Raw genomic sequence first — 72,089 nt, 5'->3', positions numbered from 1 at the left:
AATTATCCCACAAACCCAATATGTGATAGTATCAAACTTTAAAGTATTTTTCTAATTTTTGTGTTATTTTTAAATTGATTTGTATGAGCTCTGTATCTGTTGTGGGAAATAATCCTTTTCCCATTATAAAGATTGAAAAATGTATTATTCTCATCTTTAGCTTTTCTATTCTGGATATTAACCCCCTCTTTGTTATATAGGTTGACAGTACCTTTTCCCAATCTGTAGCTTTTTATTATCTATCTACGTATCTATCTCTTTTTCTATCTATCTATCTATCTATCTTCATCTATCACATCTTCTTTATCCATTCATCTGTTGATGGATAATTTTGGTTGTTTCCATACCTTGACTATTGCAAATAATGCATCATTAACAGGGGAGTGCAGTTATATCTCCAATATCATGTTCTCATTTCCATTGTATATATTCCCTGAAGTAGGATTGCTGGATCATGTGGTAGTACTATTTTTAATTTTTTGAGGAATCTTCATACTCTTTTTCCTAGTGGTTACACTAATTTACATTCCTACAAACAGTGCACAAGTGTTCCCTTTTCTCCACATCCTCACCAGAACTTGTTATCTCTTGTCTTTTTGAAGATGGCCATTCTAACAGGTGTGAGGTGCTATCTCATGGTGGTTTTGATTTGCATTGCTCTGATGATTAGTGATGTTGATACTCTTTTCATGTATCTGTTGGAATGGTATTGTATTTTTAAATTGCAAATCCCTTTTGTTCATTCCTGGTATATAGGAAAGCCTTTGACTTTTCTATGTTAACCTTATGTCCTGAAAACTTGCTTATAGTTGCTTATTAGTTTCAGGAGGTTTTTTTTCGTTAATCCTTGTATGTTTTCTACATAGGTCTTCATATCATCTGTGAACAAAGTCTTCTATCTTTCTTCCCTATCTATATGCCTTTTATATCCTTTTCTTGTCCTTTTACATTAGCTAGTATCTCCAGTACGATGTTAAAAGGGAGTGGTGAAAGGAGACATCCTTGCCTTGTTCCTGATCTTAGTGTGAAAGCTTCAAATTTCTCCTCATTGAGTATGATGTTAGCTATGGTTTTTTAATAGATATTCTTGATCAAGTTGAGGAAGCCCAATCAGTAACTTTGGTTTTTTACTTTTTGAAGTTTAAATTTTGATGTAGTCAAAATTTCAGATGTTTTCTTTATGGCTTCTGTGGTTCTATATTGTTTTTAAAAGCTTCTTCTGTCTAAAGGTATAAGCATAAGTTTCTATAATGCACAATATAATTTTTCTCCTAATGTGTTTAAGGTTTTTTTTTACCTTTATAGCTTTAATCCATGTGGAATTTATTTTTTGCCGATGGTGTGAAATAGACATTCAACTTAATTTTTTCTCTAAATTTGAGAAAAAATTCAGTACATGTCTATCCTCTCCCCACTGAGTTGTTTTACTGCTATTATCAATTATTGCACATTTATCCATATGTGGGCCCATTTCTGGACTCTATGCCATTACAATAATCCATTGGTCTCTTCCTGCAACAATACCATGATGTTTTAATTCCTACTTCCTTCTGACTTTACAGTACCTGCCACTTGCATGTTAATATTACCAAACAAAATACCATGTTTCCCAGAAAGGATCCTGGCACAGAGTAGGAGTTAAATTGACATTTATTGAAATTTTTTCTTTAGACTTTGAATTGCCTTTGGCAGACTAAAAAAGTAATGTACTTGAGAATAAGATAAATTGGCTTTTCTATTCTGTTTTCCATCCTCCCATCTTAGAAATTTTGGATTCAAGTAAACCCATTTTATTAATCCCCACCCAGGGGAGAAGCTGGTAAGTCACAACTCTTGTATTTATAAATAGTTGTGTTTACAGAAAGATGTTATGGGCTGGAACCTCCAGTAGCCCTTATCGTCAAGGGTTTAAAGAAATTGCAGTTCTTCCTTTTGATTGTTATTACGTACCTTTAAAGAAAACGGCATGATTTGGACATGTTAACTAACTGAGAAAAATATATTCCACAAACATTGCTTTCAAAATGTTTTGTTGATGATTTTAAAATTTAAGTCCATGTCAACAAAACAGCAGAATACACAACATGAAAGAATCAAAAGTTAAATAATTGGAAACTTTTGCTAAAAGGGTGAATTAGATTAATAACAATATTGTGAAAAGAAGTCCTGAATATGGTAAAAAAGGCAAATAAACCTAAGGAGGATAAGGACTGAAATAAAATAACCCTAGAGACGATTACCCTGTTCGTCAGTTAAGTCATTTCTCATTGCTGGGTGGGAAGTAATTTTATTTTTAATTTTATTAACTATAATCCCTTTTCAAAGTCATTTGGATTTCAGTCAGAATAAAGAGCAATATACTTTTAAGTGTTTCTAAAATGTACATTAGAATAACTTACTGCTTAAATGAACTAATTAATGCATGATAACATTCCCCCACTTGCATTCTTATGAACTTTTCCTTTTATTATTCATCATGGAACTGCTTTGCATTTATGACCCTTATCCTTTCTGAATGTTTGTGCTAAAGCAGTAAATTTAATGTATTTGATATTGTTACCTTGAGAAACTATGGCTACAAATAAAAAAATCATTGGTCATTATAATTCATCAGACACTGTAGACAGTAGGACGTAGAATAGGAATGGCGCCTATGTATGCCTTACTAAAGAGCTGAGGGAGACCAGGGTTGGGTTTTGGGGAAAAGGAAAAGTAGGTCTTGCTCTTTCTGCTGACAAGGTCTTTCTTTTGCTAAAGTCTTTAGGTTATTGATTCTTAATCATGTGCCAGGCCTAAGAAGAAAAGCACTTTGCAGCAGTTGGGAATCTAAGTGTGATTCTGTGTGGCACCGATAAGCCACCTTTTCTTTGGTCCTACTAGACTTTCACTCATATTCTATAAGGTATCTAGCTATTGTTGGATATTTTAAAAATAATGAGAAGAAATTTAATTGCAATTTCGTTCCTATGATAAAAATTACTTCTTGAAAATCAAATTGTTTCAAAATATGTTCATATCTTAAATTGATCCTATTTAGTGTTTAGGGGTAGGGTGAAAAATCTTATTTTTTATTTGCATATGTTGATGTATGCTACTGCCATTTAAATAATTTTAATCCCATAGTGCTTTGCATTGCTATTAGATATTATTGAAGCTTTTAAAAGTTCATTATCAGATTTCCTAAAATAAAGGAAATAAAAGCAAAAATAAACAAATAGGATCTAATTAAACTTAAAAGCTTTTGCACAGCAAAGGAAACCATCAACAAAACGCAAAGACAACCTAATGAATGGGAGAAAATATTGCAAATGGTATGACTGATAAAGGACTAATATCTAACATATAAAAACAACTCATTTCAAATATTAATTAAAGGTAGAATATGACAAGGGTATACCTCTTAGTCCTAGTTACAAATATTTTTTCTTGTCTGAGTTTTTATATAGATTTGGCAAAATTAATGATGCATCAAAGCCTTTCCAAGACATTAAAGGTAAGAAAATATTTGTAGATTTGAAACATTAAACTTACTAGGGAATCAAGCATATTATCAATTAATTGGAATTAGACAGAGACCAGTACAGGAAGAAATAGTGGATAAATAACCTCTTTCATCTTATAAATAATAACCGGTCTGAGAAACCCCTTGATCTTCCTTATCTGGTAGTTTAGACTCATATTAATACTTCAGTTACAGCCTAAACAACTTTCAAACACAGCTGTAAAGAGAAATGTAAAAAAATATGGATAAATGTCCTACAATTCTATACTTTATTGGAAATTCCTACCCAAGTGACAAATTTATTAGAAATTTTACCATCTTAGTACTTTGATGCCTTTAACCACTTAATAACATAATCCATTAGGGGATATTTGTTGATTGATTGTGCTTAACGTAACCACATTCCCTCATTTCAAATGAATAAATGAATACGAAATGTGGTTGTTTATACATTAGTCTAAGTATATGTAGGATTAAGTTCAAAGTATAGGAAATAAGTTCCCTCCATGAACACAATCACTCAAATATATTCAAGTTAAAATACAATATTTTTGGTATTCATTTACCTATGGGAGGAATCTACATTTCCAAAGAAAGAAACAATTTTCTGAGTGCATTTCAGAAAAAGGTCACTTGGGTGACAAGCTCTGGCTGGCTATGAACTAATTGCGTAACTGAAGGAACAGCACTGGAGGTAGATTCTTAAATATAAAAAGCTGTTTGAGGGACTTCCCTGGTGGCACAGAGGTTAAGAATCCACCTGCCAATGCAGGGATTTCAGGGGACATGGGTTCGAGCCCTGGTCGGGGAAGATCCCACATGCCGCGGAGCAACTAAGCCAGTGAGCCACAACTACTGAGCCCGCATGCCACAACTACTGAAGCCCGTGCGCCTAGAGCCCGTGCTCGGCAACAAGAGAAGCCACCGCAATGAGAAGCCCACGCACCGCAATGAAGAGTAGGCCCCGCTCGCCGCACCTAGAGAAAACCCACATGTAGCAACGAAGACCCAACGCAGCCATAAATAAATAAATAAATAAATAAATAAATAAATAAATAAATAAATAAATAAATAAAACTGTTTGACTTTGAAAAACACCCCATAAATACATAACTCTGGATTTGACCTAAGCACATTGGCCCTTGCAACCTTGGGGTAATTGGGTGGATTTAGACTCATCCCTGAAATCCATTCATCAGAAAGAATACTAAACCCGGTACACATATAGTAGAAGTTCTCTATTGTAAGTTATAATTTATAATTGTAGTTTATCAGTTACTCACTTAATTTGGCTTGTGTAGGTTCTCGATCACCTTTAAATGAGCTGATTAAAGCTCAGGTTTTCTCACTGGCTGTTAAGATACGGAGGAAGGTGATAAAAGACCCAAATAGGTGTTTCTACTGACTGCTGAGTAGTTCTCCTAAAGAGGAATGAGGGTCATTTAGCTCAGTGTGGACCAGGACAGAGATTACGTACATAGTTCCCTCATTACTCTATTTTGGAACAAAAAATTGCTGAACTCTCTAGAGGAGAAAGTGAAAGGCTATATTTTAAACCAGGCAAAGACAATATATAATCAAATAATGAAGAGAGACCAAAATGAGAGAATCATTAGCAAATTAATTGGACATTTTTAGTCAATTCTAAATATATTGTTTAACTTTGCTTTAGCACTGCTGCTTAAATAACAAAACAACAATTTAGTCACAGGGAAAGAAAGATGCAAAATATAGACTCAATTAACTTCATTATTGTGACACTAAGAAAATTAATCTCTTGGTTATTTGACCTAAGAAAAAAATTCAATAAATCATGTATTTACAGGGCTATATACCTAACACAATGTTTTCTGTGTTTTCCTTCCAGTCCCTGGCAAAGTAGCAAAAAACATGACTTTGAAGTTCAGGTCCCTGGATTTACCTGCTACTTAGTACCAGAGTGGTTTTGGTCAAGACACCGAGCCTGTCTGAGTTCTGTTTTCTCTTGCTTAAAAAGTGGCAAATGTTTCCTTCCTCACAGACCTGTTGAGAGAACAATCAAATAGATCTGTGCATAAAAGCACACAGTAAACTAGAGAAGTGTATATTTAACTAGTTAAGCAAATAATAGGCATTCCTTATGCACAAGTGCTTATAGAGTCCATGTAGAAGTTCGCTTAGTTCTAAGCATCCTTTGATCTATACCAATATTTCACTTGCCTCTGCGTTGGGTCCTACCAAAGGTTTTCCTGCAATTATATTACAGCTAGGCAACCTCCTGTTACAATTGTGAGGTCAGAGAAGGTTGTCTCCATTCTTCCTCAAACCATTTTCCAGTCCATTTTTCCTTTTCAGATCCTACAATATGAACATAGGACATAGGACTTCCTGTGAAAATTCTTGTAAGGATGTCATGAGAAATATGAAACTCCTTTTTAAAAGTGCTTCAGACATGGAAAGAGATATTATTATTCTTTGTTTCAAAGTCTCTCATTTGTGCAGGTGAAAAACCCTTGAACACCCACACTCAAAAAATACCTGTACAGTAATTTAGGACTGTCTCACACCTCCTACTTGATGAGGGTTGGAAGCAGATTTACCTTATTTTGTTTGCTTTTTTGTGAACCTCTTGCCCAGTAGGTTTTCTCTCTTTTCTTTGGATTGTAATTTGTATTGTTTTTAGACTCTCCTGTTGTGTTTACAGATTATTATCATTACTGGAGCCTTCTGATGCAGGCAGGTTCTGATTTTCCCTTATATGTAATTCACTTCAGTGCTCCTAGAGGCTTGCACAATATGCAGATTCAGATTAAACAGTAGCTCAAAATTAAGTAAAATCAGATACAATTTTAGATTATACATTTATAGACAAAGTTTGCATTTAAGTTCTGCCTCTTCCATACAATCTAAAAATAGTTTACCCCCAGACTCTTCTGGATGAACATGAATGGTTCACCAATCTCAAGTTTCAGTCCTTGAGTACTTGATAGTCATACTTTAAAAAAAAGGAAAATTATTGGTTCACATCTCTCCATTCCCTTCTGTTACACCGATCCTTCAAACATGCATAAGCTGGACTTCAGAATGCTTTGGAGGAAACACAAGTTTTGCAAAGTCTGCTTCTTGAACCAGGGACCATGTCTTTGTATTAAGCACATTCCAGGTACATAGTAAGTTGCTCAGTGAACACTTGTTGATTTTAAGTGAATAGAAAGAATGGGAAAAGACTCTGGAGTTGGGGGTAGGAGAGCATACCAGAAATAAAAGAAATACACAGGTTGGAAAGTAAGTCTTAAAAACCAGAGGTGTATGAGCCATGTGAAGAAGTCTAAAATAGAACTTAGAATGAGTCAGAGTTCATACGATGTAACCAGTGCTGTATTCCATGGGGAAACTGGGGTCTGAAATATGTGTTCAGCAAAGCTAGCTGAGTCTACATGTTGGCAGAAGCAGAATCCAGGGTTCTCAACCAGAGTTAAAAGATCTCTCTTTTAGAGAAGGCTGGGGAACATCTTGAGAGAAGGGAGCAGTCAGAGGATCCTAACTACAAAGGTAGTGGGTGAGTGAGAACCCATCTGAGTATTGTGATAGGAATAAATAATGCAGAGCAGGAGGAAACATAATGGCAAGTTGTACAGGTCAGGGTGAAGGGTGGAGACTGACCTAGTAGCCTCTCTTCTGTACTTCCTACTTGGACATCAAAAAGTTCAAAAGTCACCTGTATTGTAGGATGGTCAAGATGCAAAAGCTGTCCTGTAAGGAAGAATGCCAGGGTGGGGTTGAGAGAACTGAGGCTGAGACTGGAATACAAATCCTGGAACTGAAGTTTGGCCTTAGGACAAAGACAAATAGGATAAGGTATATTAAAGCTATTTAAGAAAAATGCTGTAAGCTTTCTAAGACCTCTAAGCCTTATCAGAGGTAAATCATTTAACATTAGATAAGACCTCATAGGACATAGTTTTAAAGAGAATTCCCATAATTAATACACTTTTGTACCAATGAGAATACAGTTTTTTTTCATTTAGAATTTAATATTTCCATGTTTTAAAGCCCTCAGAGAGATAAAGGATTGGACCATATACAAAAGAGAGTATGTCTAACTTTAAGAGAATTGTAAGAAATTCACAGAGTTATGGAAAGGCTGTTCTTACAGGTATATACAGACCAGGAGCAGTGCAGAGTCAATCAGAAAGTGAATTGGAGACAGAACAAATGGGAGGCTTTGATCTAGCTAGAACTTGACAACATTGCAAATATGGCATCAGAGATAACATTTATATAACCAGAGCACTAGAGAAATAATCTAATTTACAGTAGTGACATGTCTTATAATTTCTAGTTTCTAGAACTAGCCATTTCCTCACAGATATTAAGGTTTGTTTTTTAGTATCACAACCTGTTTTTAAAATCACTGTTTTTCTGATAATTTATTCAAACAAAATACCATTGACAGGGATTTAGATGGAATAAGTTCTGCTTTGGATACATACCACTTGTTTGAACAGATCAGAAAATGGAAGGCATTGCTGATATTTGATTTTTTATGCTATGTATTCCTTCCCATACTTATAACAATTATATGTTTTAAAAGTATTGTTTGTTGTATGCATACCAAATATAACTGTTTGAAGAAATGGCTGAGTTTCTTTAGCACTGGAAATACGTATTTAATTATAAGCTTTCTGAACCTCAGAAATAATTACTTCATGAAGTAATTGAATCTCATTTCTGTTATAATAGAAGATATTTTGATTAGTACAAGATACAATTACTTCACTTATTAGGCATCTGATAAGGTCAACTTACGCTTTTAAATACAAAGCAGCTTAAATGTCTAACAGACATTAAACGTCTGGCATACATTTCAATACACAGTCTCCCCTGAAACGAACGCAAAATTGCATCCATTAATGGAACATTGTACTGAATGCAATAAAATCAAGTTACTGTCTTGCAACTGCTTCATGCTATTAACAATCGTTCTTGAAGAAACCTCAAAAGGAGTGATTAATGTGAATTTTAACTGTTAGGAGTAATTTATATTCGTCTACACTAACATGCATTCCTTATATTAAAAGGGCACAGGAAATACAATTTATTGATTTGTGTCATGAATCTACCCAGAAAGTATAATGCTAATGATGGTTACAGTCAAAATTCAGAAGAAAAGGAAAACGACCAGTATTCAAAGGATATTGATGTTTTGTTTCAAAACTTTTTTTTCTAGAAAACTAGACATATTTGAGCATAGTCATTTTTGATCTTTCTGTTCTCTTATGTGTGAGACACCTACAGACAGCCCTCCGATTCTGATTAAGGTGGAAAAGCCCCTTCTTCAGTTGAATGCACAATTATCCGGTACGTAAAAAGCATTTAGGAATAAGACCAAATGTGGTACAAAAATACAATTCTTTCAAAACAGAGAAAAATTTCATAAGCATAGGCTTCGATCAAACTGTGTCTTTCTTTTCTAGCCAAATGTAGTTAGGGTAGTAAGGAGTGGTCGATTTTTCCAACAAGGTTGAATGAGATCACTGGGTGTGCTTGGGGACGTTAACAAGATTAGGTGGATCCACAGAACTTGAGTTCGCAATCCATTGGTGATTATATCATGTGAAAATTTATAATGCATTTCAAATCTAGGAAAAAGTTGAAGTTAATAATTTTTATAAGAAAGAGTGATAATGTTACTTATTTTGTAGAATTACATTTCCCACTCTGTCTAAATACACACATATTCATTGGGACAGGTACATACAGACTCATATACATCTATGTACATGTACAATCTTATTTTTCCTCAAGATTTTGGTACTTTTGATTATTCTTAAAAGTTTACAAAAAACTTGAGGACTATAAAAAATTTTTTACATGATTTATAAGATATATGGGTAACAAAGGAAAGCATATCTTAACATGCCTTTAAATATTTATATATAAAACTGAAAAGCCAACAGAACTAATAACAGAGTACAGTTGAATGATGCAATGCAAGATAAGCATGCTAGCATTATTATATTTCATGTACAATAACACAAAAACTACACAATTCTATCTGAACTACACAATTCTATCTGAATAACTTGTCACTGTACTGTTGAACATAACACTGAGCAGAATAAATGTAGGTACTTCCTGTGTCTCTGAATGGGAAGACTAAAGGTTTTATAGATGTAAGTTTTCCTTAATTAAATAATAGACTAAATGCAAACAGTAATGGGGATTTTATGGAACTTCAAGCTGATTCTAAAACTCATATAGATGAGCAAATAAACAGGATACTAATACACATTTGAAACATTTATATTAAAACATGGTATTTAAGGACTGTCAGTATGGGAACAGAAAAACAAATGAAGGAACCATAGTACAGGGCCCAAAAATAGATCCATGTACCTTTGAAATTTAATTCATGATAAATAAGATACTTAAAATTATCAGGAAAAGGATAAGTGCTGAAATCCAGCTGACTTTCTATAAAAAACTCCTACCTCACACTAAACGCACAAAAAATTCCAGAACAATTAAAAGCATAATATAATTTAAAGACTATTTAAGAAAAAATGAAATATAGGGGGATGGTTTTATAACCTTGCAGTAGGAAAGACTTCCTACGTGAGACACAAACTCAGAGGCCACAGAAGAAAACTGACATATTTTGACTACATAAATTAGGATAACTATATGGCAAATAAAACCATAATACAAAGACAGTTAAAAGATAAAGAATAGATTGGGAGATTATATATATATGTTCAAAGGATAATATTTGTACGAGAGAGTTTCTACAAAATTGTATTAAGATGCCAATGAAAGAAATGGAGTCTAGATAGTTTATATGGGGTTAATAAATGTTTTCTTAAAGGTATTGTGAAATTTGTAGTGGGGGCTAAAATAAAAAGTATATCCCAACTCTACATTTTTCTTTTTAAATATTCAATGTAGTCTCTCTTTTCACTGTGTAACTTGCCAGCCTGCATCTACATGAATTTTTAATTTTAGTCTTCTATTTTTACACACTGACAGGTATAAGATATCTGTTTCCTTAAACCTTGATTCATATGTTATTTTTCTAGCAATTCTTCTTATTGCAGAAGGGTATTCAAGAAATGAACTTTCATAAGCCTGCTATTATAAAATATCTATTTATAGGTAACTGCAACTGGCAGAGTTACCATAGAAACTAAAACAGCAATCAATTCAGAAACCATGAAAGTGTAAGTAAAGATGTGAGTATTATGAATAGAAAGCAATAAAACACAAAATCCCTCATAATTATTAGAAAAAATGCAAAATAGAATTTTTTTTCAAAGGATGATAACAGAAGGAAAAACAGTTTACAATTATGGTTTATCCACTAGTATAAATCCGTGCAACTGCAGTGAAGTTTGGCATACTCTCATTTTAAGATGCTGTCAAGAAATCAGTTATTTTAAGAAACTGGATAAATATAAAACTCTTCTGTACTTTGAGAGGCCTAAATCTTAAGACAAACCACTATTATTCCTCTCTCTTAATTTCCAATGTTAGACTTATCTAGGTGCAATTTCCAAATCATTCTGATTTAACGGAGAGATATCTTGACTCAAACTCACACTTGCAACTACCATTACACAGACTTTGTGTTAAATCCACTGGTTGAAACTGAAGAAGAGGTCAGGAAGCATAATATACCACCATCAAAGTGATAAAATCCCATAAAGATTAACTGCATTTGTATTTTCAGTGGGCACTTTTGAATGAATGTGAATGAACAATGAATTCTCATTGTTTCTAATTAGCACCTTCCTAATATGTGATGAAATTCAAGACTTCTGCATATGTATGTTAGCCACATGGATCTCCTTGCTGTGGAGGGCATACCACAACAGTGATTGCTTCAGAAGAGAAATCTGTAATTTGGTTTACATATTAATGATTCTACATTTTAATGAATACCCCTGGTATTGATTTTTCATGCTAATATATGGCAACCTTCGCACAGGCTGTATTCACCATCAGGACAGGGACTGTATTTTTGTTACCATTGTATTCTGGTGTCCAGCAGAGTGCCTTGTTTCAGATAATTGGCTTTGCGGTTAAATACGAACATTTTAAACTATAAATTTCTTTCTAAGTACTGCATTAGCACTACTTTACATCCTGCTAGTTTTGGTCTGTTGTGTTTTTATTATCATTTAATAAGAAATATTTTCTAATTTCCCTGTGATTTCTTCTTTGCTCCATTAATCGTTTAGAAGTTAATTAATTTCTAAGTATTTGTAGTTGTTCTAGATAACTTACTGATTTTTTTTATTAAATGCAGTTGCGATATGAAAACACATGATTTCAGTTTTTAAAAAATTTATCATGACTTGTTTTATGGCCCAGCATGTGATCTTAGTGAGCATTTCATGGTGCACTTGAAAAATGTATATTCTGCAGTTTTGTGTAATGTGTAAGTATCGGTTAGGTCAAGTTTGGCAGTATTATTCAAAACTTCAATGTTGTTACTTTTTTTGTTTGCCTGTTCTATCAATTACAAAGAAATGGATATTAAAATCACCACCTGTGAATGGGCATTTGTTAATTTCTCCCTTTAGTAGTGTTAATTTTTGTTATTATATCTTCTTGATCCATTGATCTCTGGCCTGGTTCATCTGGCTGGGCTAACATCAATACCTTCAGTTCTTTTTTCTTGTGCCAATCAGATTCCTCAAAATGAATTTTTCAGTCTTTGACCTGGAGATTATTAGTCTACTTGCCATCCTTCTGAGATCCCAATGGGGGAAGAAGTTGGGTTTTCAAAATTCAGTATATGACCAACAGACTTCCACTTAACTTTTAAGTGAAAAAGTTTTTAACGTGATTCCTGCCTCCATCTGTGATGTGTCCAAGGGGCAGACTTCTTATTCTCGAATAAGCCTCTGTCTCACCATCTCAAGGACAAATTTTCAGTCTTCTGCAGAGGTGGGGAAGGGACTGTGAGGGACAGTATTTGGTGGCTCTTGCTGATCCTTAAACAGCCTCTTGTTTTCAGCCTCACCTTGTCTCCATTTTAAAGGTACCCCCCGGAAAAAAAAAATAAATGTACCCAGTACTGCAAGCTCAGCATTGTGGGAGAGGTGGTGAAGAAGAAATCAGGTTGCTTCTAAGTTTCCAAAATTTTGTTGCAGAGCTGTTGGTTGTATGTGAAGAGCTAGTTGCCAAAAGTGTGCAAATTAAGAGACTATTGCAGTCTACAGTTGTGTTATTGCTGAAATTCTAGCATCATTGATTTATTCTTCCTATGAATATTCATTTGTTTACTTACTTAAATAAGAAATTGTTTCTCCCATTTCTAAATGATTTGAATCAACAAATTAATTTTTTTGGATTATAAATCTCCCTTTTAAATTCAGATCACCCTGGGTGGGAAGTGTAACACACTGACTGCCCTATCAGTCATTTACATTATATTGTAAAATCATTTTATCAGTCCCTCCTGGCAAACAAATGAGAAACTGGCGGATTAGGACTGGGAGCGTGGGCAAGTAAGTACAAGAAAGAATTGTGGTTCTGCTTGGAGCGGAAGCTTGCAGGGTGGGGAACTAGAGCAGTTGGGATAAAGGGGTACTCGAGTGAGGTCATGGGTTAAGGATGAGTATTGACAGAACACAGAATTTTATGAGGAGTTGGGCATGGAGAGAGAGGAAAGAAGAAGAATTGAAAGACAATTCTGAGGTTTCCAGAACTTAACTGTTGTCATTATTTTAGTACTTAAACTCCTCTTCAAAAGCTATAAGCAGAAATTTTAAAGTTTACGTGAGAATTAGAGACTTTTCTAAAATGGAACTTTTCCTCTGGGCCCTTAAAATATACTACAGATCAGACTTGTTTTCTTATATTGATTGTGAGAAGTTATTTGTAAGTTACCAATTTTTCTTTTAAATTGAATTTTTCCTATCAATTCATCTTGTACATTTAGAAAAGTTTTACAAGTTATTTATTACTTTATTCTTATTTTTGATTCTTCAGGCTCCCTGTCAAGTACCTAGTGTGTTTTACAGTTAGATGTACTACAAAGTTATTATTTAAGAAAAAGTAATTATTTTGTAATGCCTTAATTTTCTCCTAGAATATTTATGCTTCAGCTGGCTTCCCCGCCACACACACCATATTCAAATGGTACTAACCCAAATAAAAATATAGTTAATTTTCTGATTTAAAATATTTTTATTTTCAGTGGCCAGATAGTTCGTGTTTGTATGGTAGTTCACTATGGAAGATCTTTAGATATGACTCTTGAAAATGCAATTGAATTAGGTAAATGTATTGCTCCTAACACGCTGGTGGTGCGAGTTCAGTTTCCCTACAGGCAATACTCTAGCCTTAACCGGTTTTTTCCATGGTTACCTTCGTTCCTATGGAAACCGACCTCTCTTGCACTCTTCTGTCTCTCTTTTTATCACTTTAGAAACAGGTTACAGAAGCAACAGCCAGGAGGAAACATGAAATATTCATACACCCACTACTTAGAAGCTTCAACTAACATAGTAACAGGTGTATGTTTTCTCTTAAAGGCTATGCGCAGGCGTGCACAAATCCACACACCACATATTTATATATATCTAACAGTCTAGACCACAAGAACTGAAAGAATTTCTCTGACTTGGTAATGAAGCTACCCAGTGATGGTGTTCCAGGGTCTTGCAAGGCATGTGTGGAAGTGGACAGAGCAGGGATAACAGAGCTGAAAGGTGATGGTTACCTACTGGGAACATTTCAGTTCTGAGACCGTATGAAGGCATAGGCTCCTGCCGTGCTCCTGGTATCCACCAATTAACAAAAAAGTTAGAAACTGATTAAAAGCTCAGTTTAGAGATAGGAATCCTGATCTGGATAGTCTTGGATTTTGGAAGAGTCCCTTAATTTTTTTTTCCCCTAAGACTACTTCTAAGGGATTCTAAATAAACTGTAGTGTTTTTTTTAAAAATGAAAAAAATTAGTAAATGATAAACTGAACTCATAGTAGAACAAGGCCTCTGTTCAAAAGCCCATTATCAAAAGAAGCAATACTTTTTTTGCTATTGATAAGGAACTTTACAAGCTAAAGTCCTTTGATGGGATTTTGGTGGATTAAATTCTTTGCTCCACCTCCCTCCAAATCTGGATGTCTTCTCCAGCCTGAACGAGTGGACATTTTTGAGTCGGATACTCACCAAGAAGGAAGAAAAAAGTCAGATTTGGGGGGAGCACCATCATAGACATAGCTGCAATCGCAGAACCTGGATTTAAAAATCTGGCTTGTCACTAGCTAGTTAGTGAACTTGACAGAGTCTTCTAACTTCTTAGAGTTTTTGTTTCTCAGTTTTCAAGTTGAAATAATAATACCTATTAAGTTGTGAGAAGAATTTAATAAATTCATATGGATGATTTTGAGTTTCTCCAACACCGGTGCACTGTAGTTGACACTAGAAATACAAAGGAAAAACAAAGTCCTTGTCCTCCTGGTGGATACTGCCCAGTGCAATGTTTTCCAAATGCTAGTGTGAATGTTTATCACCTGAGGTGCTTATTAAAATGTAGAATCATTAAGATGTAGACCACATTACAGTTTTCCCTTATGAAACAATCACTGTTCTGTATGAAATTATTTATAGCACTTTCCTTCAGATCCATGGTTGGATTTTATATTTCTTAAAGTTCTGCTTTAAATGCCATTTTCCTTATGCTATGAATTAATGAAAAAAATGATTCCTTTCAAAGAAAATTTCATCAGTAATATTAGGTGTTTTAGACATGGACTAAGATTTTAGGACGACAAAATTTAAGGCATTTGTTTAGTATAAACTGACTGGCATAAGCAAAGTGAAGAAAAAGACTGGGGGCAGGAAGGATTACTCAAAGAGACAAGAGAATAAGGGTACCCCTTAAAAATATGTTTTACTTCAGTAACCACGTTTGGATTGAAAAGTGAGTTGCAAAGATACGCTTTAACATCTTAGTAAAGAGATGTGCAACATTTTTTTTTCTCAATATTTTTCTCCCTTGAGTTAGATGAATTGAATGATCAAGGGTAAAAGTAAAAACTGAAAATCCAGTCAGGAAGTAAAAGTCTATCTCCTTTTTATCAAATATACAAAATTAATAATTTAGAAATAACCCTTTAAAAATTGTTTAAAAAAAGAATTCATAGTTTGAGGTGTTCTATTGGAGAAGCCTTCCAATTATGTGGAATTATGAATTGGCTCTTTAGTTACTATGATCACCAAAATGTTCATGTCCACTAAAACTGACATGTGGAAACCTAATGTACAATGTGATAGTATCAGGAGGGTGGCCTTTGGGAAGTGCTTAGGTCATGAGGGTGGAGCCCTCATAAATGAGATCATCACCCTTAAAATGCAGGACTGAGAAAACTCCTTTTCCCTCTTCCACCATGTGAGGTTACAGGGAAAAGATAGCCATCTAGGAAGGGGGTTCTCACCAGACGTCAAGTTGGCCAGCACTTTTTTTCTTGGACTTTTCAGCCTCCAGAACTGTGAAAAATAATTTTCTGTTGTTTTTAAACCAAATAATAATAATAACAACAATAAGTTAGAAGTAGCCAAAAGAGGCCATTTAACAAGACTCTTTACTAAGTGATGGAAAAACAAGAAGTTTCTTGAGGGCGATGATCCACTCTTACCCACATTTTTTTTTTTTTTTTCTGTAGAGCCTAGTTTAGAATAGATCCTGGATAACATTTTTTAATTTTTTGAAACAAGGCTAAAGGCCTTTAAATGACTCAGGTCATAATATTTTCAGAGTCCTGTATAAACTGAGTACAGTTCCATTTTTGGGACTTGAACTGGGGACTGGAATTTTTTCATATTAGCATTATCTATTTTATGATTTTTAGAATTAATAATAAATTTTTAAAATTAATAATACATTTTAAAATTAATAATAAACCAATAATAATAAAATAATAAGGGATATATTATCTACAGGCAGTCAGTCGTGGGGCAAGCTCTGCACCTAAAGAGCCTGGGTTTGAGTCCTAACTTATGACATTGGGTAAGTTCTCAATCTTACAGTTCCTCAGTTTGCTCATCTGTAAAGTGGAAAGAATAATAGTGTCTACTCTGTGAGGTTATCCTGAGGACTCAAGTACACTGCTACTGCAGGTGGTAGGCACCTGTTGAGTTGGTGCTGGAGTTCTGCACAGGTGCAAAGAATGTCTGCTATCTGGTTTCTAGTTTGTCACAGCATTGAGCACAGCTTGCGACAGCAACAGCAACACTTGCAGTGCTTCTTAAAGCAGTTGTGCTGGAGCCTGCGTGGCCCTGAGTCCCATTGTTTTGAAGGGAGGAGAGGAAAGGAGCCACTTTGGTTCCACATTGAGGTGGCAGCAGTGGCCTCAGGGGCTGGGAAAGCAACTCCTTCCTGGTGCAGAATGGAGTTTGCACTATGTTCTCCCCTAACTGTTGATTTATACAGTGACTAATATTAGTGTAAATAAACCAACAGTGCTTTATGGCTGGATCTTATATTTCTTAAGGTCCTGCTCTAAATGCCATTTTCTTTGTTATTATAAAAATGTATTTATTTAATATTTGAGCAGTAGATTTATCATGATTTTAATAAATATCAAGTAGCTTATTCATTATAATTTCAATTACTATACTGAGATAGTATAGTCACATAACACAAATGGCACTCCTATCTCCTGGTGGCAGCCAGCTGAATTACAGGTAGAAATACTCAAGCATTGAACATGCCTTGTCAAGCCACAGATATACTTGAACTGTTCACTGAAACCATTTACTTGAATATATCACAACTCATCGGATTTACAACCTCAGCTATTTATAATGAGGAAGTTAAAATGTAAAGGGGATAGCAGGGCAGATAAATTAGGAGTTTGGAATTAACATATACACACTGCTGTATATAAAATAGATAAACAACAAGGACCTACTGTATAGCACAGGGAACTATATTTAATATATTATATTAACCAATAATGGTAAAGAATCTGAAAAATAATATATATATATATAAATATATATATAGCTGCATCACTTTGTTGTACACCTGAAACTAATACAACATTGTAAATCAACTATACTTCAATTTAAAAAATGGTTAAAAAACCCACAAAGTATCTCCAAATAAAAATCTAAGCTCATTCAAAAAAAAAGAAAGTTTCTTATCAAACAAACCCTAAATTATTCTCTAATTTATATTCATGTCATTTATTAGTCTGTGGTTTTAAAAGAAATTGTACATGTATCATCCACTTGATTCTCAAAATTCATATCCAACTATCAAGAAAAATGACAAGGCATACCAAAAGGCAACAAACACAATTTGAAGAGACAGAGCAAGCATCAAAACCAGGCATGGCAGGAATGTTAGAAATAACAGAATGAAGAGAAAAGCCACAGACTGGGAGAAAATATTTGCAAAAGACTCATCTGATAAAGAACCATTATCCAAATTATACAAAAACCACTTAAAACTCAACAATAAGAATACAAACCAACTGATTGGAAAATAGGCCAAAGACCTTAACAGATAGCTCATCAGAGAAGATATACAGGTGGTAAACAAACATATAAAAATATGCTCCACATCATATGTCAGCAGTGTAATGCAAATTAAAACAACAAAGAGACACCACCACACACCTATTAGAATGGCCAAAATCTAGAACAGCAGCAATACCAAATGCTGCCTAGGATGTGGAGTAACAGGAATTCTTATACAGTGCTGAGCAGGATGCAACATGGTGCAATCACTGTGAAAGACAGTTTGTCAGTTCCTTACAAAACTAAACCCACTCTTACCATGCGATTCAGCAATCACACTCCTCAGTATTTATTCAAAGGATTTGAAAACTAATGTCCACACAAAAACCTGCACATGGGTACTTATAGCAGTTTGTACACAATTGCCAAAACTTGGAAACAACCAGATATCTTTCAGTCGATGAATAGATAAATCAACTGTGGTATCCAGACAATAGAATATCATTCAGCTTTGAGAATAAACAAGCTATCCAGCATGAAGAGACATGGAGGAAATTTAAATGCACACTACTAAGTGAAAGAAGCTGATCTGAAAGGTTACATGTGGTATGATTCGAATTATATGATATTCTGGAAAAGGTGAAACTATGGAGACAGTTAAAAGATCAGTGGGTGATCATTTCACAATATATACAAATATCAAATCATTATATTGTACACTTGAAACTAATATAACGTTATATGTCAATTATATGGCAATGAAAAATACAAAACCAAACCAAACCAAGAAAATATCCATGGTTTCCAGGAGTTGGGGAAGGGGGAGAGCAGGATGAATAGGTGGAGTACCCTTCTATAATGGTGGATACATGTCATTATACATTATACATTGTGTAAACCCATAGACTATACATCACCAAGGGTGAACCCTAATGTACACTATGGACTCTGTGTGATAATGATGCGCTAGTGTAAGCTCATCTGTCGTAACAAATGTACTGCTCTACTGGGGGGTCATTGATAATAGAGAGGCTATGCATATGTCGGGGGGCAGGGAGTATGTGTAATATCCCTGTACCTTCTGCACAATATTGCTGTGAAACTAAACCTTCTGTAAAAAAATAGTTTAATTTTTTAAAATCCTGGAATATTTGTTTAAGATAACAGGGCAGTAAAGATGTCTCTGCACAGTCTTTCAACAAAGGGTAGTTTCCCAAAGACAACTCTGATTTTAACTTGAGGCTTAATCAGAAAGGGACCGGCCTGGGACATATGTAAAGGCTTGGTTTTTTTTTTTGTTTTTGTTTTTGTTTTTTGTTTTTTAGAGGGGGACTAGATATCCAGGAGGACAGAAAGAAACATGATAAACTGAAGATCAGTGAAGACTAAACCAAGGAAAATATTGTCATAAAGATTAATCAACACTTGTTCTTGAATATCAAGAAATAAACAATTCTCTGAGAAAAGATATAAAAACTCAAAGAGTCATAAGAAAACATAAAAGAATGAAAACAGATAGCGGTGCTTAGGAAAGAAAGGAAGGAAAACAGAAATATTCACTTTATAAAGAGACACACAGAGAGAGAAAGAGAGAGATTGATTCAATAGTTAACTGGTGAAAGAATCAATTGTCCTATCTGCAACTCATTCTGATTCTCAAAGGGTCCAAATTTAAATTTCTTGGTGGAACTTAGGCAAAGTCCTTGCCACACTGTTCCCAGAACCTCTCTTCCTAGGACCTCATTCTAACACTTAGACAGAGCTTAAGAAAAGATAGATGGTATGGGCTGAAACTGGCCCCTGTCGGTAGGAAATGAGAGATTTGCTAAAGGAGATTAGAAAAAAAGAAAAGGTGTTTCAATAATAAAGAAATTGAGGCAGAGTGAGAAACTGAGGCAATCAATCATGGACCTTCATGAAGAGTTTAACTTCCTAGATTCTTTTTTCTTTAATTATAGGAAATTCATTTTTAGCACAAAGTGTTAATATTTTTTCCTCCTATGTTTATACTGATAATTCCCTATGATTACTTGGTTGCATCAATATAGACTCACATGTATGGTAGTGTGGAGAACAAAAGAATGGAGCAGCAACAAGAATTTTGCCTTTCCTCACTCTTCCTCCCATTAAACCTAAGTGAAAAGAACAGTATTGTATTAAGCCACCATGTCTAATCGTCCTTGGTGGTGACAAGAAGGGAAGTAAGAACACACCAGCACAGCAGGCTGAGAAGCAACTGGTGGGCGGAAAACTCAAGACACGATCTGAGATAACGATCAGCCTTTATTTCCTAAAAATACTAGGACGTGACTCTTAAAAGGGATGACAAAAATGACGATTGGTGTACACATTTATGATCTTAATTCTCACAACAAAGCATTTTTAAATAAATTTATAATTAAAAAAATAATAAACGCGGAGTTCTCAGGAAGGGTGAGAGGTTGCTCAAGGTCACAGAATTGTTGAGTGATTGAGCCAGGACTGTACTCAGTGCTCTCCATTTCTAAAATGTGTTTCCTCTTCACCACTCGTGGCAGTACCATGATGAATGGTAAGGGAAAGGAATGGATTAAGTCATAGTTTAGATATTTTTTTTCGCTTTAGCCATAGTAGTGGGGGAGGATAGTTTGCTCTTACTAAGATGGAGAAATAAATTTGGGAATATAAATCAGAAAATGTATTTTGAGAATGTTGAGATAATTATAGATATTTAAGTAGAGATATCAATCAAGTAGGCAGTTGTATATTTGGTTCTAGAGTTCTAGGGAGAGATGAGGACTAGAGATAAAGAAGTCAAAAACTAATGCCCAAGATTAAGAACTAATATACTGCCACACAGTGTTTTAAATGCTCTGCCTATATTTACTCATTTAATCTCCATAACAACGCTAAATTATTATCCTTACTATACAGAAAAGAAAACTGAGGCACACAGTAGGTAGAGGTGGAATTTGAATACTTGTCAGCCTGACCCCAAAGACTCTTTCACTACTCCATAATTCTGAAAATAATTGTGATATCCTAGTGGCAGATTGGGTGACAATACGAGACCAGTGGACATGCCAGATCTAAATAAATTATTGATACTATAGTCCCTGGACTCTAATATCTAATTTTGAACTTGAAAAATAACCTTGAATGCTGACTACAAAGAGGGCTTTCTACTTTTTTTCTTTTAATGATAGGGTAAGTATTCTTTACTGGCACTTGCCTCTAAGGAGATTACTGTGGAGGTGGGAACGTTTGAACAAACAACTTTTGCAAAATCATATCTATTGTGAGGAAACAGCTTGTTCCAAGAAATCTGGCTTAACACCATGTCAACATATTTAAAAGATGCTTCAAATAAGAAAAAAGAGAAAACTATAGATAAATTTGGCTTCAAAGTCGTGAAGGGATTTCTGAGAACTATGGGACTTCAGGGAACAATTAAATGGACACCCATTTTTTTCTCTTCCAAACACCCTCATATTTTTTCCTTCATATAATGTATTCTATTTACTTATTTTCATAAATTTTTTACACATAGTAGGTAGAACATACTGTATTCATTCAATTCTTATATTTATTGATCACCTATTGTGTTAGGTGCTACTTATAAAGAGCTTACAAATTAGTGTGTAGTAAATATTCAATGCCTTGTTAATTAAGGTGATTAATTGTACAAACTATATAATTGTGAAAACATTGACCACGCAAAACACAGATTTATAAATATTCTCAAAAGGGAGAGATAGCTTAGCCTTTTTGAAAAATGTACCAACTCTGGTGTCATAATGTTTCATTCATTCATTCATTTCAAATGTTTATTGAGTGTCTAACCTATGTGGCAGGTGATGTGCTAAACATTAGGGATTACAAAATGAACAGAAGATAGTTGTTTCCCTCTCTCAGTGCCCTCCTGACCTCTACCAGTAGTGTGACTTTGAGTATATCACTTCTCATGTGTTTTACTTTTCTCATGTGTAAAACATAGATAATTATAGTGATTATACCTAAAAGGATGAGTGATATCTCAAATCCCTTCTAGCTCTAAAGTTGTATAAGGGAAGATTGAGATTTAGCCTTGAAGGGCAAAAGAGATTTATAAAGCAGTGCCAAGACTCTCTGGAAAGAGAGTTAAAAATAAACCACATGCACACAGGCAAACACACACACAAATGAAGAAGTGAAGCCTGTTGCACCAGTAGGTTTGCATGGAGAAGTAGTGGCCTATAAGGGTCTGTAGGTTGTACTGTGAAGAGTCTTGAAGCTGTATGACAGAGACTGATCATTCTCATCTAGGAGCCATTCTCATCCTTTTCCATCTAGTTAGAGAAGACACAGACTTTTAGCTGGTAATAAGGCCTTTCAGCTAGAGACTAACTACGTCTTCCGGGCTTTTCTGCAGCAGGATGATCTAGTTTGCTCCAATTGGGTAGATTATACATGATAGATACAACTTCAGTGTCATCTTCTTAAAGAGAAAGCTGCTTATCCTTGACTTCCTCCTTCCCACCGCCAATCCTGCTGGGAAATCATGACAACTAGAGAAACTTCGGAAGCCATGAGTTACAGAGGGTAAAGCTACTTCTCCAACTACTGGCTGCTCGTATCTGTATTATATGGAATGGAATCATACAGGGTGTAACCTTTTGGCTTTTTCATTCAGCATAATTCCCTGGAGATTCATTCAAGTTGTGTGTATCAATAGTTCATTTCTTTTTATTGTTGAGTAGTGGTCCATGGTATGGTTGTATAACAGTTTGTTTAACCATTCACCCAAGGAAGAACATCTAGATTATTTCCACTTTTGGGCTATTATTAATAAAACTGAGATGAATACATAGGTACCATTTTTCTTATGGACATAAATTTTTATTTCTGTGGGATAAATGCCCAAGAGTGCAATTCCTGGGTAATGTAAGTGTATCTTTAGTTTTTTTTTTTAAAGAAATTGCCAAACTATTTTCCAGAGTGGTTATACCATTTTACATTACCACCAGGAATGTGTAAGTGATGCAATTTCTCCACATTCTTGTTAACATTTGGTATTATCATTACTTTTTAAATTTTAGTCATTCTTATAAGTATGCAGTAATATCTCATTATGACTTTCATTTGCATTTCTCAAATGGCTAATAATGTTGAACATCTATTTGTGTGCTTATTCACTATCTGCATATCCTTTTTGAAATGTCTGTTCATGTCTTTGCCCATTTTTTAATTTTTACTGTTTTTCTCTTTTAGTCTTTACTGTTTACTGTGTTACTGATTTTTTACTGTGGAGTTTTGAGGATTTTTTTTATATATTCTTGATTTGACTTTCAAAAAACAGCAAAAGAAAAGATAAATTGGACCTCATCAAAATTTTAAAACTTTGCTCTTTCAAAGACCCTGTTAAAAGGATGAACAGATAAACTACAGACTGGAAAAAATTACTTGCAGACACTGTATCCAACCAAGGACTAGCAGCTAGTCTTTGTTCTATATCCTAAAGATTTTCTCCTGTGTTTTTCACTAAAAATTTTATATTTCTACATTTTACATTTAGGTCCTTGACTCATTTTGAGTTTATTTTTTTAAATACCTATTTTTATACCTCCAGAAATATCCATGATTATTTAATTTAGACAAAGAATAGGAAAGATTGGGCTGGGAGTGGAGTGAATTAGTTTTCCTAATACTCAAAGATGGCATATCTTCATATCTTTTCTCAGAGGGCTATCACAGGCTAGAAGGTACAAACCACACAACGGGGGGGGGGGGGCGGGTAGGGGGGAAGTTCCTACTATAGAGAATATCTAGCTTGTTTTCTACAAGGTAGTAGCCAGGTACAAAGTGTATGGAGGTGATTAAGAGAAAGGGAGATTTTATATTAATACAATTTTCATATTTTTTTCTTCAAATTCATTCACCCACTTGTCAATTGTACTATTTTTAAAAGCTAACGTTAGAGTTTAGATGGATTTTTCTCATAGGCAATGGCTGAGAATCTTAAGGTAGGGGGAATAAAGGAGATAAACTGGGCACTCAACAAGTTTGTTAAATAGAATTGGTGGCAGAACTATAGTTTTGTTCAGTTTGCCCCTCTTTATCATTGACAATAGTGCACAAACACTAGCAATCAGGGACTTTCATTGACCATTGTATGGTCAGTGAAATGGAAGTCATTTCTGTATCAGAGGACTCATCTAGACATTTTTTTTTTTTTTGCAATTAGGAAGCATGGTCACTGGGGATTTCCTAAAATTGGGTCTTACGTGTAATACCATATACTATTACTGAAATCTATACTTCCTTCAAACTGCAGCATTTGATCCTAGAGCGTTTTAGAAGCTTTCTACAGAATTAAGACAAGAGACACATTTAATAAGCTGGGGAAATGAAATATCCAGTCACAAACAGACCATTACCCATTTTCCAGGCCACATTTTCCTTTTAGATTAAACCATTTCAATTCCTTTTGGTTTCCTTCAATTATTTTAACTAAATTACTCTCTGAATCATGCATAAATTTCCATATTCCATTTGAACTGCAATATGAAATGACCCATAGATATCAAGTAAAGACTTGACCTGTAAAAGGCAGAAATGATATTGCTCTAATGATAGTTTCTTATGTATATAACCCAGAATCCACTCACCTGATACATCATGAGAAAGGTACTAGGGTCAGGGGTACCTGTATATAAATCACCTATTTTGATATATTATGTAGTAAAATGGTTGATGTAGGCTTTTAGCAACCCCATTGGCTTACTTATATAAACTTTGTGGTCAAAGATGATAATACTCGTTAGTCATTTTAGACCAGCAAGTTATTTTCTATTTTCTTGTCAGTTTTTGCTCTCTGGATAAAATACATAATAGTAGTCCATAGAAAGAACATTAGTATATCCTTTAGAAAAGATAATATAGCTGAATGTCCCCATTCCAGAGATGAAAAATTCAAAACCCAGAGAGGCTTAATATTATATTTCAACCGTTATAAGGTACACATCAATTTTTCACATGTTAATGTTTCTAAAACAAGTGTGTTTTCTATAATCAGTAGCATCTTACAATGGCTCTTGGCCAGGTGGCTATCATGGTGTAGTTGCATGGTATGCATGAATTTGGTTGCTGTTGGCGCTTGCATGAACTTGGTGGCATCACTGGACAACTGTAACTTCATGTTTTAGTGAACCAGCCACTTAAGGATCATTTGATTAAATCATAAGTTCTGGCTGCGGTCTAAAAACTTGTGTGTTAATACCTTCTAGGGAGATGGACAAAGTATTAGCAGCACAACTCATATAACAGGTGTTAATGGCTTGGAAAACAATCCTGGAGTTAATAATAAAGCATTCTTTTTAAGAGAAGCTGACTCAGAGGGTAAAAATGCACATCAACTACTCTTAGTAAAAAATTGATTGAGAACAATTGACCCTGACTCTTTCATATTTTCCTTTTCAATACTCTATAACATCGATATGTGAAAAATCTATGCCTAAAAAATCTAAAAGAGCTTCTTTATAAGCATAAAATCAAAATTCTAAAAGATAAGGAAACATTATATCATAGTTTGAGAAGCTTTTCCTTCTTAGTGCAGTACTCTTTCTTCTAAATAATTATGAATATAATCAGTTCTGAGTCATTCTTATTTCTTCAGTTGTTTTCCTATAAGTCAAATTATTATCCATTCATACTCCATCTGAAGTAAAAGACCAAAATGCTCCAATTTTGATGAAGAAATCTAATCTTTATTTCTATGATGTTAGCACAATATACTCACACAATAGCTCTGATCTGTACTTAACAAAATACATTATAGCACTTTACAAACTTTATCAGTTTGGAAAACATTGCATAACATTTTATTAAACACAATACTTTTTATATATATCATATATATTTTCATAATTTTATTTACTTTAAAAAGATAATTAACTCTCTTTATTCAATACTTGATTTTATCAATAAAGCACAGCCTAACAAAGGAAGAAGTGCTCTCATTAGCAAATAAGATAAATAGAACACTAAGAAGAGATAACACCTGTTAGTCTCATTTATTTTAAATTAAGGTACCAGTGGAATGTAAACAATTTTTTTGTAATTTTTTTTTTACAAAAGATGTGTTATCAAATATACATGCAGAGGTCTGAGTTCTAGCGACTATCATTATATTTCCTTAACAGTGTGGTATAATTTAAGTCATTAAAAACTGTAGCCTTTGGCACTTTGAGTAGAAAACGAATATATCAATATTTATGTAAAGAAAAAAAAACTTCGATGACTAGAGAAGTACTTTAAAATCTTCTGTTAAGAAATAGGAAAGATTAGGAAATATCATACTGCACCTGAAATGCTGCAGCTTTTTTTTTTCCTTCAGAGCACTAAAACCAGTCCCCCTTCCTCCCTATAAACTGGCAAAAGCCAGTAGGAGTGTCATAATGGTGGTGGTAGTGGTTAAGAAGTGGGGAAGGCAACATTGTACTCCCACTCCCCTCTCTGAGATGGAAATTGCCAGAAGGGGTATAGTTGAATCTGTATTTTATTGCCAGAAGGGTTATAGTTGAATCTGTATTTTATTGCCAGAGTTTTCAATTCTGCTGGTTTCAGCTAAATCCCTAATGATTTAGGAGGTTGGTTACTCTACAAATCTCTGCCCTTTTCCGGTAGAAGTTGATAAGAATGTGGTACTACTCATCTCTAAACAACTACTTCTGTTCTCACTGAAAACTAAACTGAGATCAGATCAACCAGCATTGTTGTTACCTTTTGTCCCCTTGGCAATCATCAAATGCACGTTAGAATTCTTCAGAAATAGAGTAAAAAGGTTTAATACTAAATAACAGGAACCAAATATTTCTTCATACTTAAAATAAAATTTTAACTTGGAAAACACCTCAAAATGTTTTGTTTTTATCTTCTTCTTATTGATAATATTGGTTTTCTTTGACTTAAGTTGAAGGCTTCATTCAGGATAGGTAGCAAAAACTGTCATTTGTATGTTGAGCACAAAAATTGTGCCTATCTAGATATTTTGAAGAAATACATTCTTAATGTATACTGTGAGTTTCTTCTTAACAATTTACATTTTTTTCAGATTCTCCCTGTTGGTATCCAATTAACAAAAATACTTTAGAGAAGACGGTAAAATCCAACTACTGTGGCTCTAATTTACTGTTTATTAGGATATCAAAAAAGTTAATAATCTGGAACAAAATAGAAATTTTTGGATTACTTAAGATAGCAACTTAAGCCAGCTGGCTGGAAACATCTAAAGTTGGACGTGACCAACACTGCTGTCAATGTAACCCACAATGTCAAGTTTTGGTTCATATTTCTTGCTTATAAATTCACAGCAGTATGTTTTGCTCAAAGAATGTCAACTGTTATTTTTGCTTTAAAAATAGAACAACATATCTATAACATAAAAAATTTAAATCCATAAATAAAGGAGAAGGCATAAAATGCAAAATATGATCACAACAACTTCAAAAGACTCTCTAAAACAGTATTTTTTAAATTATGCAAATTTACTCACTAAAAACAGATTTTTCATTAGCAGTAACTATATTTAAATAAAAGTAAGCAGCAAAAAGCTATGCAGAAAAGTATTCTCTTTCACTGAAAGTATCCCTATCAATTTTTGTTGTTGAAGAAAGTATAATTTTGAAGAAATGCACAAAACCTTTTCATTTTTTTGACTGTGACAGAGCCACTACAGAGAAGCTGCAGGGTGTCCTATTCTAACACAAAGAAGCCAACATCTTCTTAATACAGTAGCATTTCTTTGACAAGGAGTTGCACACCACTATTTCACAGCTAAATAGAATTTGAGAGTTTACATGGTATATGCACTATAATAATCAGCACCACCCGTATTGAGCTTTTGGTGCAGATTCTGCAAAATGAATATATAATACTGCATGGCCTCTGCTATAGGGAAAACGTGTGTTTTGGATTCCCACAGCTAATTATAAAGAAAGATCCCTAAAGTTGGCACATTCAGGAAGTACAATAGTATACATTGAAGGAAACCACTTTCTTTTGATACTACCCTCTGCAAACCATTTGAGTTTGAAGGAAGGTCTTAAGAAGAGTCTTCACATTATCACATTAGTTAGGTTCTTGCATTGTGCTTTTCCCTCCCCTTGATGTGAAGTCTACAAGCTTGGGTAGAGTAGTTCTCAAGAGTCACTGAGTTCCGGGTTGATGGTGGATAATCTAGTTTGGTGAGAAGGTTCCCGATTCGCTGGAACAGAGCACTGGTAGAATCTACACGTGGTCTTTTGGGGGTGGCCCACATGATTGAATGGGCATCCCTCAATCCTTATAAGCCCGTGTTGGGGAGGTTCCTTTGTAGAAGATATTCCTAGTGTTTTCGGGGCTGTTGCTTCTTTCAGGAATTAAGATGATGTTGCCCTTTCTCCGCAGGGTGGAGTCGCGGGAAGAAGAAACGGACAGGGTCTCTGAACCAATTTCGCTGCCCTCTACTGGGGTGACGCGGATGGTGGTGATTCCATGGTGGTGATGCTCATGGTTATCAATGTTGCTTCTCTTTCGATCTCCAGAACCAAAACTGTCTTTCAGGGACTCACAGCTTTCGGAGTCCCTGTTGAGATCGTTGAGTTCATAAGTTTGGCGAAGGCTGCCCTTTTCAGGGGCTTTCCATTTCCAGGAGCCACTGCCTTCGCCTTCGGTGGACGGGATCTGTATGACGGGCCTGTTGTTCTCCGGGTGAGCCTCAACCCTCACGATCCCACTGGGTTCGTGGTCTGTCAGGGTTTTGTAGCGGATGGAGCCAGTGCAGGAGACTGTACTGCCTTCGGTGTTCTTGGGGCTGCTTTGGAGGACGCCCTGCTGCTTGGACATGGCTATGACTTGCATGATTCGAGGCTGGCTGTTGCTTCTATTACAGGCCACGGTCTTCTCTGCAGCTTTCAGCCACTTGGCCCGAGCGGAGCTGCTTTTTGGGGAGGTGCTTATGTTTTCCTGCGTCTCCTCAGGGATGTGCACTAACTGTGAGGACCCGGGGCGGGACTGAATGGACACTCTTGGTCCCCCAGGCATGCTGTTGTTACACCCGGGGACGGTGCCAGGCTGGATCTTGAGGTACTGATTGCCGGGACCATGGTGGTCTCCATTGACCCCCACCCTCGACGGCTCTGAGCTTGACCTCATTTCAATGGATCTGGGTGGTGACTGTCCAGGCTCGGTCTCCATAACCTGCAGGGACAACTTCCGACTTTCATTCTTATTCTTCCACTGGGTGAGGAGTTGCTTGGATCTAGCAGAATCCATAGAGGCATGAATGGTGGCGTTTCTTCTCACAGGGTCTTCCACGGATGGGGTGTTGGCTCTAGGCAAGGTATTGCTGAAGGTAACCATGTTTTCCTTACCCATGGGGCTCCGTGGAGTGATGATTTCTACATCAGCATTTGCCCTTTTGAGGTTTGTCAACGAGCTAGCATCTCTATGGTTTCGGTTGAGGATGCCTTCTGTGTGAGCAATTCCGTCACTACTGCTACCATTTTTAGCAGATAAAACTCGGCTGGGGTCTTGATTGAGGTCTGTCAGAGACCTGAGGGCTTCTCTGTGCTGAAACACACTCTCTTCGCTAGGCAGAAAATTCCCCACAGCATACAGACCCTAATGTTGGAAGAAACAATAAATATCATGCATTAGAAGACATGGTTACCAGGAGTTTGCTTTGGAGGATGTACTGAGGCACATAAATAAGTGTGTGTTCTCTATAAACCATTGAGTAATACAAATAACCAAAGCCTGAAGGTACAATTACTCAGGAAATAGTTTGTAAGTTATATCATAAATCACTGAACTAACTGTTCAGAACTATGGAGTCCATTACTTTTTATTATTAGTTGGATTTTCTCTCCTTTCTCCATCCCACTGGGACGTTTTTGACAATCTTGTCCTCTGTTTTGAGAAGTCAGACAATGAGAGAAATCAGGGCATTCTTCCCCTTTTCAAAGGAATTCATTTTTCTGGATTTATGAACCACTTGTTGAGTGACACCTCAAATGGCTTAACTGATTTATTTTGTCTTCCATTTTCAATCATACCTCATGATGGAAAGCAGAAGAGATGTGGAAATACAGAACAATGAATCATTAATAAAACATGATATCAGATTTTGTAGTGGGGCCAGAGACACATATTTTCACAACTCACATGGAGCACAGCCCTGTGTTCAGCATTTTCCAGAATGTTCTGGGAAGAGAGGGCAGAAACTGTCACTAGATTGGGGCATTCATGTTCTTTCCTCATTTAAACCTGGTCTTAAATTTTGAAAGCAATGTTTGATCAACTCAGTACCATTACAGTAAATTTGAGCCAAACTTTATTTAATCTTGTCTTCATAATCAGGTGGTCAATTTTTTGTTTGTTTCAGATTTTGGGGATAAAAATCTGAAAAAGGTTAAAGTTCAGCTTCAGAAATTTTAGGCTTTTGACACATAGATGCTCTAATCCCAGCTGGATTTTCAGTTTTTGAGATGTTTAGTTTAGAGATAAGAGCCAGCAGCAAATACCTATTTGCATGCTAATTTCAATAGAAGGTAGCCACTGTTTGCTTTTCAAATCAAATGGAAGGAATTTCATGGATTTGACATTTTATAGAGTGCCTAAAAATGAACAACAGCATTGGCTTAGAACTGATAAATTTACAATTTCAGGGCAGAATGTAAGCAGGAATGGAATAAAGTCAAGCTTCTGCCTCTCCAAGTACTTTAAGTCCTGGTTAAAATCTTCTTCTTAATAATACCTATCTACGCTCTCACTGCCAGAGTTTCCAGGATGAACAGTCCCTCCCTAATGTTCCATTAATAATTACTGTATAGCACAGGGAACTCTACTCAGTGCTCTGTGGTGACCTAAATGGGAAGGAAATCTAAAAGAGAGTGGATATATGTATATGTATGACTGATTCACTTTGCTGTACAGCAAGAAACTAACACAACATTGTAAAGCAACTATACTCCAATAAAAATTAGTTTAAAAAATGATTGTATTTAAATTCGTAAGTCTAGGACCATCCTCCACTAGACTGTACATAACCTCTGCTTATATTGTTCAAAATTCAGTGCCCAGCACTGGGCTTAATAAATATAGTTGTTTAATCCTTGTTATGATATGAGGCAGATAGTTATTATCCTCATTTTATAGGTGAAGAAAACTTGGCCACATAGAAGGAGAATTGAGATTCAAGCCCAAACCCTTGGGACTTCAGGACGCCATGAAAATCAGACATGTACAAAAGCAATGCATGAACTGGAGAGAGACAGTCCTCAGTCATACTCTGTAACACCTGTTGCCAGTGAACACTCCCATGGGCAACCCAGGCTTATGCACAATTCCTGACACATTAACTTTCATTTGATGGCTTTCTCCTCCACCGAAGAAAGTATATGAGGCAGTGTGAGATTTGAAGTGACGATCCTGACTATGCTAGTATATAAAAATGAAAAAAAATAAATCAATGCTCACTTCAGTACGTTTACTATTTTTTGTAAGCATTTTCTCGTAATGCCTTTCACAAGTACACCAAGACCACAAGATTTAGAATGGCTCCAATAGACAGTTAATTTTTATTTCTCTGTAGATCCTCTTAGTTTCTTTCATTATTGCCTTTTTCCTTGTGCATGCGGCTTGCATATTGGTGCTTCCCTGGCTCCTTTTGTTCTTCGGACCTGGCAATTTTGTATACCACCATAACTATAATGGTACTTCCACCGATAATGTCCATGATTCCCAAATCTGTTCTCCACCACTCATTGCTACTTTAAGCTCCAGACCAACTATTCAACTGCCTGTTGATCCTTAAATTGAGCTTGTCCACCTCCTTTCCCTCCACCAATTTGCTTCCTCTATCATTTACCAGGTCAGCTTAATGAAGTCACCATCTGCCAGCCTTCCAAGCTAGAAACCTGGCCATTATCTCTCATTCCTTCTGTTCCCTCACTCTCCACTTAGACTTGCTCATTCACATGTCCATCTTTTTGCATATGCAGTTTCTTCAGCTTGGATGCCCTCCTTTCTTTACCCTAAGAAACTCTCATTTTTTAAAAACTGTAGCACTTCTATGAAGACTTCCGTAACTTCCCTGGGCAGTTTGCTATCCTCAGAGCTCTTTGTTCATACCCTCATACATCATTTAACATGTTGTAATCATTTATACTTTTATTAATCTTTGCACTGAAACTCATAAAAGATGTACCTTATTTATTAGTGTTCTGATGCTCAGTATAGTACCAGGCACGGATCAGATATTGAATAAATGTAAAATGAATGAATGAATGCATGAATGAATGAATGAAATGGACAATCTCAGTTTCCTTATGCTAAGGATATTCTTGATGGAAGATCGGGCTTGAAAATAGAGTACTGCTAAAGAATTCAATATTAGTTGGATCGTAGTTATATCCAGATGCTACATTTGTGTTGTTGGGCAAAGTACATAATTTTCCATTAAGCTTTCACTTTCACTAACCTTACTTTCCTTATCTATAAAATTATACTAGTAATAGTAGTCCCTGACTTTTTTTCTGGTGGGAGGGGTAAGGGTAAAATGCAATAATCTTTCTAAAATCACAGTTTCTGGCCCATGGTAAGAGTTTAGTAAATTATTTTACTGAAACTGAGATATATGTTTTGGCTTAGAATGGAGATGTAGTCAGAGATTTTCTCATAGATATAAACTATATTGCAAGTAAACTATTACAGTGCAAGACAAATTTTCTGCATGTTTTCCATTTTAAACTGTGCTTTATTGAATAGTAATAAATTATTTACCAAGTACAGAGCAATTCCTCCTCCTATTAAAAAGCCACAATAGACATCAACTGGGTGGTTCTTATACTGAGTTATCCGTGTTAGCCCACAGATGATTCCACAGATGATAAAGGTGAAGACCAAGAGAGGTTTCAGAAGCTTAGAGGAATCCGTTAGTGTGGAATTGAAGTACATCTTTAAAATGAAAGAACTGGGTTAAGTATTTAAGAAAGGTCATTTTACTATTCAATTATAATCAAATAAAAAGGTAAACTCAAAAGTCTGATACACGTGACATCAATTTTACTGTTCCATTCCCCCTGCTATGGCTACATTCTATACCTGAAAAAAAGGAAATACATGACAAAATTCATCAAATAAATAACAGATCTCTCATATAATTACACAAAAGTCTGGAAAAGAAATTGAAGCCGTAGAATTAGCCAGATAACTGGTTAGTCTCCACGTTACTTGTCACATAATTTCAATCCATTTTTTTCACATAAGATCTAGTGGACTATTAATCAGATATGGGGACAATTCATTGTATAGCATTTATCAACACTGACTTCGAACTCACTGTTACATAAAAACTGAAACAACAATGTGTGTGTGATGTGTGTGTGTGTGTACTTAACACAATTCTTTCAATTTTAGAATTTATAACATTCACGTAGTTTACAATACCCTCCCATGAAGTATAATATTACATTAAAGAGGTGTGAGGCTAAATAAACATTATGACTGTGTCAAAAAATTATCTTACTGTTTATAGTAGCATCCAATTTCTACTTCTGATGCCATTGTATCGAAGGACTGCTGTGCTAGAGTTTACTGTTCTGCCATTACACAGCTATATAATCTAATTAGTCATTGGAGACAACACTCATTTCTCTGATTTTCTCTAGGACGCAGTTTGACAAAAAAGACCCAGTTACTTACCGAAACGTACACAGCTGCAAAGGCAGCAAGGGTCGCATGTTGAGAAGGGAATGATTTTCTGCCAAAGGAAAAGAGTCCAATTATGCCTTCTGTCTCTGATACACTGCTAACAATCATCTCAAGAACACTGGGTGGTTACAGTGTTCAACTTAAAAGCCTCAAGATAATAAGCAATAACTTTAATTTCTGTTTAGTTTTCTGGAGAAAGATCTGAGTGGTAAAATAAACACTGCTAATCACCGTTAGTATTAAAGTAGAGTAGTGATGCACTTTTCAATGTAAAGTGTTAGCTTTGTTAGGGATCACTTCTTTATACCATTGGAATGATGGTTGAAAGTAGAAATGGAATGGAAAGCATTATAATTGTTTATTGGTATTATAATTATGTCAGCTTAAAGGTTTATAAAACCTAAGATTTTAAAACTTTTAAACTTTTTTCTATGCTCTTAAATATATGGTTTCATTTACATACAAATTTAAAAGACAAAATTATTTTCTCACAGTGGTGGGTCTAGATGTGCTTTTTTACACTCTAGAGAGCATTGAAAAAGTCTAATTTAACACAATGTTTCTCTATCTATCCCACTTTAAAATAATCATTATCTCCAAAATCACAGAGTATATTATTTAGTGAAATAAGAAGCAAGGTGGGAGAGGTAGAACAGAGGATAGTGAGAGAGACACTGTAAAGGACAGACAGATGGAGAATAGAGATTTCTTTTAATGGATAAAAAAATGGAAAAAATAAAATTCCGTTTTATTAATGTCCTCCTAATTATTTGGTACCCAATAAAAAGGACTACCATTCAACACAGACAAGAAAATGTAAAAGAATTGAGAAAGAATAGAGAGCATAGGTCTTAAATGTAGGTTCAAAATTATTGAATTGAATGGATCATAAGAACGTGAATGTATATAATTACATAATATAAGGCTCTGATTCTTCAAGTGTACTTAACTTATTTTTGACTCTTAATCTTTGGGAACTCAGTGAGTGAAAAATACAATTCTTATATCTTTTTTTGTTGTCCTTCATCCTTCTGTAATTTATTTCTTTTTAACTTCTCTTTCCATATAAGGTTTTTTTTTTTTTTTTTTTACTTTATTGATTGAAAACAATTTAATGCCTTGGTAGTTTCTTGGGTTTTTCAGTTTTTATTTTCTGAAATGCAAGGTCAGAAGCTGTACAGATTTTCTGGGTTTACTCAAAGAAAACATATGCAATCCTAGATGCTATTTCTTTTAAAACTCTACCAAAAGGAAAATTCATATGATTTCTTTTTTTTAAAATAAAATATATAATGAAGCTGGAAATATCATAGATATTTAGCCTTCCACTTAAGTCACTACATGACACATACTGACTATAAGCCATGACTAACTATAAATATCTAAAATAAACCAATTGTGATAACCTAAAACCATAAGTAGTATAGGGTAAATCACAGAACATGATTGGGGTTTGGTGATATGAAGATGAGTGGCATGAATGTCAGGCTGAAATTTGGAGACAGACAGAAGGATTCAGAATGAACCACCAGTGGGTTTCTATGGTATTATCCCTAAAGAGATCACTGAATTGCAAAGAAAAATAAAACCAAAATCATTATGATTGAAAAATGTATGCCTGCGATGATACCCCACGCTATTAATGAACAATGAAAACACTGACATGGAAATTTTCATAATCTCCGTTTCTAACCTGCCGCTGTTGATAACTGTAAGATCAGATCCTGAGCAAATATCTTCTACAATGTAGGAATTCTCTTTGCAAGACACATTCAGAGAGGTATAGTTTGGCTTGCACACAGTCAGAAAGTATGGTGCCTGGTAGCCTGTGGACAGCTGGATGATATCTGTGATGAGAGCTGTAGAGCAGAGTCCAAACACATGAACACCTATAAGCAAAAGGAAAGAAACTGTTACCAAGCTAGTGCTTAATGCTGATGTGCCACCATCAACCATGCTTATTACACATTAACATGACAACCTTCACATCTGTTGTGATCATTTTCTCTGAGTTTATTTCAGGAAGATAGTAAAGAAAATGCCTAAACTTTCAAACAGATACTGAAATCCAAAATAAGGGCAATGAGTATTTCCAAAGTAGTCATTTCAGGTATTTTTGTCAGTTTGGTTAAATTGGGCCAATTCTTAATATCATTAACCATAGATCACTTGACAGACACTTGGAAAATGTTAAGGTGACAACTGTGTGATTTGAGAAGAATTAAACATGGGGAATGAAGCAAAATTCAAAATCGTTGTAAATTGCTTAGCACGTTTGAGCTTCCGGGGCTCTCTCTCCCCAGTAGTCCCTATCTGCAGCCACAGTTGCCAAAAATGTTAATCATACCAGGAATTCTAATTAAAACAGAGAAAAGTGCAGGCCAACCTTGTCATGGAAACAATAATCATACAAGTACAGAGCTGTAGGGAGGCTTCCTTCATGTTTGGAATTCGGAGATGATATTCTTAAATCTCCCGGTTGAAATTCTATCTTTCTTTTATGTCCTGGGCCCAGTATGAAGCCATAAACTCACAAACCCTGATGCAGGCTTGTACACTCGAACTCCATTCCTGCTTCAAGTCCCTTGCCTGGCTTTATCCTTGGGAATCTAGCTCTGCTCACATACACATGATCTGAACTCACCTTGTCCCTTTACATTGTCTAGACACCCTGGAGTCACTCTGACTTGATAGCCTGGATTATGATTTATGATTTGCTCATAGAAATCACTGTGACAGGCACCTGGGTAACTCATCAGTGGACTCCTGCACACCAAGATGGCTGGCCTGTATGTTACCTCTTTTTGCATTTTCCTTCTCTGCTTATTGTCACCTAAAAACCACTCTCCCAATTATTTCTCCACCCACTCACCCGGATTCATGACACTGGACTTTGATTTATACATTCTAATTCCTAGCAGCATGCAAGATCTTGGAGAGGAGTATGGATAAGTGAGGAAACCCACCCATTTTTACCTTTGGAGAATGAGAATCTCTAGGCCCCCCAGGGGATGGGCATTGTTGACTCTGGGGCACGCTTCTCTAGGAAAGGATGGCCCATCCTCACCATCATGAGGCTTTTCAGAGAGGTTATGTGCCCCTTTGCCACAGCATTTTGTTACATTAGGAAAACTTCTTCTGACATCAGCTATATGTCCTGAAGTTTTACTTCTTTGTCTTAGTTCATGACCCTGGTAAGGGGATTATTCTTGCCGTATAGTCCTTGTGTGGCAAAGATGTGCCTTTCATAGTGGGGCAGAGTCTAGGGCATGATTTAGACCAGATTTTTTCCTCTAGTGGGAGAGGTGATTGTATTTAATTATCTACTAGGTATTAAATGAAGCTACGTATTCCTTTCAGCTGAGACATTAAAGGTAGAAATAACTTTTTACTGATTTACGGGGAATCAAAGCATTTACATTGGGGTGATGTACTTTGGCTTGACTTTTCAACTCAGTTAAAAAAAAACGGTCTGTGACTCAAACAATATTAAGATAGTCACATGCTAATCAGAAGAGATGAAGGCTTAGATCTGGTTTGATCCTGACGCAGGCCCATTGATTTCCTGTAGGTCTCATAAAATAGGAGGTAAAGTTAGACGATATAACCAAGGAAAAATAGCCTTGACGCCATACTCTATGGTGACATTTCCATGGGCGGTAACTTCTCGATGAAAACACTCCAGGACAATTGAAATGGAATCACTGATGTGGCTAAAGTAGTTTCCGAAGGGTTATCCATTCATACTGGCCTGCTGACATTTATTCTCCATTTTAAAAAATGAACACAGATCCAAGAAACTATTTTAAAGTAAATTCGTGCTTCTTCCAGAGCTAAGACAAAAATACACTGAAATGCATGGCATGTTGGCTCTCAAACAGAGATTATAACTGTAAATAACACATTTTAGATGCAAAACTCAAATTTGGGTGTTTTAATGGGATTTTTTAAAAAATGTAAAATTCATCATGTATTTGACATTATACATCTAAATTATAGCTTTAAGGACTTAATATCTGTAATTAAATATAACATTTCTATTTGAAAAACATTTCCTTTCTTTGTGGTTTCCCACACCCACCAACGAATCTGACAGCTCTTCTAAGGAAAGAGTTGAAGTTGCAGCCTCCGGCATTAATATTGGGCTCCAGGCCAATTCCATTCCTTCTTTTGGACAGGCAACAGTAGAGAATTCCTTCCCCTACCATAATCTGCAAAGACAAGAGGGTGTTCAAAATGGACTTAACGGGTACAAATGAAGTATAAGTTACCTCTTAACATGCCATATTTTCAATAAAGTAAAGATGTATTTTTCGTAAGACCTTTAGAGATGTGAGCAATGTCTCCTGAGTATTTGAGGGAGCAGTGAGAAGTAAGCAATCAGGGCACTGTAAAGAGCACTGCTGGATCTTCTGTGCTCCTACATACTGGTCAAGGGTGTGATAGCATCCTGGCATTTTAACGCAGTTGCGTTAAATAATTTTGTTTCTTTCTTTGTAATTATACATGTAAATAGTGATTCACATCTTATCCATGAATGCTAAATTATATAAGAATTTATTTGTTCAGTGCCATTAGGGAAACGTTTCTTATACAACACCACAGTTATTATCTCAAGTGACCTTGAGACTTCCGGAGTTTTAATTTAGTCGTTTAATATGCTCAAAACTCATATGTCAGGAGAGTGCTTTCATACTCTTTGGCTTGATTATGGATAGAGGTTTCTTGTCAGTATTTTGACTTCACCCAACTCTCCCTCTCTCTACGGAGCACATTAATTTTCTCCTCACACTACTATTCATTTAACCTTGACCTACATGTCATTGTATGAATTTTTGAAATGATTTAATTTGCATTTTTTTTTTTTTAATCTTTTGACTGTGCCGCGTGGCATGTGGGATCCTAGTTCCCCGACCAGGGATTGAACCAGCACCCCTTGCATTGGAAGCGCGGAGTCCCAACCACTGGACCGCCAGGGAAGTCCCTTAATTTGCTTTAAAGATAGAATTCTCTTCAGGGAAAGGGGAGCTGCTTCCTGATGTATTTCCAAAGGCGCCTGCTTGTTTCCCAGTTCTGAATGGTACACTGTTGTGATGCAATTTAGTTTCAGGGATTAGGTGTTGACAAGAAAATTATTTGTTGATCTTGTCAATTGGAAATATAAAACAGTCTATGACAAGCATCTTCTCACAATATTCTGTTCATGCTGTATACAAGCCTGAAAAGAAACAATACCATTTTTTTTTTGCATGTCAAATATCATGGACAGATTTTTGGAAGAGATTCTAAAGTGACTCAGCTTCAGGGGAGATGTAGAGAGGAAATATATTGCTTATTATTACGTGGATACTGCCCTTGGAATAGCCACCTAAAGGAGATTGTATAGTCTCCTAAAGCTTAGATTACCTTCTAGAAACTATAATCAAAGTTCAATACAAATCTTCTATAAAATTAGATATACTTATCCTTTAATCATATACAATAAAATTTTACTTCCAAGGAAGAGAACATATACATTTTTTCTATTCATGTAGACTTCATGAAGATTTATGATAAGCCTAGATATTCTGTGCTATTTTCCCTGAGAAACAATCTCTAAAGGACTAAACAAAATGCTTGTTTCATTATCACTTAAAAGTAAATGAAAAGTTAATATTAAGGATGAAATTTTCCAATTTAAGGACTATTTCAGAGAAATAAGAATAGGCATTTCACAGACACGCAAGGAATTTTTTCAGTTTCTTGTACAACATCACTAAGACAAGGTATTTTTAAAACACCCTTCAAAGCATAAAAAAAAAAAAAACCCTGAGAAGCAAACACTAAATGATTTATATGTAAATGCCTGTATAAAAAATCAGTTGATCTTCCTTTTGTTCATATAAACGTCCTTTTAAAGAGTATTACCCATGTGTGGTCTTTTGTTTTGCTTTGTCTTCTCTTCATGTGAATGGGTGAAAATAGGAGGTGCCTCTCCTCACGCAAATGGGCTCTGAAAGCATTTCCAAAGGAAGAATTCAGCCTGCCTCTCTGCTTCCCCCACCATTCCATTTTGGAACAGATTAATACTCTACCATAAAGATAAAAAGAAAGTGGCATCCTTGAAAGTCAGGGATTAGAGTCTGTTATTTCCACTTTCAGGAAGGGGGGGGGGAAAGGAGTTGGAGCAGAAACGTATGTAGTAAGATTAGAGACAGAATTATGGTTCTAGAACAGAATGACTACAGACACAATAGGACCAGTGTTTTGGGGAAAGGCCTTAAAAACAGAGGGAAAATGAAATTAGAAAGAAATTTAGAAAAGCTATGATATTTGTTTAGAGAGAAAGGTGTGGAAGGCAGTATCCGATGCCCATAAAGTCAGGATTTGTTTTACCATCAAATTGTTTACTCAAAATCCATGTAGCCAGTGTGGAAGAAAAGAATGACTGACATCCTGGAATATCCTGAATGATATGGGGAAAATTAGGGATGCTGTGGTGTAAATATTTCTTCCCTAGTTTGCTTCCTGTGCCATTAAGAGACATTGCAGCAGCTATGGAGGCCCTGTAGAGACCCAGGAATTCAGGCAGTCTTTGTGGAAGGAGTTGGCATTCGTTTCCCCAGGTCAACTTGATAGAGGGAGACATAGCAGATTTGTTCTTTCACTTCTCAAGGCTCCAGAAAGAAAGCGTTGACCCAGAATCCCCCAGAAAGCATCCTTAATTGCATACTGAGAATTTATTACTGGAAATGAGGGAGTCAGAGAAGAAGGAACACAATGATGAGGCCAAGGTCATTGTCTCCAGGACATGTAACAGTGTCAGCAAAGGGATCAATGTGAGATCAACAGTGCTGGCAGGGAGAGCCACAATTAGACTTGCTTTCCTAGCCACTTAGTAAAACACCCTAGGGAAGAAAGACTTCTGGGTATATAAAAAGCAAATTATTTAAATGATTAAATATCAACATAGTCTTTTCAGCAGAATCATGAGCATTTGTACAGTACCTTCTGTATTTTATTTCAAATACTATATCAACTACAATAAATTTCTGTATTACATTCCAACTAGGAGAAATGCTTTCTGGTCTACTAGATTTAAAGCATGTATTCTTTCTGCTCTTGTCAAATGACTGGATGATGTAGATTTCTTATAAGTCATTTAGAGGAATGACCAGCAAATGCTGTTATTCTGAGCAATAATGCACTTTAAATCTGTTTTTATTAGTCTGAGTCTCAGCTACTTCCAAGTACATCATTAATAGTTCCAATCACCCCAGAGTTACTGAAGCTCAAATAACTCATTTATTTACGAAGTATTTTGAGATCTTTTAAGTATGATAAAGTTCCAGGGAAAATTAAGTTCCAGTTTTATCTTCTGAGAATATTTTATATAATTTATTTATAGTGTAGATAGCATGTTATGATTATTTAATGTAGGGAAATTTTTTTTAATAAATAAATTTATTTATTTATTTATTTTTGGCTGCGTTAGATCTTCATTGCTGCTTGTGAGCTTTCTCTAGTTGCCGCGAGTGGGGGCTACTCTTCTCTGTGGTGTGCAGGCTTCTCTCATTGCTGTGGCTTCTCCATAGCTATATAAAAGTATAGGTCCACGCAGAGACTTTTCTAAAACTGCTGCCGTACTGAACCAGAATAGACCAATTCATTAGGGAGTCTTATAAAAACTCCATTCAAATACAGCTCTTTATTTAATAACCACTTCCTCTGACATTCATGAGCATGATAAAAGTAAAGTAAGATTTCCTACTGTTAGAAATAAATATTAACCCTGAAACATGTTTCTTGTCCTTTAGGTAGATTCTGGGGGTATAAGAGATGGTGTAAAAGCTAGGCCAGTGTTATTTATTGATGAATTTATTGAAAAGTGTGTTATTCACAATGTGTATGTTAGCAAACTAAAAACAATTATTTTTTTTAAAGTCTTTATTAAATTTGTTACAATGTTGCTTCCGCTTTATGTTTTGGTTTTTTGGCCATGAGGCATGTGGGATCTGCTCCCCGACCAGGGATCGAACCCGCACCCTCTGCATTGGAAGGTGAAGTCTTAACCACTGGACCTCCAGGGAAGTCCCAACAATTATGTTTTTAATTCAATTTCAGTAGGTTAGGGCATTTCTTTATGTCATATATTTTAAAATGCAAGTGAAGTGCTTGTTCGGAATCTAAAGTATTTTATTTTGTGCAGGGGGCAGGAATGTGAGTTCTGCTCTCTTCACTGTACAGTTGTGGATGCCCAGTGCTCAGAATCAATAAAAAGTGCTAACCTGGTAAAAAGTGAGAGCAACATGCACTTTTGAGAAGAAAGTCTGTTTGCTATAGAATTGTTTCTTCCCCACAGTTTCCCAGACTTCAGATATGACATGAACACACGAAAAATATGTTAATGAGGAAACATATCAGAAAGTTTTTGGTTTACTTTTAACCCATTTATTACATAAATGTGGTCATTCTTCACCTTCTGGGGCTGACAAACACAATTTGGGGGCAATTCTTACCGTAATTGCAGGTCCAGCGAAAGCCAAGCTAAGCAGCATGAGGAATGGAATTGCCTCCTGTGTGGGTTCAATGTATGGCATGCTAAGACTCCGGTCATAGCAGCTGAATCCAGAGTGCACAGGTTTGAAGACATCCGTGAGTTCCAGGAAATACAGGCTAACCACCGATGATGCCAATATAGGCAACTGAGAATGAAGGACATAGGAGATCAATTTATTCTTATACACAGGTCATACATAGAATCAGTGCATCTTGAAATAAGAAACATGTATTTCTCCCTTTCACCGCTCCTCTCTGATCTCAGAATTTAAATCATTCATACTTACTATTGCTTTTGCCTTCAAAATAAAGCTCCAATTCATCCACCTCTGTCACCAGCCTGCTCTGAACCCATGTCATGCCTCCCCTTTGCTCTTGGATTACCTCCTAAATGCTGTTCCATTTTCACGCTTACCCTCCCCACCCCATCTATCCATTTTCAGCCCAGCATTCCAAATATTCTGAAAATGTTTTAGGTCATAACACTCCCCATTTTAAGTACTCCAGTGGTTCCCATTCTACTTGAATAAAATCCAAATGTCACACCATGGAATGCAAGTTTCTGCATGATCTGGCTCTTACTTCAGTTTCTTACATCTTTTTATACCATATATATACTATTTCCCAGCTCCCTACCCACTACAATCCAATGGGACTTCACTTTTGTTTTAATTGAGAAATAATTGACATATATCAACCTAAAACATTATATTAGTTTCAGGTGTACAACATAATGATTCAATATTTGTATATATTGCAAAATGATCACCACAATAAGTTTAGTCAACGTCCATCACTACACATAGCCACAATTTTTTTTCTTATGATGAATGTTTTTAAGATCACTCTCTTAGCAACTTTCAAATATAAATACAATATTATTACCTATAGTCCCCATACTGTATATTACATCCCCAGGACTGATTTGTCTTATAACTGAATATCTGTAACTTTTGACCCCCTTTACCCATTTTCCCCACTGCCCATTCCCCACCTCTGGCAACCACCAATCTGTTCTCTGTAGCTATGAATTCATTTTTTATTGCTGTTGTTGTTTTAGATTCCACATATAAATGAGATCATCCGGTATTTGTCTTTCTCTGGCTGCCTTATTTCACTTAGCATAATGCCCTGAAAGTCCATCCATGTTGTCCTAAATGGCAATATTTCCTTCTTTTTGAGGGCTGGATAATATTCCATTGTATATATGTACCATATTTTCCTTACCTATTCATCCATTGATAGACATTTAGGTTGCATCCATGTCTTGGCTACTGTAAACAATACGATACAGAACATAGTGGGGGCATATATCTTTTCCAGTTGGTGTTTTAGTTTTCTTCAGATAAATACCCAGAAGTGGAATTCCTGGATCACATGGTAGTCCTATTTTCAATATTTTTAAGAACCTTCATACTGTTTTCCACAATGGTTGTAGCAATTTACATTCCCAAACAGTGCACAGTGGTTCCCTTTTCACCACATCCTTGTCAACACTTGTTATTTCTTGTCTTTTTGATGATAGCCGTTCTAACAGGTGTGAGGTGGTATCTCATTGTGGTTTTAATTTACATTTCTTCATGATTAGTGATGTTGAGCATCTTTTCATATACCTATTGGCCATCCATATGTGTTCTTTGGAAAATTGTCTATTAAGAGCCTCTGCCCATTTTATAATCAAATTGCTTGGTTTTTGTTTTTGTTTTTTTGGGTTTTGTTTGTTTGTTTTGCTATTAAGTTGTATGAGTTCCTTATAAATACTTTGGACATTAACCCCTTATAAGGTATATGATTTACAGTATTTTGTCCCATTTGGTAGGTTGCCTTTTCATTTTTTGATGGTTTGCTGTGCAGAAGCTTTTTAGTTTGATATAGTCCTATGGTCTTCACTCTTTTTCTGTAACAGTCAAATTCATTTCTACCTAGGGGTTTTTGCATTTGCTGTTTCTTCTTCCTTTTGTGCTCTCCCCCAGGTCTATGTCTGACTGACCTCTCCTCAACCTTTAATGATGACTCCCTGTACTATCTAAGGTAGTCATTGATCCATCTTTCCCTCTAAACCCTTATCATCTTGCTTGATTTCTTCACAACTGAAATTGCCTTGTCAATTTAATACTTCACTTATTTATTTTTCTTCTCCCCCTGTCTCTCACTGAAATACATGCTCCATGAAGTAAGAGTCTGCCAGTGTTATTTATTGTTGGGTCCCCAAGGCATAGCATTGTTCCTGGCACATGGTAGGCAAGCAATACATCATTTAACAATTTAATGAAGCAATAATACTTGTTGATAAATGACTAACTGAATAAACAAATAAATATTAATTCATTACCATAGCTAGACAAGATTTACCAGATTTAGCAAATGAAAATACAGGTCACTCAATAAGATTAGAATTTCAGGTAAGTAATAAATCATTTTTAGTGTTAGTGTGCCCCATGCAATATTTGGGAGATACTTATGCTAAAAATTATTTGTTGTTTATCTGAAATTCTAATTTTACTGGACACCCTCTAGTTTGTCTGCTAAACCTAAACTAGGCACAATTTACTTTCTAGACTTTGTTTTATGGATTCAGTTACTCATTCCTTCAACCTACAATGTTCCAGGTACTAGGTGCGTCCTCACTATAATATGGCAAACAAGACATGGGCTTGGTCATCAGGATCATAAGCTTAGTAAGACACCTGCTCTCGGCTAGAGAAAAAGTACTGCAAATATATTGTTGATGCTAGTCCTTTCAGAATCTGAAGATGCAGATTTCTGTAACGCTGAAAAAATTATCTAGTTTAAGGCTTTGTTGCTTGTGGAGGAAACAATATTTATTTAACAAAACAGAGCAAGTTTTGATAAAAATATTATTGACCATCCATGATTTCTGGTCATTTGGTTTAAAAAATAAACAAATTTACAAGGCAGCATTATGCCTTCTATTCCCAAGAGGTTTTTCTTTGAGGTGAGAATTCGTTTTATTGGAAAAATTAATGATGTATGAAGATTAATCTGGCACTTTCTGGTTTTCAGATGGATGCTTTCCAATAAAGAGAGCAAAAAGCATGTCAAAACACTTACATTTTTCTTACTAGAATCCATGATCATTTGACCACTCTGAATATCTGGTCATTCCTCCTCACCACTTCCCTCTCCTGTAAGGAATAGTAGCTTCCAGTCTTGACCAATAAATCAATACTTCATGGTTCATGTGAACAATTCATATTTTCCATTTAAATCCACTTAAATATATTTTAGTTTTAATTTAACAACTACTTCAAATAGCACTTAATGTGCCAGACAATTTTCTGTTTTAGAAATTTTAATTAATTTTATTAATTGATATTAACTCATTTAACTAAAAACTTTCTATTACGACATAAGTGCTACTATTATCCACACTTTGCAGGTAGAGAAGCCCAGTCTCCTCTAGCAAGTGGCAGAGATTGGATTTTGAAGCCATGAATTGTAACCTCTACTTAACAACTACTCTATGCTTCCCTTCCAAAAATGGGAGTAGAGCTTTAGGGTAATGAAATACAATTAGCGTCAAAGAATGGGGTACAGTGTAGCCTACAGTTCTGTTTAATGAAGAGTTTCTATTTGCAAATCTGTAGTTAAAAATATGTATCACGTAGCATAAACGTAATCTTCAAAATATGGTTTCAATAAGTTTAGATTAAATTTCCCTCCTTTAATTTGAATGTTAAATATTTAACCAGATTTGATGATCTACATTCTTTCCTTGATGCCATTAGTTCATATTTTAGGTCTTCTACATAAGAAATCACCCAGATAACATCTGATTACCTCATTTTTAAATGTTCATGCCCTGGTAAAGTGAGTTTGATGCCTTCTATAGAAAGGTGAACAAAACTTTATCAATTTGGTAAATCTAAAAATTAAGTAAATCTTCCCTATTAAGGACATTCTTCACCATTGAATTTTGTGGATTACTTCAGAATCTGCTCAAATGTGCCAATGAAGATATTACATAGCCATGGAATTAATGTGCTATTCCGTGTGTGTGTGTGTGGGTGTGTGTGTGTGTAAATGGGGAGAGACACTCAGAATTCTACATACTGTAGTGAATCCAGTGGGGCCATATGGTTTTCAAGTCACCTAGGAGGTTCTTTGAAAATAAGCTCTTCTGTTCACTACCAGTGTGACCTTGGAAATGGTTTTCTTAAACCTGTTTTCTTATCTATGAAACAGATACATTGCTAGTACCCATCATCACAGGCAGTTTAAAGGATTAAATGAAGTATTACAAGTCATATTCAACAATACCTGGAGTGAAGACTAGTTTGTAAATGTTAGTGTTATTGTTGCTGTTATAACTATTAACAATAATATACTCATCAGATGTCACCTTTTTCACTTGCCTTACTTGGTGATCCTTTTTGAGAGTAATTTCCTCTTTCTTAATTCCCCAGTACTTCTTTTTATGAAATTTCTATCACTGTTCTTTATTATAGTTGTCTGGTATAAATTAGTTATAGCTTTTGTCCTGCTTCCCAAATGAAAATCTCCTTAAGATAGAGACCTAACCTTACTCGTTTTAATATTTAAACTAGTAATACACATCATAGTGTCTTTCAAATATATATGTATACATACAATAAATTAATATGAGAGAAAATATGTCCTTCATTAATATTATGTATTTTAGTCCTTTCAGACATTAGCCTTCTTGACACTGCCAATTTTTCCAGTTTTTTATCCATATATTTTTCTATCCATATATTAATATTTTTTATAGTTCTATTGAAACATGTTTCAAGACCTTCTTCTGTCTTCAAAATAAGAATCATATTTTTCTTCCCTTTTGATATTTGTTTCTCTGACTTTTTTAAAAAAGTATCTTTTATTCTTTGTCTTTTACATCAATTTTGGTTTTTAAGAAAGAGGGATTTGAACAAAATGTTTATAATATTTGGGGAAAAAGTAATTTTAGACATTGTTTTCCTACACTGTATTTTACTACTGGTCAGTGTGATGGATTAAATGACAATGTTTCCTTCAAACATCCTTGTCTTTCAAAGGTATCTTTTATCTTTTGAGGTACTCAACGACAACTTTCTTTTGAATGTAAGAAATTTAACAGACGGCGTGTGCTAGCTTTGGCATAGATATAGAAATGATATATATGTGATAAAATCATCTTTTGATTGCATTTAAAATGAGATTTAAAAAGAGATTTTAAAAGGTCTATATAGTCAGGAATTAGGAATTTTATTCTCTAGTTATGTTGTAGCCAAGAAAATAGTGTGAACAATGCTACTTTTATGCAGCAATACAGAGAAGGGAAATTATCTGAAGATTAGGAAAACAGTTTTCAACAAGAAAAGATTTATTCTTATAATGATCTCTGCTAAGGAACTTGTGAGTAAAAATAATAGAGCAATTTTTAAAGAGAAAAGTATAACAGTTTTAGAGAACAGGGCAAACGAAATGTGTTTCAAAAGACGGCATTTGCTAGATAATATTGATTTTTCTGATGCCAGTTTGAAAAAGACAAATACAAGGTATATATCAATGTTAGTGAAACATTTTATGGACTCTATCATGACATTTTATCTAAGTCATATAGCTTACTTGCTTTTAGCATCTTGATAATAACAAACTTCTACTTCTCATTCAGGTAGTTCACTTGCTCTTAGCCTACAGACATGTCAATTCCATTCTTCTCCTTTTTCATAGCCATGGTAAATTCAGAGTCGTCTGAGACACTCATAAACTGGTGGGATCATAGTCACAGAGGATCAATTACCATATATGATATTCATGGCTCATTTACTTATTCAATCAACAAATATCTATTGAAACCTACTAGTTCTAGGAGTTGTTCTACATTCTGGGAATACAGCTATGATAAAACTCCAAGTCCTTATTCTGATGAAGATTTCATTCTTGCTGAAGAAGGCAGATAAAAAATTAAAAATTATAATACTAGAAAGAACATATATTACAAAGATGATAAAACAGGGGGCTGTGGTAATTGAGTGCCTGGATTGCTATTTTAGATCAAGAAAGGCCTACTTAATAGGAATCATTTAAACAGAGACTTGAGTGGGCAAGAATGAACTAACCATATAAAAACCAGGTAAGAGGCACAGTCAAAAGGGAGCAGTGATATAAGATGAAGTCAGAGAGATGGATTTGGGACCAGACTTTGCAGAGAATTGAAGGCCATGGCAGAATTAGTGTTTTATTCATTCAAAGTACGTTTGGAAGTAACTTTGGAGAGTTTAAGCAGAGGTGCAGTAAGACTTGAAATATATTTTACAAAGATCACTCTGGCAGTTGGGTTGAGAATGATTGTGATGGGTCAAAGATAGAAGCAGGGTAAAAATTAGAAGGCTCTTCAAAACCGAACAAATACTTAACTAGTGCCTGGTATGTGCTAGGCACTGCCCTAAGGGTGAAGAATATAATGGTAAACAAAATAGAGAAAACTCCCTGCACTCGTGGCGTTTACCTGCTAGTGGATGCTTGGCAATTGCAGCAATCCAGGCAAGAGATGATGGCAGGTTTTACTAGGATGTAGAGAAGTTTGCAGATTCTGGATATAACTTTGGAGAGAAAAAGACCGGACTTCTTGATGAGCTGGATATTGAAGAAAAACCAGTAAAGGTTGATTTCAAGGATTTGGGGCTTGAGCATTTGGGCTGGGGGTGTCATTTACTGGCATGGGGAAGGCTGGGAGAAGCTTCAGTAGGAGGAATCTAAGGTTTTGTTTTGGAAATAGGAAAACTGAGATGCCTCTTAGTTATCAAAATGTCAAAAAGAGAGTAAGATGCCAATCTTGGACTACAGAGAGCCCAAGGCTGCAGGTTGAGAGTCACTGATACATGATGATTTAAATAACATCATTGATACATGATGATTTAAATAACATCATTGATGTATGATGATTAAAATAATATCACCTTTACTTTTGAAGAACAACACTTGCACAGGAAACTTCAAAGTTAAATTAACTTGGTTTTGATATGACTAATGTCACAAGAACCAAAGAATATAATTGTGTATCTTCATACTACTCATATCCAAGAGATAACCTAAGAGAAAAAGAATGTTTTTTATATTAATAACAAATTTTAAATGGGAGGCTTGGAATCAATTCTGACAAGTATCCCCAAGTCATATAAAATGTGAACTTTAAAACATAAATGCATTATATTCAAATGAAATTAAAACAGGAAGAAATATTAGCAGATCAAAGTAATTTTATTAAAGCTGGTGGCTGATAAGCATGTTGTCATAGGTCAACACACACAGTGATGACAGAATTTTCCATTTCCTACAGTACCATCTTTAATGACATTCCTTAGCATTTGTGCCTTGTAGCTAATACAGATAAATGTTTCCTTTAAACGTTGACGATAATAATAACTAATAATACAGTATAGGGCTTTGTGGTTTATAAAACCACTTCACCATAATTGTAGCATATTTAGGTTAACAATATAGATTATACAAAGCACACTAACACTTGTAGGGTCATTAAGAGTAGGTCAGAATGAGTCTATTACATTATTCAAGGTCTAAAAATCTAGTTTTCACAAATAGAATGGATGTGGCTTATATGACATGCATAGATACCAATTAAAACAGGGCAGTGTAATTGAGGAAAATCAACGCTGGCCTCAGAACCAGCAAAACCCAGTTTCTCCCCTCATTTATTCCACTAGCTTCTGGGATTTGGAGCAAGTCACTTAACCTTCCTGGGTCTTACTTGTCTTCAGTGAAATGAGGGGCTTTTTACATTGCCATTTAGTTCTAGAAGTCTCCATGTGCTGTCATGATGTAAAAACCATTCCTGACATTTCTTTGACAGTCTCACTACCATATATAATGTATTAGATTTTTTACCACTATTCTCTCTACAATTTGTTTCATCTTCCACAATGCTTCCAGGCTAGTTTTTCTAGAATCCACATCTAATCATGCCTTTAATAGTGCCCCACTAATTACAAAATAAAGTACAAATTTCCTAGAATGACCTTTCATATTATGCATGATCTTTTGTATTATAACCTCAATCTGCCTTTCTTGTTTAATTTTGCTCTTTACCTCCTCTCCACTGTCTCAGCCCATGAACACCTATGTTCCCATTACACCGATGTTCCAAACAGACATGTTCTAGTCTCTGCTTTACATTTTCACTTTTGTTTCCCATAAAAACTGTCCTCATAAAAGGTAAGATCACATAGTTTTTTCTCCCTGAAACCTTCCCCATGCTCTCCATTCAGAACTGAAGATTCTGCCTCATGGACTCCATATATATCTTTATTGTAAGACCCTGTTAGTCTGCCTTGAATTGTAGTTATCTGTATATTACCAGCCCTTCTCTTAAGATCCGATACTGCAAAGTGAGGCCTTTGTAATTCACAGAGTGCTGTGAAAATTTTGGGTGTCCAGAAAATATTTGCTGAATTTAATTGAGAGAAATCAGGACATTACTATTAAATAAACAGAAAACATGGACAATTTCTTAATCATACATAGGAAGTGTTGAGGACTTAGGTGCCAGAGACAGTGCTAAGTTATATAATAGATTGCTGCATTCAATCTACACCTTATAAACCGTCTATTGTTATCCGTAATTTACACACGAGAAAACTGAGACAGAGATAGGTCACATAAATTGGCCAGTGGTCACAAAGCTGGCGAGTGGGAGCACCCAGATTCCTACCCAGCTGCCTAAGTCCAGGAAACATGCTCTAAACTGCTTTGCTCACGGGTCTCAAAACGGCTTCCCTCTCGACATTGCTACAATGGTTGCAATTCCCAAATGGGAAGAGGGCTTGCAGAGGGTGCGCGCAGTTTGAAAACAGTCTCCCTTGCTCTTAACTCTTAAATACTCTTATTCAACAGTTTCTCTGAGGATTTCCTATTAAATTTTCCTATGAAAATTGCTCCTTTTGTGCGAATCTAATATCTCCCCTTTCTAGAGGTCATTTCACTTTGTTACTGAAAGAATTTATTGACCACCTCCTCTTACATGAAAAGACAAGAACATTTATTGACTTCTTCTTTAGCCATTTCCCCATAAATTATCTCATTTAATACTCACAACCTCCCTGGGAATTTTAAGATACATTTTAACATGAAGGCCCTGCTCCAGATAAGGTAAACAGCATGCCTGGCTTACAGCAGTTGGAACCTGATCCGTTAAATTCCTGGAAGCATGAGTCCCACCACACCCTGCTGCCCCTTTGGTGCATTTCACCATTGCCATCTGGCACTAGTCTGGGGCGTTTCAGGAAAACCTAGCCCCAGGCTTCAGGGGAAATGCCAATTTAAAGGACAGAAGTGAGAGACAGCCATGTGTACAAGGGGTTTAGTGGCCCCAAGAGCGAAGGGGTGGCAGGCACTTTCAAATCATGTTCTTAATTTTATGGTATTCCAAGGTCTTGAATGTTCTTTCCCGTGCAGTTTTCTCCAATGTTAGTTTAATTGTTTTGGTAATACCTCAAGAAACTTTAATTATACCTTGGATGTGGTCTGCTTTCATCTTCACTCCTGTTTTCCCTAGGGAATGACTTCTAATATAAAATATCAGGAACTGGGCACATTTCAAGCTCCAGATGCTTTCCTGTCGTGTTTCCTTTGGATCGCTTTCTCTAACTGCACAGAGATGGCCCGACGAATGCCTCTGTCATAGCAACTGTCATATGGGATGACAGTTGCTCCTTCACCTTTCTCTCTTATTCAATGAAAAGACCCTTGGGAACAGAGAAATTGTCTCTTTCACTTCTCTATCCCCAGGGCCTTATATTAGGCAGGACCTGACATACTGGGTACCCTCAAGGTACCAAATTAATGCATGTATGGATGATGATTTGAACAGAACTGTTTACGCAGTTCTCATAGTGTAGTTAACATGATGAAAGAAAAACCCCAAGTTAAAAGATCCTTGTTTACTTCTACCATAGAAAATGCGCCTACTGTGAATTTCTAGAATTCTAATAATTTTTCTTAACATTAAAGAACACAAAAATTTCAAATTGAGTCCTCCAAATAGCAACGGTAATTAATAGGGAAGAGAGAACAGATCTAACATATATGTTAGGTTTAATGGGAAAAATGTGTTCTATGTCTTTATGCCCAAATATAAATTACATCTTTACAGCTCTAAAAAGACTAATTACAATCACTCAATGATCTAACAGTAAAGTTTAAAATAATGGTATGTGGTTGTTTTATTACCTGAATATTGATCTAGCATTAGGCTTGGAGTAGTAAGCTCTGTAGTCCCAGCTTTAACCTCAGGTCCTGATTTGCTCCTCTTACATAATTAGACACAAGTACTATGTGTATTGTCTTGGAAAGCATTTTGTTCTTTACACCTAATTAGAGATTAAGACCTGAGGCTGGGGACTTGTATTTCAATTCTTAAAAGTAATTGCTTTGAAATCTTTCCTTACAGCTGTAATTTCTTTACCCTTAGAACATATACCTGTCTTTTAAAAACATGGGTACGAATCACAATTTAATGCTACTAATATGTGCCAGGTACCATTTAAAGTTCATACTTTTACATTTCTGAACTCATCCAATCTCCACAATACCCCTTTGATAAAGGTACTGTTATTATCCCCATCTTACAGAAGAAGCAACTGAAACATGGAAAAATTACATGGTTTGTGAAAGATCATACAGTTTATTAGCTAGATTATAAACTCAAGAAACCTGAGTTCACGTTTATAGTCATTATACCTACTACCTCTTGCTAAAAATTTTTAACACTGACCTTACCTTCCCAAAGGCATTGAGAAATAGCAGAAAATAATATAATGTACATTTTCTTTATATACTGTGAATGTCACCTGACAACTTTCACTATTTTCACTATTAGTGGGATTACTTTATTTATATAGAAAAAGCAAACATATTTTGACCTGAACAGTCTTATAAAAGAATACGTAGTACCTTTGAGGTCCAACATATATTTCTTAATACCAAACAAAATAGGAGTTAAGGAAAAGAAATATTGTCATTGTAATAATGCCAGAGAAATGAAATTAACCAAAAATTCTGTATTTGAGATATGGAATAAGAGGAACAAATTTATTTTGAGATCTAATGTGATAATCTTACATACACATAAATTAGTGAATTAAAGACATCAATATTTTTAAGTTACTTTTTTTGAGTTGTTTACTAAATTCAGGTATCAAGTTTATCCTTAAACCATTTTATTTAAGCACCGTAAGAGTTTATATTTTCTCTTATGTAATAATTAGTTTATCTAACAAACATTTATTGAGTGTATACTCTGTGCCTGATATATTTCATTTGATCCATAAATTATCCAGAGAAGAATTTCTAATCTACTTTCAGAGATGAGAATTTAACAATGTATCATGAATCACTCTCTTTTTCCAAGCTTGTCTCCTACATACTTAGATCATACTTAAATGCACATTATGAGCCCACCTTCAAGACTAACGGTTTTCCAAGGCGGCTTAAGACCTTATTTACTTGAACGTATCTGTGAAAGGGATTGATGAATATAGGAGATATTGAAGAGGGGCTCTTAATGTGGGATATTAAGAACTTTTATTTTCCAACAACTTAAGGCTGTGATTAAATTAAGTATAATTGTACTATGTTTCATTGTGAGATGCATCAAAAAGTCATGAACCAATATATAAAACAAATACAATATAATATGGGATACAACTATATCTGACAAAGAAGCACATTTTATTACTAAAAAAAAAAGTTATCGTTTGTTCCACCATAGCCACAAAAAAATTGTCTTCACTGGCATGTATACGTTATGTAACTAAAATAATTTTCTATGAAAATTAAAACTATAAGTCCTTTGTTTAAGTGATGCCTCTCTTTGAAGTCTCAAAACTCAACTAATCCATAGGTATGCTCTAGATCATAAAATGAGCATAAATATTATGAAGAAATGAGGCTCACAGACCTCGGAGATTGATTTAATCTTAACCTTCATCACCACTTATTTTATAGATAAAAATGTCTCCACTGGCTAAGAAAAGTTAAGGAAAAATTTATGTTTATAACTGTCAGTCTTGTTTTACTCCATCCATTCAGGCAAACTTCATTGAAATCCTACTATAGATTAGGAAGTATGCCAGTAATGATTCCATAGTATTTCCATTAATTTAACCAAAAGGTACATAATAAGCAATACATAAATATTTATTCAATGACTAAATGAATTTTCATGGAAGTACAAACAGAATACACCCCGGTATTTTACTTTGGCACCCCTGTTTGGAGTGTATTTAATATAAGATTGTTCTGTTTTAGACTATCCATGAAGGCCCAGTTTCTGAAGCATGATTAGAACTTTATTAAATGGCGGTTTTACCGCTAAGGCAATCCTACAGCACAGGCTTTGGTGAGGACATTAAGTTGTAGACAACATATCCACACATATTTCCATGATTCTCACTCCCCAACAAGAGTCCACTAAATGTACTGATACCTTGTTTTCCTTTTCCTGAACACACATTGATTTTAAATACCTGTATTTCCCCTTCTCTTTAACTTATACCTCAATGGTCTAATGTCAGTTTTAGAAGAATGTACAGAAGCCATCTTATGATAGCAAATAAGAAAGCAATTATCCTCCTTTATGTTGATTAACGTAAATGTTTTGTGTTAAAAACAGCTAAACAGTGATGGACCTAAGAGGCAATTGATTCAGTGCCTAATTACTGACAGAAAAACAACTCAACACTAATTGTGTCAAAATTAGCATTTCTGTCCTTGGCTTTCACATTCCAAAATCCACTTAACTGTGAGGAAATGACTCCATTCCATAGTAATCTGGAAGTACATGTCTCAGCTAATTAATTCTAGAAGAAACCAAAGAAAGCTGGGAGATACATAATTAGACATTTCACAGTTTAAATACAAACATTTTGCTCCTCGTGGCCCACAGGGGAGAAGAGCACTGCTTGGGATTTAGGCAAGTTCTTGGACCTTCATGAGTCTCAGTTACTTAATTTGTAAAACAGAGTTAATATCTACTCCTCAGTTAATATCTACTCCTCCTTAATTTGTAAAACAGAGTTAATATCTACTCCTCAGGATCAAATGAATCAATGTATATGAAAAAATTACATTAAACTGTAAAAGAAAATTCAGTTATTTTGTTACTGATGTTGTTAATTGTATCCTCACTCCTTCCAATGTTTCCACTTTCCTTTACTGTCTGTCAGAGACCTCATGTCCAGAGAAGTAATTGTGAAATTATAGGTTGACAATTGGGCAGTGAGAAAGAAAAATATCACTTCCAATTTTATGATTTTTAGCTGTAACCATGCTTTTCAAAGAGCCTAACAATTTAGAAAAGCAGAGGATCCATTGGTAATTGCTTTAACATGTTTAATGCAATGTGGTATTATGAAATACATAAAGGTACTTAGATGGAACTTTCAAACAGCCGGCACAATTTGTTCACGTGTAGAATTAGAATGACCTGTATTGTATTATAATCCAGGGGGAAACCCTCTAATGTAAGAAATTCTACAAATAGTATAATTAGAATCGAGCACTAGAAGTCGGGAGACAGGCTCTATTCTTGTCTGATATTAACCATAGTGTGTTTTTAGGTAACTCAGTTAACCTTTTCAAGCCACAGTTTTCTCATTTGTGATAGGAGAATCAAACGAATGTTGTGATAGGAGAATCAAACCAAATGTTCTGGGAGTATATGATTTTATTAGACAATTCTGTAATAAGACATTTCCTCAATCTTTGTTGTTGTTATTGAGAGCTTGCTTGAGAAATAGCCTGTATGTATACACATACTGGGAGGAAATCCTTGTGATAATATTTGTAACACATTCCTAAAGTAAACAGTAACAACTGGGCCCTAAATGCTTTTTATTTAACAAGTTAACTTAAGACAACTCCAGTGCCTGAAGGAATCTCCATGGCTTGCTCACAGATGCCCATTACCCTCACATGCCCTTCACTCCTATCTTCTATTTTTCTCATGCTTTTTCTCCTAATCCTCCTTGGCCTGGCCTCTCTCTGTTTCTGTTCTCTTAGGAATTCTTTCCTCCACGCTCTGTCATTCTCATAGACATACAGTCTACTTTTCTAAATTTTATTTCAGTTCCAACTCTTCCCTCTCACTCTACCCGGAGCTCCGTGTTCAGTCTTCCTCTGCAGAAGCCTCATGGGTACCATCTGTGCTTTCCCAAAGGAAGCAGCTTTTTAGGTAGACAGTCATTGTTCCATCTACACAGCCATATCAGAATTAAATCAGTTACTCTAGGTGAGAGATAGCATTAACAAAGCCAAGTTCAGTAGCTGAATGAAGAGAAAACTCTATTCCGCAACTCAGACAGAAAGAACCTCAACAAGCATCTTCCACATACATGCCTTCAGATACCACAACGCTAGCCAAGTCACAGCAGAGACAGGTCTCCCCATCCCACTCCCTCATTAAGTTTAGCATTATCATTAGAGTCACGTGTGAGGTGGAGAGGGGGTAATGGTAATGCAGGAGGAGATGGAGATGGACAAGCACCCAAATCGTGGCTCCTTCGCTTAATTGCTGTGTCCCCAGAAAGATATTTAGCTCTTTGAGTTACAATTTGCTGATTTAAAAAAATAAGGATAATAATGCCTTCTCGATATTACCTTAATACAAATAATCCAGTTCTCAGGATTAAAGATAATGTATACAGGGTCTGTCATATAAAGGAGGCTTGAAATTGACTATTCCTTGTTATTATTGTTATCATTATTATTAATATCCCTTTGAGATTGGTAGAAGGCACCCATTTTTTTCCTACTAGAGGAAAGTAGGACAAAGATTGTTATGAGTGATTTGTCCATGAAGACACGGTAAGATAGTGGGGGAGCCTAGGAGTGGTATAGAATTCCCTAACGGCGGGTTCTGTGTTCAATACTTGGTCTCGGTATTTGTGGAAATGTCCTCATTTAGTCTCTCTGAAACTTAGGACTCTATTATCGTCTGTACTTCATTTTTGGTTTTCACCAAAGGACTTTGCACGTCGTGACCCTAAAAGAGGAGGAAAGATTTGTCAGCTCATCTCTGTTGGTGGGTTTGGACTACTTCTTTGAGGGGACTATCTATGCCATCTAGAAAAGGGAAAAGACCTGCAGCTACTATTTTGGTACATGCAATGCAGAAATGTTGTCATTTTGTGCTTCTTACTGATGCTAAAGTTTATGTAAAAGGAAATCAGCTAGCTATACTTCCCAGCAAGATCATATGAGTTATATAATTTTCACATAGATCTTGAGCTAAAACAGAAATCTTGCGAATTAATGTTTGCTACAATTAAGATACAGTGGGGACTTTCCTGGTGGCGCAGTGGTTAAGACTCCGTACTCCCAGTGCAGGGGGCCCAAGTTCGATCCCTGGTCAGGGAACTAGATCCCACATGCCACAGCTAAGAGTTCACATGCCACAACTAAGACCTGGTGCAACCAACAAAACAAATAAATAAATATTTTTTTAAAAAAAGGTACAGTGGACACTTTCCAGTGGGAAAAAAATAAAAAACATATTAAGGTCTGTCAAGACACCATAATGTCTAGGCATGACGTTCAGACTGAACTAACCAGGGTATCTTTGCTCAAACAAAGGCTTTTTGAACTTCTTCAGGCAGGATGGTAACAGAGAAATGATGGATTTTACTCCTGAACACAATGTCTAGTTTACTGACCCTAAACTGTAGTAATTAACCTGCATGAACAAAATCCTGAAACATATCCATTGTTAAGTACAATATTCAAATTAGTGAAAACTTTCTGTATAATTTCAAGTCTGTCGTGTTTAAAATATTTTGAATCTGTAATACTTCAGGTACAGTTATTTTACACTCAGTGGAGAGAGGCTATTCTTACTCCCTCTGTGTTTGTGCATGTGTGTATGTGTGTGTGTGTGTGTGTGTGTGTGTGTGTGTGTGCGCGTGCACGTGCATGTGTGTATGTGTATGAAAAACAAGAAATTTCAAACTATCTGCATCTATAGCTCTATAAAAATACTTTGCATATAGGTCAAACACTGCTCGTTTACCTCCATAAAGTAAACATTAGATTAGTAATAAAAATGTATGCCATAAAGCAGAATGTTTAAACGAGAAGAATCTTTTTCCCATTTATTTATTAAGAACTTGTATCTTTTTGGTTTAAAGAGTAATTCATCATTTGTTTGTATTACATACTGAGTCAATGTGAACCCATATCTTGGAACAGGATGACTAATGAGAACGAAACTGTGAGTTTGAGCACAGGTGGCACCATTGTAACGCTTGGCATAAAGGAAATGCATTAGGCACACAGACAACCAGCCTTCTCACGTATAATATTGGGTTAGTAAGCTGAAAGACCTTTTACTAATTCTAGGCGTGCTGCCGGGTGCAATTGCACTGTAAGTGATACAGCCATCACTTGGAGAGTGTTTTGGAACTTTAAAGGCAAGAGAAACCTTTTCTTCAGTGGAATGTTCCTTTTAATTTGCTTTCTGTTCAACCTGATAAAGCTTTGGATATGCTTGTTTGAGAGTTCCTTTCATAATTTGACTTTTCTTTTCCCACATCGAACAATGCAAAACTGAATTGTCAAACTTGTTCATAAAGTGAGGTACCATCTTGGAAATCACGGCGTGTTTTCAAGTCACCATGTAATATTGATATATTTAATTACTGTCAACCATAAACCCCTTTATCAGCATAAACAATTGGCAGCATAAACCAAAGATGTAAGAAAAAATTAGTTCTATCCATTAACTTAACGTTTGTTTAACATCAAGTTTGGTGGTCAGCTGAGACATGATCACTTGATTTTAGTGACTGAACACCTTGGCATATATATAGGATATCATCTCTATACCCTGACACCATGCAAAAGAAACTGATACATCCTGAGTGCCTACTCTAGCTCAGGTATGATAAATGGTATCTTTCATGCTTTAACCTCATAATATAGTCTAAGATATATGGTTACTATAATTTCTATCATATATGAATACATATATTTATATTACTTCATATAATTTCTATTACATACGTAGAAACTGAGGATGAGAGAAGTAACTTGGCCAGAATTATCCAAGTAGTATGTGGCATAGGTGGTATATGAACCGGGTCAATCTGTCTGTAAGGCCCAGGTTTTTCTGCCACAATTCAGTCTAACTTGACTTTAGCCTCTTCTGGTTGGAATGAAAGTTGCTCCTCAGTTTCCTAGTTAGTTTCTTCATATTTCATGCCTATCATGAATAGCAATTTGAAACAGCCTGAACTGCTTGAAGAAAGGCAAAGTTTAAACTGTCCATGGTGTCACTGACTTGAGACCCAGAGACTGTTTTCTTCTCTAAACTTTCTTTAGAGCATCTTCTGTTACAGAGAAACTTTATTTGGGATGGTAGAAAGATGTGTTAGTCTTTTCCTGTATTATTTCTGACTTTGGTAATATGTTAAGAAAGGCCTTTCTCACTGTAAAATCTAAAAATATACTTCTATGTTATTATTATTATTTAGTTTTTTAACTGTTTCTTAAAAATCTATATCATTGGTCTGTCCAGAATTTATTTTTGTATGGTATATGGTAGGAACCTAACTTAATTCTTAGGTCCTATTTTCTCCTCAAATTCTGGTCCTTTTTGCCTCTTTTTGTTCCTTAAATTATTGTCTGAAGTAACAGAAAAGGCTTGAAATATGTTCTTTGGGCCGATATGTGATGAAAGATTCACTCATGTTTCACTTTTCCATTTTAATTACAAAGGTCTAGGGAAACTATGTTGGAAGCAAAGTGCCATTACCCTAGAGCACTTTACTGACATGTTAATTCATGCTATATTTATTCATCCTCCAAAGCAGCTACAAAGCTCATTCTCACTGGCCTCAAAATGAGTCTATCCAAAGGAGTTCAGTAGTGCATTCTGTCAACCCCTTAAATAATTGGTGTACTAATGTCTTCCCCCATTTTCTGGAGGCTCTTTAGTGGTTCATCATGCATTTAAGTTTCAGAGAGATCATATTGCAATCCAATTTCGTGGCTCTCCCTTTGAAATCTGTTACCCCCAAGACATAATGTCATAAATGTGCATTGAAACTCCATGAACTGTCCTCAAGTAATTGTTCTATAGCTTGCCCTGCTAAGGAATTTGTAGAGGGTATCTGAATGGGTCAAAGTGAAGGTAATGATTTTGGGCTATTTCCACTCATGGAAAAGAATTAACATTTGTGAGATGTTTGCTCCTACAGACACATTTCAAATGCATTATGAGGCATTTTTACTTTTAAAATTTTAGATCAAAAATAATGTACTCCTGTTAAAGGTACCTCAAAAGTGCACACATAGATTCTTTTAAGGCACATCCTTAATTCTCTGGTTTGCGTCCTCTTTCATGAAAGTATTTTCCTCGAAGCCATACAGCTGCAATCCAAATGTGGTCAGCTTCTAGCTGACCTCAGGTGCTCCGTCCTGGAGGCAGAAGCCAGGAATTAACTGATGTCTCCTAGACAGATGTAATAGATCCAGACGTGAATCAAAGTGCTTTTGGACAAAACCACAGTGGATTAGCAATGCGACAAGTGGCCTGACAGGATTTAACTTCAAGGCAGGGATCCTATCTCTCTATTCCTTTACCCCTTTCACCATGGAATCTTCTGTGCCCACATTTTTTTCTCGATAAAACTCTTCGTTAGCTTTCAACAAAATTATCTAAACCATGGCCTCAAAATCCCTTGTGAAAAGAGGAAGGGCAAAAAAAAAAATGAATCAATTAATTACTTTAAATAAACAGGTCAATTTTTTTCCTTCTTTTCTATGGGTCATGGATGAAGGAGTCACCCATCATTTCTCTGAGACTTATGCAAATCACGTACATCTTTCTTAACACTGAAACCATTTTTAAAATTTGTGAGACCTAAGAGAAACTTGCACATATACTGCTATCTATAAAAACAATCTGACAATGTCTCTTCTCCCAAGTTTCAAGACAGTGACTATCCCTCAACACAGATAAGCCTCACAATCATCAAATACAGAATCTACTATCTACTAGCTAGTACTTGGACATGCTAAACCTCCATATTTGGCTGAAAAGACAGCCAAGGAAGGATATTTATAATTCAGCAACAGTCTTGTAATTCTCTATGCAATCCAGGCTCTCATTACACAGAATATAGTTTTATCCTTAAAACCATATGATTTCACTAAACCTATCCAATACATCTCTTCTCTACCTATGATTTAATAAACCTCTTGCTTAAAAATGTCTTCCTAATGCAACGGACCACAGTGCATGGAATCACCGTACCTGTCAATCTTTATAACCCTCCCATAAATTTTTCCTTCTTAAATGCTGCATTTTGGTAAGTTAGCGGTTCATTTATGAATACATCTGCATGTTAACTGCTTATCTGTAATACTGCTCAGCACCGAATAAATGCACACGTACAAATCATGTAAAATCAGATGATGTCACTTATTTTAAAAATATTATACATACATACATATACATATGTATACATATACATCTATTTGTGTATATGCATATAATTTTTGTTAACCATGGAAAAGGACCAACCGATTGATGCCTAGAGATGTGGACCCAATTTTAGAAGCTGATGTGAGCACCGTAGTAATTTTAATAGGGGTAGGGCTTTTGGGGTTTTTGTGTGTGTGTAATAAAGCAGTCAATATTCCTAATCCTACGTAAACATCCCCAGCCCCCATACACCCCGGGCATGGCTGTGTGTATTTGAATTCCTATAGAAAGCTCACAGAGTTCTAGATACGTAGTCGCAGGTTGAGGACACAAATCCCGAAATATCGGTATCATGGCCCCTCTGGGCCACGGACGACGCTGTGCACCCAGGCGGTCCAGGAGGGCCAGGGAACTAGCCCCACGCTCACTCACACAGGTATCTCCCGTCTGCAGGCCACCTGGCAGTGGCATCGCTAGTGCTAATCACCCCTGGCTGGCGGGCACTCACAGGCACACTCGGGGGAGCGCCCGAGAAACCTGGGGGAAGGGGGAGCGTGGGGCATTTAGGGGTAGCAGCGCGCACCCAGGCACGGGCTCCGCGCCTCCAACACCGTCCGGGACCCGAACTGGCTCCGGAGTCACCCGGAGGATCTGCATTATGCCAAGGCGCTGGGCCAACTCACCTCCACGAAATAAAAGCAGGGCAGGAGGGTCACGCTGTCCTTGATCACTTTGCCCTTTGGCCTCTCCTTCGCCGACATCCCTGCCGCCTGCCCGGGTCTGCGTTTTCCCCGGGGCGAGGTGTGCACAGCGCAGCCGAGGCGAGATGCCTCCTCCAGCCGCAAGCGCCCGGCGCCGCTGATGTCACATTCCCCGCGGGCACCGCTGGAGCCAGCGCGGTGCCGGCAGAGCCCCCGCCTCTCCCCGCCCCTCTTTGCAGCAACCCAGCGGCTCCTAGAGACAGCAGGTCCTCTGCCTCCCCTACTCTGGCTCCCACCCCCGGTTTTTCTCGGCGGAGACGTCCAGCTCCTTCCTCCAAGCTGTTGCTGCAATGGCTTCCCCTCCCCGCCCCCCTCCCTCTGCTCTCCACCGCCCTGGCGAGGCTTCGCGGCGGTCGGGGCTTGACGTCAAGAATCGGAAAAGAGGGACGCACCCCTGGATTCTGCAGCAGCGAGGCTGAGGAGACGAGGCACCCACGCCCCTCCCCAGGAAGCCTCCTGGATCCCTCTAGGAACTCTAACTTCAGGATTGCTGGAGAGCAGAAGCCAGGATCTTGCGCACTGGCCCACAGCGCGAAAACCGACCTCTATCTGCGCGAAATTAAAACTTGGATCGCATACTGAAAAGTAGGCCGTGGTGGGAACTCTTTGAGAGCTGGCTGCTATCCAAGAACGACTTGCCCGACTGAGGACTCTCTGCCTAGGAGACTCCCTGGCTCCCTAGGATATGCCGACTCACCTGCTGATAAACATTCACTATCGCCTGTCTGGGAATGGTGAGACATTAATGGAGGCGGATGTGTGGGCTTCCTCAATGAGCCCAAAAGCCAGGGTGTGCTGTTACCTCATCATCACACCCCCGGAACCACGTCAGTACTACAGTCATAACCGTGAAAGTAGGCACTTCTCAGACATTAAGAATCCAAATCAAGTCCTTCAACTTTCGGTGATGTCCTTGGCTTGTCTCAACTTTGTGATTATTTTGGCAACCCAGAAGAGTCCAAGGATACAGAGGAGAAAAAACCCAGGAAATATAAAACGTTGTATTATACTAATTAAGGTAACCCACTTGCATGATAACATGCCCCTGGTCATTTCCAATATCTTCAAAGTCTCCACTTCGAGCATCTGAGGGCCAATTCCTACCTCACTTTTCGACTCACTTCTTCAGTTGCTAGCCTTAGCTTGGCCTTCTATCAAACAAACAAATAAACAAACACATAGACTGGGTAGCGAAAAAAACAGACATTTGTTCCTCACCATTCTGGAAGCTGGGAGTCCCAGTTCAGGGTGCCAGTGTGGTCAGGTTGTGGTGAGGACTCCCTTTTTGGCTATATGCTCACATGGAGGAAAAAGAGAGCTACTTTTCTGGTCTCTTCTTATGAGGGCACTAATCCCATCATGAAGGCACCACCCTCATGACCTCGCCTAAATCTAATTACCTCTCAAAGACCCCCACCTCCAAATACCATCACTTTGGAGGTTAGGATTTCAACATATGAATTTTGAGGGGAAACAAATACTTAGTCCATTGCATACTCCAGTAGATCTTTGGCAGCATCGGGACAGTCTGATCTACCAATGTGCACATTTCTGATCTACCACTGCCACTACCACCTCATGCCCTCACCTTCTACCAGGCTTAGGTTTCAGAGTCCAGCAGTATAATCTCTCAGTTCCCACTCCTTGTTCACCACACTCACCTGGCAAAATCCCAGCCCCAGTTAAACCCAGTTCTCTGCCTTTACCAGAATAACTGAAGGTGGATGGAGAAGAACACACAACCATGTGGTCTTGTGTCACATTCCACTCATGACCACAAACTTCAAATAGTCCCCACTACCTCACAATCCTAGTAATTTTTCCATAGTCTGTTCACATTCTCACTCTCTGAGAACTAACTCATACCTTCTCCAGTCTCTTCAAATCTTGACATTTTCAGCTAATGACTTCAACTTTTATTTCACTCAGAGAATGTAGGTAATCAGGAGAGAATTATGCCATCTTCCAAAGCTGACTACTGGCCTCCAACCTTCACCCTCCACACCTACCACCATCTCCTTCCTGTACTGGCACAATAGGCTCCTAAGTGTTCTACCAGCTTCCACCCTTGCTACCCCTATAACCTACAAACCACTCCTTATACAGTAGCCAGAATGATATTTTAACAAGTAAATCTAATTGTGCCATTCTGCCCAAACCCTCCAAGAGCTTTCCATTACATTCAGGAGAAAATCCAAACTCCCCACCTCTTCCTCAAAGCCCTACCCAAGAACCCTGCCTGATTCATGGACTTCATTCACATTGCTTTGTGCCTTATTGGTCTGGCAGTCCCACCCTAGCTTTGTACTGCCTCAGGGACTTTACACTTACTGTTCCTTTGTCCAGGAACGCTGTTCTGCCAACATCACATGGATTAAGCTCTGGCTCCATTCATACCTTTGCTTGAGTTTAAACTCCTCAGGGAAGGTTTCTTTGACCACTCCCTCCACCTAAGCATTAACCACCCCAGGCCTCCATTACTCTACTCTTACACATTATTTTCTTTTTCTTCATAGAACTTATAACTATCTGATAGTTTATAAAGTATTTATTGGCCAATTTTTTCATTGCCTTCCTCACCCACTAGAATGTAAACTCTATAAGGTCAAGCATTTCATTATCATTATGTGTCTGGCTACTGGAACTGTTCCTGGCAAATAACAGATGTTCAGTAAACATTTGTTAAAGAAATGAATGACTCAGGTAAATTACATGATGCATATAAAATCATGTAACATAGCTTCTTCCACATGCTAAATGTTCAAGAATTGTTAGTTGATTCTGTTTATTATTGTGTTATCGATCAACTATACTTCTCACTACTACCAAAGTTATTGTGTGTGAGTATTGTTTTCTTCTATTTTCTTAGTATCCAAACAGAATTTACAGTTCTTGGTAGATGTAGAAAACAAGTTAGAACATTCCTGAATTTATCATCCTGGAAACTCAGCATTTATATATGAAAGGAAGGTGAAACATAAGGCTGAAACTATAGCTCCTTAATTTCATTGGCCAGGAGCTGAATATGTGATAAAATATCAGAGATGCATGCTGACCACACCTCAAACTTCAAGAAAGTATTGAGACATAAGAAAGGTACTCTCCTTTCCTCTCTAGGTAGTTTGACCAGCTTGACCTGACCACATGGTCAGGGATCAGGGAATGCTTCCAAATTCAAAACCAATTGCTATTGCAAATTCTTTATCCCTCCCTTGCCCAGATTCTCTTTCCTTCTTCTTTCCTTCTTTTAAAACATTCTCTTTCCCATCTAAAATCATTTCAAAAAACAATCAAGCTACTTTATGCAATACCTTAAATGCTAAACACAGTAATAATGCCTTACATTGGGGTAACAGTTGATGCATTTTACCTACTTAAACTTTTGATGCTCAAAACGATGCAGTAAACAGGGCAAATTGTTTCCTTATTTTATAGAAAAATCTTCTAGACAAGATTCAGAGATGGAAAATAAATAGATAAATAAATAAATAAATAGTTGAACAAAAGGAGAATGAGATTTGGAGTCAGAAAACCTGATTTGTTATGTTTGAAATCTTCTCTTCAGCAAGTCACTTAATAGCTCTCAGCTTCTGTTTCCTAATCTATAAAATGAGAAAAGTACTGGTACCAACTGACAGCAATGTTCTGTGGCTCAAATGTGACAATATATGTGAAAGCAGTTGGTAAATTGTCAAATTGGTCCATCCATTCATACGTTCATCCATTCAGCCTACAAATATTGATTGATTCCCCCACTATGCAAGAGGCATTTTCCTTTCTGGATACTCACAGGAGAAAATAGATATGGTACCTGCCTTCACAGAGCTCACATTCGAATACAGGTGGAGAGGGGAGAGACACAGATAATACACTAGTCATAGCAATAGAAAACACATGATGCTCACTGCGGACAAGGCACTGTTAAAAATGCTTTTCACACGTTACCTCATTTAATTCTCACAACATCCTTAAAAATGGGTACCACGGTGTCATATGTCTTCAGTAAAAGAAACTGAGAGTTGGAGAGGTTAGTTATGATTATGCAAGTGCAACAAGTATAATTACTATAATCAGTGGAGCTGAGGTTTTGAACCCAGTGGGTTGCTACAGCTTTGTGATCTTAAAGGCTGCACATACTGCCTCTCTTAACAAACATATAATTATATCTTGTGATATATACTACTGAAGAAACCATTCGGATGCAGTGGTAATTACCATGAGAAACTTAAGTATGGTGGCCAAGGAAGACCTTGGGAGGAGTTGACGTTCAAGCCACTTATGGCATCGAGGCTCCTAGAGGACATTCCTGAAGTAAAAAATATGCTCCATCCCACCTTCACCATGTAAATCCACCTTTAGGCCAAGGACAGAACTTGTATGTGGAATGTTGCTTCAGGTATGCTAGCTGCACGTCCTCATGATAATAGTGGCATTAAAAACAATTTAATGTGCCTCACAGAACTTGAATATTTTCCGTGGAAATATTTTCCGTGGAAACGGCACTGACATTTCACAAGAGTACTTCACAGCGCAAATAACCTGGAAAAAATATGCCTGAAAATACATTTGACATCATCATTAACACTGTCAAACTCCTGAGATAAGAAAGAAGTAGCTTTCCTATGTATTGGTTTTGGTTGCCCACAGCCAAATGCAAACTCTTCTTCAGCTTCCCGGCAACTATTCATCCTCAGGATATTTGTCTGATATTTATCTTTAAGATCATAAAAAGGTGTATTTAATTTAGTAATGCGTTTCCCAGAAATCAGCTCACTTCATAGCATTTCGAGAAGACAATGTAAGCTTTTATTTCATTTTTCTAAGAGAGAGAGTTTTAAAAGAACTGAATATGCAGATGTGTGAAGGAGGAAAAGTACTGGAATGAGGAAAGTTCCGGAAGATGGTAAAATGATGTGACAGTTCTGGCCTCATCATTAACTAACTGTGAGGCTGTGGAGAAGAACATTTTACCTCAGGGACTCAGTTTCCTCATCGAAAAATGGAGTTAAAATGGTGAAGTGGACATCTGTTGTTTCTGTTTGTCTAAGATCCATCGTTCCTTCTTCTTGAGTCAATTTCTTGAATTTTCCTGATGGACCATCCCACTCCCCACAGTCACGGCTCTGCCTGTAATGAAGGTATTCAGCCCTCTCTGGAGTTCCTAGACTCTATTCCCAGGAACTTGAAACTTGAGGGGAGACATACTGAGACAGAAAGTTCTTGGTGTTGATCCACAGCAGAAGCAGAGAGAACAGCAATTAATGTTGGTCTTTCAATTCTCAAACTGCCCTTGTTTCCTTCCTTTCAGAAGTCTGGCTTTTCTCCTTTTTTGTTTTGTTTGTTTCTTGGCACATCCCATATCCTTTCAAATAAATTCTTCTCTCTGTCTCTGTCTCTCTTCCTCTCTCCCTCTCTCATTCTTTCATTAATATAGCCAGAGTCCACTTCTGTGACCCAAAACCCCTAACTAATATGAAGAGATCACAAGACATTCATTTGCTAAAAGATTAACTTAAGACCTAAAACAAAACCAAAACCAAAAAACCCCTAACAGTATTCTCTGGCAGGAGATACAGGAGATACTTTTCAATCAAATCATGTTTACTATCAATGACTGGCCCATCGTGGTTCCCTGTGATTCACTACCAGGACACGGTCGAAGGTGATTTGCACAATTCTAGTGAATGTCATTCCACAGAGTATGTCCTTGTTCTGGCAGTAGTGGCTATCCCAAGAAATCCCATAGCAGTGACTCAAGGAACAAAGCAAAATTGCATTACAGAGCTTTGCTGTGGGTGTGCATTGGCATATTAATGTGTTGGGAATGGATTACAACAGTCCCACAAAAAATGTATCTCTTCAGGGGCATGGCAGGATCTGTGCAAGAACATCAGTGCAGGTTGCTTCTGGTTGCGAGCAGCCTGGGAGCATCCTGGGTGGTGGCACATCCTCTGACAGCATGCCCAGAAGGCTGCAATCAAGAAAACCAGAAGTGAGGCATCAGAACTTGATGCTCCACCCCAGTGCACTGAACAGAGCCAAGAAGGAGCCCCACCACCTGGAAACCCACTGAGCAGAGCACGGAACCACTAAACACACACCTGGACAGTCAGCTGCAGAGCATGTTTACTGGCATGGCCTCGGGTGTGGCATGTTGGGGGTGATGAGAGAGTGGAAAGAACCAGCAGTCTCTTCATGTATACAGCTGAAGTCAGTGGCTAGTACCTTTGTCTTAGATCTGTTAACTTTGTCCACGGGTTACCAGTGTGTCTTCTATGGGGTGCCGCAGATAGCTGCATAACAACTGCCCCCAAATACATGCACATTCTGCAAATAAGAGCATGATTTTTGTTTTGAAACTGTTGACATAAAAATAGTTAACTGGATTTTAAAACATCCAAGTTATCACAAAAAAATTAAAGGTTACTTTTGTCAATGAAAGCAGAGCTGTTGGATTTTTTCAATGTATTGTCATTTCAAGGGTTGCTATATTTTCAATGATTGCAAAGCAATGATTTTAGATTTTTATTAGTCACTTGTGCAAAGTTTCTCTTCAATGATGACTATCAAGAAGTTAAGTACCCAAAATTTAAAATTTTGATCAGAAAATGTAGCCTTTCCTTGTACAAAATCATCTTAGGGAAATAACTCGAGTTTCTCATTAAAAAATTGAATAGATTTTATTTGGAAATTTTATATTTAAATTATTTCCCTAAAACTTGATGTGTCTTCATGCTTACATACTATAAAATGTAATTAATTTTCCACCAAGTTTTATATAGCTGCCCTCAATTTCCTTTTAGTTTACCCTGGTGTGCTCTATTAATACAAAATTTCATGTGTGAAAAGGTTGAGAAATACACATGAACATAAACTGGGTCTTCCTTTTCTTTCAGTGTCACACGTTGCAAATGGTTCTCCACCATCTTACTGGTATGTAACAAGCAGCAACTAATTAAAGTATAAGATAGATCCAACCACTCAGTCTAAAAATCTTATCATCATCTTGGATTTATTCATGCCTTGTATCCCCTATAGTCTCCAAACACTTTTGACCTTCCAATGAAATTTTGCTCTTTCATATTCATCTCTTACCTATTTCCACTAGCATCAATTAACGTCTGGTTTCCTACAAAAGTCGGCCGTGACCTCCAAGCTCTTCTGCCAGACCACACTCCTCTGGATAAGTGCCCCACTAGACCTTCCTTGTCTCGGCTAAACAGCCTTGTTTCCCCCTCTGCGGACTGTGTCCTCTCCTCTGATGAGCTTGTTTGACCCATACGTGGACCACGTTCATTCTGTCCTTGTGCCTCCTCATAGGCTCTTCCCCTCCCCTGAAATGTATTAACATCTCACGTTTCTGAATTTTATTCATGCTGCTCCAACTTTCAATGACCTCTCTCTGAACACCAGTGGTCCTTACTTTGCACTGCACACTCTAGCCCTTGATTATGAACTGTTTTGTTTTACCTGATACATTCTAATCTTGTACTCCCAACTGTAGGAGTGAACTGGGGGAGAGACACTTGCCATTTCTCTTCTATCCCTCTCCTTCCCTTCCACCTCTACCCTCCCCATTTTGTTCAATTCTTCACTATCTCTATGACATTATAATAGCCTCCAGGCCAATTTCCCTGGATTCAGCTCTTCATTTTCTGTTCTTTACTTTTGCACCAGGATAATTCTCCTAAAGCACAATTTTGATTATGCCACTCATTTGCTCAAAAATGCTCCATGGTTTTCCAGCCTCTACCCTAGCATTTAAGGGCTTCCTTGGTCTGGCCTCCACCAATCCTTTTGTCTCACCTCCCATTCTCCCCTATGCAAACTCTACACTCAAGATACCCCAACCTACATGGTACTGCATAAACCATACTCTCCTGCATTGAAGTCTTTTATGTGTGCTTCCTTTTCCCACCCTCAAAATTTGCAGACAAAAAGCAACTTCCTGATTAAGCTTCCTCAATCTTTCCCATGTCTATGATCCTTTAAGACTTCCCTTGGACATTGTTTGTAGATCATGTTATATTCTGCATTAATTGCCTTATTTTTCCTCAAAGATATTTTGCTTCTTGGAAGTATGGAGCATGTCTAACTCACTTTTCTTTTCTTCTCTTTTTTCTCTTGAACCTTCAGGATAGTATTTTGTACATATCAAAAGTTCAGTGAATATTTACTGAATGAATAAATTCCATAATATCTACTCTCCCCTGTGGTGGCTAGCACAGCCCTAGAACAACATAGAGATTCTGAGTACACACTTATTGATTAATTTAAGGTTTTAAGAGTCATGATTCCATAGGAATAATCACTCTCCCCCATTCTCTCTCCTTCTCTCTCCCAACACTTTGAGAACACTGACAAGTCTCACAAGAAGTTTGAAAGGAGTCTGACACACACAAAAGAGAATTTATTTTAATTAGTCCAGAGTGACTCCTGTTCTCTCAATCCTTCCATAATTATTCATTGATCACATAGAGTTTGTATAATAATTAGCCCGAAAGAGGATGTTGAGCATCTGTTGGTAGCTGCTAAGAAGTGTGCTCCAATCAGCAGATTTTCATCCTCCTCTCTTCTCTGCCCAGTGTCTAGTCAACAGGGATCTCTCTTAAATATTGCAGATCAAATTCTCCTCAATTCTACTGAAGAGACACATCTCTTAGGAAGCTTTTTAGGCTTGTCTTCAGGCTCTAACAGCTCCAAACATCTTTCATAATCCATACGCGAGTTGTCCTCTTCTTTCTCTGAGCACCTGTGCCCTTGTGTGGTTCTTGCATAGATCCTCTAGCCTATCCTGGTCTCCTTAGCTGTTGGACTTCTCTGTGGGCTAGGACTTCTATTTTATTTGTTATACTAAATGATGATTTCTCTATGTGCCCTCTTCATTTGCCTGTCATAATGATAACCATTATGTTTTCTTTTTATTGAGGTCTAATTAACATATAATATTATATTTGTTTTAGGTGTATAACATAATGATTTAATATTTGTATACACTGTGAAATGATCACCACAATAAGTCTAGTTAATGTTACATATCCATAATTACAGGGTTTTTTCTTGTGATGAGTGCTTTTGTGATCTCCTCCCTTGGCAACTTTCAAATATGCAATATTTCAAATATGCAATATACAATACTATTAACTGTAGTCACCATGCTATGTTTTATAACCAATTATAAGAAAAATTAGGGCAGGAGTCAAGATGATTTTAGAAGGAATAACTGAAAGGAAATATCTTCCCAGACATGGGAGCAATGTAAAGCAATGTAAAATGACATAAAGAAGTATAAAAGTTTTGAACCTTTGCCGCCACTCACACCACTTTTGTTCTTGCAGTATGTACTCGAAGCATTTATGAAAAGAGTTAAAGCAATATAGGCTTTTAAAATGAATATGTCTCATAACTTTAAAATGAAACAGATTACAGTTTAATTTCATAGTAATATATAGACTACATGAAAATTATACATTTCAAGCAACTTTTACTCCTTTACTTACATCTTTGATAAAGATTTGTTCATTGATATTTGAAAAATAACCATATTCATGCTGGACTTTATTTTGATGTGCAAAATTAATACAAATTTGATTTCACTTAAGTGTGGAGAGGATCTTGTCTGTCTTTGCAGATGTGTAGATGGTGCTCGTTCAAAC

General features: G+C 36.4%; 1 protein-coding gene across 1 annotated transcript; it reads right to left on the bottom strand.

Annotated features, from left to right (window-relative positions):
- Positions 1–27,449: 27,449 nt before the first annotated feature.
- PLPPR4 (phospholipid phosphatase related 4) lies at positions 27,450–62,542 on the bottom strand. Its single transcript, XM_068538078.1, has 7 exons — positions 62,356–62,542; positions 42,171–42,356; positions 37,754–37,883; positions 35,366–35,561; positions 33,664–33,721; positions 32,743–32,916; positions 27,450–29,580 (listed from the first exon to the last, which is right to left on the bottom strand). The coding sequence occupies exons 1-7, from the start codon at positions 62,431–62,433 to the stop codon at positions 28,255–28,257; spliced, it is 2,148 nt and encodes a 715-aa protein (XP_068394179.1). The 5' UTR covers positions 62,434–62,542; the 3' UTR covers positions 27,450–28,254.
- Positions 62,543–72,089: the final 9,547 nt, after the last annotated feature.

Source organism: Eschrichtius robustus, chromosome 3 (assembly GCF_028021215.1).
Source record: "Eschrichtius robustus isolate mEscRob2 chromosome 3, mEscRob2.pri, whole genome shotgun sequence".
Taxonomy (NCBI): Eukaryota; Metazoa; Chordata; class Mammalia; order Artiodactyla; family Eschrichtiidae; genus Eschrichtius; species Eschrichtius robustus.
This window is presented reverse-complemented; position numbering and strand designations above follow the sequence as displayed.

Excerpts from the sequence above, each read along its gene's own strand:
- PLPPR4 (XM_068538078.1), bottom strand. The coding sequence starts at position 62,433 with ATGTCGGCGAAGGAGAGGCCAAAGGGCAAAGTGATCAAGGACAGCGTG. Across the intron at positions 35,562-37,753 it reads AAGAGCTGTCAGATTCGTTG|GTGTTCATGTGTTTGGACTC; the intron begins GTGGGTGTGGGA and ends TTTTGCTTATAG. Across the intron at positions 29,581-32,742 it reads GAGGAATTGCTCTGTACTTG|GGTCTGTATGCTGTGGGGAA; the intron begins GTAAATAATTTA and ends TTCCAACATTAG.